Genomic DNA, 72,089 nt, shown 5'->3' with positions numbered 1-72,089 from the left:
CTGAGCTCTGATTATCAGACCTGTGTTGTGGCCAAGCCACAGATAAATTTGCCTTTATAACTCTGACACTGCCCCCATCTCTCTTCCTTTCTGATTCCCTTCTGGGAATCAGACAATAAATAAGACACAGTTACAGCATAACCCAGCTGGGAAAGGACTTGGCCTGATAAGGGAAGGAAGCGACTTTGCCCTGAAGAAGCTGCAGGACCTAGCCAACATGTATCAGCAGGAACAAGGAACATATGGGACTATATCCTGAAGATACTGAACAAGGAGCAGTTGAAAAATGAATTTGGATAAGGGAGAGTTTATTGATTTGGGAGCACTCTCCAGGGAGAGAGAATTTAATACCCTGGTAAGGACCCTTGGAAATATGACTATAATGCTTCTACAATGGCTCTTAGAAGCTTGAAGAAAGTGGTGGCCCACACTAATAGAATTAGAAATGTCAGAATTGCCATGGCAGATAGTGGATGCAGGGAGCAAAAGGCTCAGAGAACTGGGCATGCTAGAGGGGCTATACCATGTAAGCCTGGAAACTCTATTAGATGACAGCATTCTGATTCAGGTCCTCCATTTATCAAAGTGACTAAGAATTCTCTGGTGAGAGGGGTACGAGGATCATTGAGAAGCTCAGTGGTGGCTCTCCCCTGTAGGTCATGGCTGATGACAAAAGATGCTGTTACAGAACTGGGTTCACAGATAGCAACAGGGATAATAGAATTCTGATACAATAGAGGCCAGCTGGCAGCACTTAACCTTCAGAAGGGTACAACTATCCAAATGAGTGGCAAGACTGGAGTGCAGCCAAAGATCCTGACCTCTGAAGATAGTTGATAGAGTATGGCATCCTTATGGGGGAAGATAGAGGCTAGCCAGCAAGGGCATGCTGAGTCTATAAAATGAAAATAAATCAAGAATGGATAACACAAGGCTGAGAGCAGCAGCCTCAATAAAAAGTCACAGTATCTTACCCAGTTTCCTGACTTAATCCAGTTTACCAAACCAGAACCCATGGACTGAAGGAGATGCAGGAGCACCAGGAGGAAGGGAGAATGTGTGGTAATGGCTTCCCCCGAGCCGACCCCACCCCCAGTCCTTCCCCAAAGAACCTATGGCCATTCCATTGGGAGACCATACACTGAGGAAAAGGGAATGCCTAAACATTTCCAGGATTGTTGGATAAAATCATTATTAATAACCAGGAACCTAGAATACTATTATGGCCCCTAGCTAGAGAAGATAATCAATGGAGTGTTTGCCCAGGTCTAGTATACAGTGGGTTGACTAAGCACATGGACCTATCTGGTGGTATTTCCCCAGTTCTCAAATGTGTAATTGGAATGGACCTACTTGGTAGTACAGCACGCACATTGGTTCTTTGGGTAAGAGCTATAGAAGTGGGAAAGGCCAACAGGGAGCCTCTTAAATTGCACAGCCAAGATAGTAAATAAAAAATAATATAGGGGAATGGTAGATATTTGTCCCACCATATCTCCACTTAATTCACCACTTTGCCCTACAAAGGCCCAACAGTTCCTGGAGAATAAACAACAGATGCCTGCAACTCAACCAAGAAATAAGCCTAATTAGAGCTGCTGTCCCAGATATGATATCTTTATAAGAGAAGATCAATACAACCTCAGGTAACCAGTTTCAGTTGGTTGATATGATGAATGTGTTCTTTCTCAACCTTATCAGAAAGTGTTCATGTTCAGTTGGAAAAAATAACACAAAATATTTATAGTCTTTCCCCAGGGCTATACTGTCTCTCCTACCCTCTATTATAATATATTCCTAAGAGACTTGAATTATCTGGACATCCCACAGAACATGACACTGGTCTATTACATAGCTGGAATTATGCTAATCAGATTGGAGTAGCAAGAAGTGACAAGTTTATTGGAGGCCTTGGTGAGACATGTATACTCCAGAAGAGGAAGAAAAAAATTCCTAAAAATTGTTGAGGGTCCACCAAATCAGTGAAATTTAAGGATTCTGGAGTCTAGGGTGTACTTTTTTGTGTCCTGTTTAGGAAAGATCTCCCTATTTCTTGATCACGTTTTCTTTAAAAATACCTATTTTACCTTCAGATTTAGATCTATGATCCATCTGGAATTGATATATTTTTATGTCTGTGAGGTATGAGGTCAGTCTTCATTTCTTCTATAGTGTTCACCACTGAAGGGAAACCAAATTTGCCACCCCAAAATGTATCTCTTTAAAATGAGGATTATTTTAGGCTGATTTTTTAAAAAAATTTTAATACAGTTCAAATCAGCCTAACTGGTTCATTTCAGCTCCTTTACTGCCAAACCTGGGGGTAGGGATTGCTTCAGTTTCTCTGCCTTCTCTTTGTCTGTGATGGCCAAGATATAAAGGTATCTGCTGCATCGAACTTTAAACTTCACACTATCCTTATCTTCTTTTTTTTTTTGATGAGGGAGATTGGTCCTGAGCTAACATCTGTTGCCAATCTCCCTCTTTTTGCTTGAGGAAGATTGTTGCTGAGCTAACATCTGTGCCAATATTCCTCCATTTTATGTGGGATGCCGCATAGCATGGCTTGATGAGAAATGCTAGGTCAGCACCCAGGATCTGCACCTGTGATCCCTGGGCCACCAAAGTGGAGCACACAAACTTAACCACTCACCCATGAGGCCAGCACCCTCCTTATTTTTTCTTCACATTGACAGACTTAGCATCCTTCTGCTGGGCCATGAGCAGAAAGTCCTTGATCTCTTTGATTTTGTGAGGCATGACTGCAAGGGGTACAGGACAGCATAGCTGGCACAGCAAGCAGCAAGAAGTGAAGAAAATGGAAAAGCTAGGCTGATTATTTTTAAGAGAAAAAGACTCAGAAAGTTTTTCTTGTTACCTCCCCCTTAACTGCCTAAAAGAATTTAGATAAATGGCCTGTAACAGAAACAGAGCTATCACCAAAGATATCTAAAAAGAATATGGGCTAAGTGTGGTAGGGGAGACTTGGCAGGGCCTAGACATCAGAGTTCTCGCCACATCCTATTGTCTTTTTAGGGCATGGCAAACATTTATTTACCAAAAATTTGCTTTTTTGAGTGACGTCAGCAACATGGTGGCATGAGCTCACCCGGGACTCTCTCCCCTCCAAATTACAACTAAAAAGAGCAACTGCTTTCCAACCAAAAATAAAAATCCTAATAACAGAAATCGTCAGAGACAGACAGCGGCCAAACGACGCAAGGCGGAGAGGCTGGAGCCACCCTTGGAGGAGCTGGAACAGAGTAGGAGAGAACTTCACTCTCAACCCTAGAGACTGGGATTGCTGCTGCGGGTGAGGGAAGGAGCGGGGGAGGGGCCGCGCATCCGGGGATCATCCAGGACTCCCACCGCTGGTGCAGTGGAAACCCTCTAAAGGGGGAAAGCTTTCTCGTGGGGGAGCCCCAGCAAGCCAGGGCCTCGGGAGACCAGGAAGTGAGAGCTGATCCAATCCATGTCAGCATGAGTGAAAGTGCCCCTCCTCCTCCAACACACGCTGTGAGCAGCCATCCCCGCTGAAGGCAGAGGTCTCAGAACCAAGGCTCTCGACCCCCATCTAGTGGCAACAGGCTGTAACTGCAGCCGAATAATAGCATCATGCGCAAAAACTGCTCCTCCACCATCCAGCATTTTATAAAAGCTCCAGTCCACAAGGAAAACAATAAAAATACAGAAGTAGGTCCTGAGGGCATGCAAATGGGTAAACTAAGTGAAGATCAGTTCAAAATAGCTATCCTCAAAATATTCAATGAGGTAAAGGGAAATATAGAGAAACAAGTCAACGATTTCTGGAGTTATTTCACAAAAGAGATTGAAATTATAAAGAAGAATCAATTAGAAATACTAGAGATGAAAAATACAATGGATCAGATAAAACAGAATACGGATTCCCTGAATGCCCGGGTAGACACCACAGAGGAGCAAATTAGCATAATTGAAGATAGACAGGCTGAATGGCTCCAGACAGAGGAAGAAAGAGAACTAAGAATTAAAAAAACTGAAGAAAATCTCAGAGAAATAGCTGACTCAATGAGAAAATGCAACTTAAGAATCATCGGAATTCCTGAGGGCGTGGAAAAGGAAAATGGAGCAGTAAGTGTGCTCAACGAAATAATAGAAGAGAACTTCCCAAATTTAGGGCTTGAGAGAGAAATGTGTGTGGAGGAAGCTTTCAGATCTCCTACATTTGTCAATGTAAAAAGACCTACTGCAAGGCACATAGTAGTAAAAATGGCAAAAATGAAGGACAAAGAATGAATATTCAGGGCAGCAAGGCAGAAGAAAATAACCTATGAAGGAACGCGCATCAGACTTTCAGCAGATTTCTCTTCAGAAACCTTACAAGCTAGGAGAGATTGGAGTGACATATTCAAAACTTTAAAGTATAAAAATCTTCAGCCAAGAATACTCTATCCAGCAAAACTATCCTTCAGATATGAGGGAGAAATTAAATCTTTTCCAGACAAACAAAAGCTAAGGGACTTTGTAGTCACATGACCTCCACTACAAGAAATCCTCAAGAAGGCTCTCATACCTGAAAAAAGAAAAAACGGAGTAAGGGATCACAAAACAGAGAGTAGAGAGACAAATAGATAGAATCTGATAGCATAGCAAATATTCAACTATAGCATTAGGCTAAAGGGAAGGAAATCACCAAAGCAAGGACAATCTTATCACTCTAACCATGAACTCACAACACAAGTTGGAATAAGAGATGAAAATAATAATTTAGGAGGGGAGGAGGAAAGGGACTGAAACAGGCTAGGCTAAGGAAGTAAGAGACCACCAGAAAATGGACTATGTTATACATGAGATTCTGAATACAAACTTCAGGGTAGCCACTAAGCTAAAAAACAGAACCGAGACACAAAACATAAAAAAGGAAAAATCTAAGAAACCCAGCATAACAAATTGCAGAAGTCAATGGGTAGGCTAAAACACACAGGACGAGAAACAAAGGAAACACAGGAAAACCAGAAAACCAGCAAGAGAATGACAGCATTAAGCTCTCATGCATCAATACTCACCCTCAATGTAAAGGGATTGAACTCTCCAATAAAAAGACACAGAGGGGCAAAATGGATTAAAGAACAAGATCCAACAATTTGTTGCCTCCAGGAAACACACCTCACCTCCAAGGACAAACACAGGCTCAGAGTGAAGGGATGGAAGACAATACTCCCAGCTAACAGCAAACCAAAGAAAGCGAGTGTCGCAATGCTTATATCAGACAAAACAGACTTCAAGATAAGGCAGGTAAAGAGAGACATAGACGGCCAACATATAATGATCAAAGGGGCACTTCATCAAGAAGAAATAACGCTTAAAAATATCTATGCACCTAACACAGGAGCACCAAACTTCATAAAGCAACTATTAACAAACCTAAAAGAAGATAGCAAAAATAACACAATAATAGTAGGGGACCTCAACACGCCACTCACATCAATGGACAGATCATCCAGACAGAAAATCAACAAAGAAACAGTGGAGCTAAACGAAAAGCTAAAACAGTTGGACTTAATAGACATATATAGAACACTTCATTCAAAAACAGCAGAATACACGTTCTTAAGCGCACATGGAACATTCTCAAGGATAAACCATATGTTGGGAAACAATGCAAGCCTCTACAAATTTAAAAAAATTGAAATAATAATAAGCATCTTCTCCGATCATAATGCTATAAAGCTAGAAATTAAACAAGAAAAAAGCTGAGAAAGGCACAAGGATGTGGAGACTAAACAATACGCTATTGAACAAGCAATGGATCATTGAAGAAATTAAAGAAGAAATAAAAAAATACCTGGAGACAAATGAAAATGATAACATGCCATACCAACTCATATGGGATGCAGAAAAGCTCTATTAAGAGGAAAATTCATCACAATTCAGGCACATCTTAAAAAACAAGAAAAATCCCAAATCAGCAATCATAAACTACACCTAACTGAATTAGAGAAAGAAGAACAAACAAAGACCAAAGTCAGCAGAAGGAGAGAAATAATAAAAATCAGAGCAGAAATAAATGCTATTGAATCAAAAAAAGGCAGTAGAAAGGATCAATGAAACAAAGAGCTGGTTCTTTGAGAAGATAAATAAAATTGACAAACCCCTAGCCAGACTTACAAAGAAAAAAAGAGAGAAAGCTCAAATGAACAAAATCAGAAATGAAAGAGGAGAAATAACAACAAACTCTGCAGAAATACAACGGGTTATAAGAAAACACTACGAAAAACTATATGCCAGCAAAATGGATAACCTGGAGGAAATGGATAAATTCTTGGATTCATACAACCTCCCAAAGCTCACTCAAGAAGAAGCAGACAATCTGAACAGACCAATCACAAGGAAAGAGATTGAAACAGGCATCAAAAGCATCCCAAAGAATAAAACCCCAGGACCAGATGGCTTTCCTGGGGAATTCTGCCAAACTTTCAGAGAGGATTTAATACCTATCCTTTTCAAGCTATTCCAAAAAATTAGGGAGGATGGAACACTTCCTAACACATTCTACGAGGCCAACATCACGCTGATACCAAAAGCTGAGAAGGACAGCACAAAAAAGGAGATCTAAAGGCCAGTATCGCTGATGAACGTAGATGCAACAATTCTCAACAAAATTTTGGCAACCCGAATTCAGCAATTCATCAAAAGGATCATACATCATGATCAAGTGGGATTCATACCAGGGACACAGGGATGGTTCAACACCCGCAAATCAGTCAATGTGATACACCACATCAACAAACTGAGGAATAAAAACCACATGATCATCTCAATAGATGCAGAGAAAGCATTTGACAAGATCCAACAGCCATTTATGATAAAAACTCTGAACAAAATGGGGATAGAAGGGAACTACCTCAACATAATAAAGGCCATACATGACAAACCCACAGCCAACATCATACTCAATGGGCAAAAACTGAGCGCCATCCCCTGAGAACAGACCAAGACAAGGATGCCCTCTATCACCACTCTTATTTAACATAGTAATGGAGGTCCTGGCCAGAGCAATCAGTCAAGGAAAAGGAATAAAAGGAATCCAAATGGGGGGGAAGAAGTGAAACTCTCGCTGTTTGCAGACGACATCATCTTATATATAGAAAACCCCAAAGAATCCATTGGAAAACTTTCAGAACTAATCAACAACTACAGCAAAGTTGCAGTGTATAAAATCAATTTACATAAATCAGTAGCATTTCTATACTCTAACAACGAACTAACAGAAAAAGAACTCAAGAACACAATACCATTCACAATCGCTACAAAAAGAATAAACTACCTCGGGGTGAATTTAACTAAGGAAGTGAAAGACCTACACAATGAAAATTACAAGGCTTTTCTGAAAGAAACGGATGACTACATAAAGAGATGGAAAGACATTCCATCCACATGGATTGGAAGAATAAACATAGTTAAAATGTCCGTTCTACCTAAAGCAATCTACAGATTCAACGCTATTCCAATCAGAATCCCAATGACATTCTTTAGAGAAATAGAACAAAGAATCCTAAAATTCATATGGGGCAACAAAGACCCTGAATTGCTAAAGCAATCCTGAGAAAAAAGAACAAAGCTGGAGGCATCAAAATCCCTGACTTCAAAACATACTACAAAGCTACAGTAATCAAAACAGCATGGTACTGGTACAAAAACAGGTGCACAGATCAATGGAACAGAATTGAAAGCCCAGAAATAAAACCACACATCTATGGACAGCTTATCTACAACAAAGGAGATGAGGGCATACAATGGAGAAAAGAAAGTCTTTTCAACAAATGGTGCTGGGAAAACTGGAAAGCCACATGTAAAAGAATGAAAATTGACCATTCTTTTTCACCATTCACCAAAATAAACTCAAAATGGATCAAAGACCTAAAGCTGAGACCTGAAACCATAAGGCTTCTAGAATAAAATGTAGGCAGTACACTCTTTGACATCAGTCGTAAAAGGATCTTTTTGGACACCATGTCTTCTCAGACAAGGGAAACAATAGAAAGTATAAACAAATGGGACTTCATCAGACTAAAGAGCTTCTTCAAGGCAAATGAAAACAGGATTGAAACAAACAAACAACCCACTAACAGGGAAAAAATATTTCCAAGTCATACATCCAACAAAGGCTTAATATCTATAATATATCAAGAACTCACACAACTCAACAACAAAAAATTAAACAACCCGATCAAAAAACGGGCAGAAGATATGAACAGACATTTCTCCAAAGAAGATATACAGATGGCCAATAGGCACATCAAAAGATGTTCAACATCGCTGATCATCAGGGAAATGCAAATCTAAACTACACCAAGATATCACCTTACACCCATTAGAATGACAAAAATAACTAAAACAAATAGTAACAAATGTTGGAGAGGTTGTGGAGAAAAAGGAACCCTCGTGCACTGCTGGTGGGAATGCAAACTGGTGCAGCCACTATGGAAAGCAGTATGGAGAGTCCTCAAAAAATTAAAAATAGAACTACCATATGACCCAGCTATTCCACTACTGGGTATCTATCCAGAGAGCTTGAAGTCAGCAATTCCAAAAGTCTTATGCACCCCAATGTTTATTGCAGCATTATTTACAATAGCCAAGACATGGAAGCAATCTAAGTGCCCATCAACAGATGATTCAACAAAGAAGATGTGGTATATATATAAAATGGAATACTACTCAGCCATAAAAAAGAACAAAATCGTCCCATTTGCAACAACATGGATGGACCTTGAGGGAATTATGTTAAGTGAAATAAGCCAGATAGAGAAGGACAATCTCTGTATGACTACACTCATATTAGGAATTTAAACCTGTGGACAAAGAGAACAGATTAGTGGCTACCAGGGGAAAGGGGGCATGGGGGGTGGGCACAAGGGGTGAAGGGTTGCACCTACAACATGACTGACAGACAATAGTGTACAGCTGAAATTTCACAAGATTTTAACCTATCAACTCAATAAAAAAATTTTTTAAAAAATTTGCTTTTTCATCACCTTTCTCCTTTTTTAAAGTTCCAAGCCACTACCTCAACATCCTTTTTTGTCTTTAGCTGATGATGGTATATAAGGTGGTGGCTTCAGGCATTTTGGCAAGTTATGCAGTTTTCCTGGGTCTCTCCCATGTATATATGTTATTAAACATTGATTTTCTTCTGTTCATCTGTCTCCTGTCAAATTAATTCTTAGGCCAGCCAGAAAAACCAAGAAAATTTCTTCCTCCCCTTCGCCAATGTCCCCAGGATCATTTATTGAAAAAAAAAAACTTTCCTCCATTGCTCTGTAGTATCTCTTGTGAAAATCAAATTATCTTATATGTGTAGATCTTTTTTAGGCCTCTCAATTTTGACACATTTGCCTAATTTCTATCCTTGCACCAATAGAACACTGACTTAGTAACAATAACTTTATAATACATCTTGACATTGGGTAACTATAAGTACTCCAACTTTGGTCATCTTCAAAATTTCCTTGGCTATTCTCAGTCTTTGTATTTGCACATAGATTTTAGAATCTGCTTATCAACTTACACTCAAAAAATATTCTTGAGGGGGCCAGCTCCGTGGCTGAGTGGTTAAGTTTGCGCACTCCGCTGTGGCGGCCCAGGGTTCGGATCCTGGGTGCGGACACGGTACCGCTCGTCAGGCCACATTGAGGCAGCGTCCCACATCCCACAACTAGAAGGACCTGCAACTAAGATATACAACTATGTATGGGGGGGCAGGGTTGGGAAATAAAGCAGAAAAAAAAAAAAAGATTGGCAACAGTTGTTAGCCCAGGTGCCAATCCTTAAAAAAAAAAAGGAAGATTGGCAACAGTTGTTAGCCTACGTGCCAATCTTTAAAAAAAAAAAAATATTCTTGAGGGTCCGGCCCTGTGGCCAAGTGGTTAAGTTCCTGCACTCTGCTGTGGCGGCCCAGGGTTTCACTGGTTTGGATCCTGGCCACGGACATGGCACCACTCATCAAGCCACGCTGAGGCAGTGTCCCACATAGCACAACTAGAAGGACCCACAACTAAAAATATACAACTATGTACCTGGGGGCTTTGGGGAGAAAAAGGAAAAATAAAATCTTTAAAAAAAACCTTCTTGAAATTGCATTGAACCAATTTTGGGAAAAATGACATCTTAATCCATGAACATGGTATATTATCCCTACATTTATTTAGGACTTATTTTAATATCTGTCAATAATGTTTTATAATCGATAATGTTTTGTATCACATCTTTTGATAGATTTCTTAATAGATATTTGATGACTTTTGGTGCTATTATAATTATCTTATATACGTCATTTTCTATTTATTTTCTGGAATAAAGGTAATTAAATTTTGTATATAGACATTGTATTTGGTCACCATTTAAGTTGACTTATTAATTTAAATAGTTTGCCGATAAATTCTTTTAGATTTTCAATGTACATAATTGTGTCATTGTGAATAATGACAGTGTTATTTCTTCCTTTTCAATCTATATGCCTTTTCTTTTCCTCCTTCATTGCATTGGTTAAACACCGAATACCATGTTGAAAATAAATTCTAAGAGCAAATATGTCCTTATTTCATTCCTGATATCAAGGGAAACACTCAAAAATCTACCTTAAGTATAATGTAAAGTGCATTTTTTTGTAGCTGCCCTTTATCAGATCAAGGATGTTCCCTCTATTCCTATTTTCCTGAGAATTAATGGATAGATGAACGGATGCTTAATTTTTATTGAATGCTTTTTCTGCAACTACCAAAATGAGCATGATTTTCCTCCATCTTTCCCATTATTCTGGTGAATTGCATTGATTTTCTTTCCTCAGTAAACACCCACCCTTCCATTTCTGAAATAAGCCCCACTTAGTCGTAATTATCCTTTTTATATACCGCCTGATTCAACTTGCTAATTTTGTGTTTAGGATTTTTGCATCTATGTTTATAACAGAGCTTGGTAAACCAGACTTTTAAAGTCACATTTCCTTCTTCTACTTACAGAATGCTTTTGAAAACAACGAATTACATGATCAGAACTGTGTTCTGGGTGTTTATAGTTTGTAGTATGCAGGATGTAGAATGGGTCACTGCAGGAGGTGGGCGGTGAATGATTAGGAGGTTACTGGAATATTAAGAAAGGAGCTTGGACCAGTTTGGTACAAACGGAAATGAAAAGGAAGGAGAAACCCTCTCAGTATTAAGCTACTAATTAATTAATTGTGAAAGTGCAACATTATGAAACAGACAAGTTAGGGCCGCCCCGTGGCCAAGTGGTTAAGTTCGGGGGCTCCGCTTCCCTGGCCCAGGGTTTCGCTCCAATTTTGGGCCTGGACATGGCACCGCTCATCAGGCCACGCTGACGCGGCGTCCAACATGCCACAACTAGGACCCACAGCTTAAAAAAAAAAAAACACAACTACGTACTGGGGGGCTTTGGGGAAAAAAAAAATTAAAAATCTTAAAAAAAAAAAAGAGACTAGTTAGGAGAAGTTGATTTGAGCTTTGAGTAAAAATAATGAGTTGACTTGGGGTGAAATTCTTGTCTTCATGATAATTATCCCCATCATTAGGATCCATACATATGAATGACTGCAATTTAAGAAACTGTAAAGGCGTGGAATTACATAACTAGTCACTATGTTGACGTCTTTAAGGAGAAAGTTTCCTTACGTTGCTTTGGAGCTAATTTTTAAAATAATTTTCATTCACAATCATAAAAAGTAGATAATCCAGTATCCATTGAACACCTTAAAATGAGATCAGTACGTCATAGCCTTTTTGTTTTGTTTTACCTTCTTCTCTCCAAAGCCCCCCAGTACATAGTTGTATGTATCCAACTAGCAGATCCTTCTAGTTATGTGCTGTTTGGGACTCCGCCTCAACATGGCTTGATGAGCGGTGCTCGGTCTGCGCCCAGGATCCCAAACCGGCGAATCTCGGGCCGCCAAAGTCCACTGAGAAGCCAACCACTCGGGCACCGGGCTGGCCCCTTCGTAGCCATTTAATACACCATATGTTAATGCAGACTGCGCTATTCCGGTCCTAACCACCAGGCGACGACCAAGGTGCCCACGTCGCCTTCCCGTCCATACCTCGGTTTTCTAGGCAGGCGCGGCTTCCGGGAGCGCGCACGTTCTGGAGCCCGCGCCGATCGCAGGCGCTGCGGTCGCGCACGTTGGTCACTTGCTGCCGTTTCAGGGCTGCAGGTTGGCCTCGATCCTGAGGGTCTGGACCCATGTGGAAACTGGTACCCGTCGCGGGCCCCGCCCGAGGTAAGGGCTGAAGGGAGGTGTACGGGGGCTGCTTCCCCGGGAACAGCCGCGGTGGGCAGAGGGTTGGCCGAGCGATGCTTCCGGTCCGTTCTGCTTCCCCTCGCAGCCTTCCGGCGCCGTCTTCGTTCCCGCTCCGGGAGGCTCGGGGAGCGAAGTACGAAAGCCGCGCATTTGATGTGGGGGCCGCGGGGTCCTCCGAGCGGCGCAGAGCTTTCGAACCAGGCGTTGGCCTGGCGGGTGGTGTAGGCGTGAGGCGCCCGGCCCTTCAGTGAAGGCCGCCGCCCCTCCTCTATCTGCCGCCATGTTGTCTGTGGTGGAGACCCACTCCACCGGCGAGACCGGCCCTGATCCCGGCCTAGATGGCCTGGCGAAGCGAGCCTGAGGCGGGGTACCTATTGTGACCTCTAGTGTTTTATGCTTTTGAGGAAACACCCGGAATAAGTTATCACAGGCTAGACCGCACGATGGCAACAGGTCTTGAGCTCATTGTTTATTTTTGTGAAGAACCACAGAAATGACTTTGGGAAATGGCAACCACGGGAAAGCATAATTTCAGTTATGTTTCAGAGCCTTTTTCCATTTTGTCATCAGCACAACTGAAAAAGTAGATTTTTTTTCTTTTCTGCATTTCCAGCAGTGGAAATGGTTATCTCGTGTTACTTGGTTGCCTAGTATGTGTGAGTCCGTATTTAGTTGATAGACGGATAAGCAGAGGTAGCCTGTGTTTCGGTCTTGCCCTCAGGAAGTTTACATTATAATTGGAAAAAAGGTCTATGTAGAGGCTGAATTGACTGACAGTGTAAGGGAGACGAAGATGGCCAAACGAATGGTAAGGAAAATAAATACTACAATATTATAAATACTAAATAATACCGTGAAGACAAAGATCAAGGCGTTACCGTGTATTTGGAGCAATGCAGAAATAGAGCATACACTGTTGGTCGGCCAGCAGGATTCAGTTCCTTTCAAAGAACAGTTGTAGTAGCCTGTGGCTGGCTCTCAGAGTTCCGGTAGGGTGGTAGCAGAAGACTGCCTCTAGTGACAGTGCTACTCTTTTCAGAATCTAATGGAAGTTTTGGGCCCATTCCTCTAGAAAAACAGTAAGTAAACCATACAAAAGTTTTTACTTGAAACAGTTCCCTGTGAGTTAAGAATCTCTGATTAACAAAATATAATCCCAACCTAGTCAAAGCTTACCTGGACTCCTTCCAACTTGTCTAGTTTATCTGCCCTTAATCGTTCTACCACTCCTGTAATGGAATCGTGTGTACCCAAACTAAGCTCTACAAGTCTAGAACATATATGCTTTTACTCCAACGGTTTGTGATTTCCAACCTTTTTTTAACTAAAAATCCTTTCCCACTGATTTGAAATGCTACCTTTAACATAAAAACAAAATTTCCCAAATATACACTTGAATGTCGTCTGAATTTTTCTTGCATCGATCTATGTTGTTTACTCCTGATCCAATACCATAGTTTTTAGTTACAATAGCTTTATGGCATATTTTACAGTCTAGTAGGGGTAGTTCCTGTAATATTCAAGTTTTTCTTGATCAGTTTTTACATTATATTTTTCCTGATGGGTTTTCTAATCCATTTATCAATTTCAAACGTAGTATTGTGATTTTGTTTGGTAATGCATTGTTTATAAGTTAATTTGGGCGAGCAGTAACACTTTTCAATATTGTTTTCTCTTCAGAAAAATGGTAGAATTTTCCATCTATTTAGATAATCTTTTGCATCCTTCACTGAGGCTTTATTAGAAAACACAAGTTTGATTTACATAAAGTTGATTATTAACATTTAAATAGCAAAATAGAAATATTTAAATATTTGCCATATCTGTATCATATATGCATGTATACATATACACTTATGTGTGTATTTACTAATTTACTTTTTTTTTTATTCTCTTAGAACCATACAGACTTTTGACTGGTGTTGAGTACATTGTTGGAAGGAAAAACTGTGGCATTCTAATTGAAGATGATCAGTCAATCAGTCGAAATCATGCTGTGTTAACTGCTAACTTTTCTGTAACCAACCTGGTATGTTACTAATTTTATGTCACTAGCTTACTGTAAGGGGGTTGAAATCACAAATGATTACTTTGGTGCATCTGTAAGGGGAGTTCCTAGGACTTTTTACTTCATAAAGCTGTTAAGTTTATTTTTAATGTTAACACAATTAAATACTTAAATTTTGGTTGTGGTTCCAGTGGTATGTATTTATTTTGAAATTTGAAGTTTCTTTTCCAGTATTTTACTGTTTGTTTCAGTGATTTAGAAACTCAGAGGAAGCAGAGCATATTTACATTTATTTACTTAAACATTTATTGAGTGCTTACTGTGTGTGTCAGTCACTGTGGCAAGACTGGGAATAGAGCAGAGAATAAACTGTCACGACTTCTGCTTTAAAGAGTTTGTGTAGCCCTCTGAACACAGGTATTTCCTGTATAAGGTAGGTTTTCGTAATGAGAATTGATTTGTTTTATTAGGGAAAACAGATGTTGCTTATGCCTCACAGCTTCTTTGAATGACATTGGGTTTGTTTTGGTCACAACTTTGGGTGATGAAAAAGTAATACAAATATATAGAAGTAGCTGTGCTCATTATGGTGCTGGTGGTAATAGGAAAGAAAAGCCATTATTTTAAGCAAAGACTGCAGATCAGCAAATGCTGGATCTCTTGAGTAATATTTAGGCTTTGTGTGTCTTATTCTTTTAGGTACAGAAAAACACTGTTGAAATTCCTTAAAAAACAACAAAGCTGTTACTGCAAGTCACACATACTAGCCTTTTCTCATTGGACCAATTTTTACTATGTAATTTTGATAATTAAAAAAAAAAACCTAAGGAGAAGCTGTTATGTTATACATGAAACAAACTGTACAAAAGCAAGAATTAGCAAATGTGTGAAATTGAGGGGTCAGGAAAATCTCCACTGACTTAAAAAAATAAGGAAAATGTATGTTCTAAGGGGAGTGATCCTGGAGTTAGGAAATTTTCCATTAATTGCTAGTTGAGTGATTGTTCTCTGCAGGCAACCAAAACAATAACTGTATTACCTGCTGTGTTGGGAGGTTAGCCATCTATCTGTTGCCTATTCAAACAGTTGTCAGCCTTTTCTTTTGAAACTTTGTCTCCTGGGAATTGTATTTGCTGAGTGGTAAAAGACTTTCAATTATTTACTGATTTTCTTTTTCAGAGTCAAACGGATGAAATCCCTACATTGACAATAAAAGATAATTCTAAGTATGGTACCTTTGTTAATGAGGAAAAAATGCAGAATGGCCTTTCCTTAACTTTGAAGACAAGGGATAGAATTACTTTTGGAGTGTTTGAAAGTAAATTCAGGTAAGAGTTTTTTTTAATTGGCATTAGAAATGGACAGCTTTATTCGCATTAATCATATCCTCAAGGACAAGGATATTTATGGATCTTGAATTGAAAACAGTGTAATTTAGTTTCTTCTTAGCGCAGTAGTGAACTTTGTACCACATGTGGTTAGTGCATTTTGTTAATCATAGATAGTGACGAGAGTGAATGAGTTTGAGTTGAGTGGCCCCCGAGAACCTTGAGGTACGTTTGTTTGATTCACCATAGGTGAAAGTATAATGTTAGCTTTGATCCTTGCTTTTTCTTAATTTCAACTCAAGACCTAGAATGTGAAAATTTCATGTTAGAAAGTTTAATAATACATATTAATTAAAATAACAGCATGTGATGCGAACTTAAAGTTTAAAGTTCTATAAGTTGCCATCTCCATAACTATGATAATATAACTTTGTGTAACTTATTCTCATTTACAGAGTAGAGTATGAGCCTTTGGTTGCATGCTCTTCTTGTTTAGATGTCGCTGGGAAAACTGCTTTAAATCAAGCTGTATTGCAACTTGGAGGACTTACAGTAAATAATTGGACAGAAGAATGCACTCACCTTGTCATGATATCAGTTAAAGTTACCATTAAAGTAGGTTGAATGCCTTGTTATTATGTTAACATAAGTTCTGTGAAGTTAAGTGTACTCACCCTAGTATACACAGACATTTTTAAATTCATTTACTTTAAAACTATCTTGTAGATTTATATATGCCAGCTCCATGCCTTTGTATACCATTTAGTCTAGAATGGCTTTTCAGATAACTGTTTATTATCTGATACAAGCAAAAGCACATAAAATTATATTTTGGATTTTGATATAGCATTTAAGAAAATGATTTATGTTATCCTTTCACCAAGAAGTTTATTACAGTGCATAGTTTGTCTTCAGGCTAAAAGCCAAGTGACTGAGATCAGCTGCCAGTCTTCAAAGTTAGCATCTCTAGTCTCTTCTATCAAGTTGTCTTCCTCCAGATCCCCTCATGATTTCATGCTCTCTTATTTAGTTTTTTTTATTTGCTTTAAAGCCCTAATCACAAAGACTTTTTAAGTTATCGTAGTTTAATATTACTTTAACGTATCTTCACAATAAACAGCTGGTAGATATGTATCTTTAGAAGATGCTGGCTATTCATTAAAACAGTAATATGGTTTGGTATGTTTTCAGATTTTGCATCTTCATCAGATTTGGTTATATCCAAAGCTAATTAAAGAATGGCATTGGGAGGTGATGTGTCTCCTTTTAAGTGGGTTGACTATAGATATGTGGAGTTGTTTTGGGTTGATATCTATAGTGAAAAGCAGCACATATTTAGATTCCTTTATTAGGTGATACGAAATCCTTTCATATCTAATTTAATTAATTAGAATATTTATATTATAGCAAAAAGGCGTCATAAAGAAAGGCTTACTGCTCAGATTGAACCTCAAGTTAAGCTTTTATCTTGCAGGGGTTATCTGTGATCAAGGATCTTTTCATCTTTGCAAATTTATGAAATTGATTTATAAATTCAGCAGTGATTTGCATCCTGAGTACTAATTTATCCTAATAAACCCACAGATACTAGAGTCATAAATCAAAATGTCCATTTATTAGTTTACAGTAGAGATGCACCTTTTCAGAATATTTGTCTGTAGACTCCATCGTGGTCCCCTTAAGGATATCAGGGTCTTTGAGAAATGGAGTAGGTAATCTTGCCCTTGCTTGGTGGCTGTGAAATGAGAGCAAAGGCAGTTAGATGGTCTTGAGAGATGTTTTACCGAGTCTGTGACAGACCTGGAAACTAGCCTCCATTCACCAGAGTACACCCTGTCTCAGTGACTAGGATGCTAATGGCCCAGTGTATTAGTGAGTACTGATATAGACCATCACAGGCCTGCAGAGCAGTCCTCCTTTTTCAATATTTCTGACAAATCGTGCCAAAAAAGGAAACCTTGTCATATTATTTTTTTGGTAAATTTTCCAAAAGTACAGGTTAGTTTTATGTTTTTGAAATCATTGAGTGTTAGAAGTAAAAGGGAACTTAAAGAGCATTCAGTTCAATTTTCATTTTCTGGAAAAGAAACTGAGGTGTAGAGCAGTTAGTTGTATCCTTTGCCCAGCATCACATGCATTGGGGCTTACTCAGTCGGTTGTTGAATTGCACATTACTGCTTCATGCAAGAAGTCAGTTATTTTGTTCACATTCGAGGTTGGTGTCTTTCAGATTCCATTCTTGAGAGACACTCTAAAAAGCTTGCTCATATTTAGGTAGTACCCCGTTATTAGAAGCATACTTAATTTTTTAGTTGGATTATTTCCTAGAATTATGCTGAATCTTTATTTTCATTGCCAGTGGTGGTATTTTCTAATCTTTCTCAAATTTTATGGATATATCTTGTTTGAGGCTTATAGCTTAATTCACTTGCTATTTGAAGTTTCTTACCACTCCCCTTATATACTTATTTTGAGCTTTTACCCAACCCAGTTATTCATTTATTTCTTTCTTGAAGAGACTTTTTCCGTATTTACAGTCTATTTGAAAGGCTGAAAACATCTTATCTTTCATGTTTATCTCATGTCTTCTCTAGGGCAGTTGTTGTAGTTCCTCAATTCTAAGAGAACACTTTTTAACATTTTAATGTTTTTAAAATTGGAATGCACTTTAAAATTGACTTATATTTTATGTTGTATTATCTGTCTCCCCAAAGCAGTTTTTAAATTAATATTGTAATTAGTGGCTTCTTATATTCAGGATTATATAGGGATTTGTATACTAAAACTAAGCAGTGACTGAATACTGACTTCTATTTTATAGATTGTGGCAACCTTATAAATTTAAAGAGGTGAGAGGAAAGACAGGATATAAGAGCCCCTTTGTAGTGTATAACTTAAAACTTTTCTTTAAAAGAAGCTAGTATGTGTGTATTCACATTTTCTTCTTTTTAGACAATATGTGCACTCATTTGTGGACGTCCAATTGTAAAGCCAGAATACTTTACTGAATTTCTTAAAGCAGTTCAGTCCAAGAAACAGCCTCCACAAATTGAAAGGTATGTTGTGTATTTTAAATATAATAAAATATGACGTACAAAATATATGTGATGTATTGTGATGGCACTGATTTTATTTAGGTTACTTCCCTCTTTAATGACTGTTTCAGGATGTAATGCTATAGTTCACTTTTATTAATGACTTTTTGTTAGTATGTGAAGAAAAGTCCCCCAAATTCTTTGCTGGTTGTTTCTTATCTTAGTGAAACAAATGTTACATATGTGCCAATCTTTAAAGAAAAAAACTGAAGGACAGTAAATGGCACAGAGGGATAATCAATAGAGCACATGTTCCAGTGCCAAGCATCATGCACACGGGACCCCTGGAATTGTGTGGGGCAGCAACCCTATTCTGGAGCCACGTAGTTCCAGGCCAGAATATTAACAGCACTGTGGCCTTGGGAATGGAGCTTATTTCTTCTGAGTGTCAGTTACCTCCTTTGAAAAATGAGACTAATACCTGTACTGCTGAGTATTTAAGTATATAGCATTATTAGTATTAATATAAGTATTAGTTATTTTAAGTGACAGTATATACAAAGTCTGAGCACATTGCCTGGCATCATAATAGGTGCTTGTTAAAAGAAATGTTGCTAATTGCAGTGTCTGTGAAGATTCATGATAGCTTTATTTATTTTTTTGGATATTCAGCTAAATTTGTGAACCACCAGACTAAAGGATCTATCTACTGTATATATTGTATTAATGTTGTTTGAAGTAGTAAAGTATAGTTGAAGAGGAAGATGTTTGAAATTTTTTTTTCCCAGATTGCAAGTTAAAATGCTGGCAACTATAAAATGGTGGATGTTTTTGGTCAACTTAGCACAAGAGCATGCTTGCTTAAAATATATGTCAGTAGATTATAGTTTATATGGCATAATGGATTGACTATATATGTATATCGTCTTATCTCTGTAGGACAACTTTGAATATTTGAGGAGGTTTAAAAAATCTAAAATATTATGCAGGTTAAGTATTTTGTCACTAATTTTAAAATATTACTAGGTATTCCAAGCTGTTTTGCCCAATACAGGATTTCTAAGGGACTTTTTACACCTGATAATACATATACATACAAGTAACTGAAAATCAGATATTTCTCTTTGTTTTTAATTTTTACTTGGGAAGTTTATTGTATTTTATAATCTGGTTAACAGATAATGTAATGTTTTTGGACTCTCTGGAAAGAGATCCTCAGATTTTAAAATAGATTAATCTTAACCTTTTGAGTCCTAGAGCCCTGTGAGAACATGAAAGCACTGGTCTCTCCTCCAGAAACTTCAATTACGTACAACCAACTTGCGTCATCTTTCAAGAGAATCACATTTGCCCTTAAAGCCTATTTATAAACTTCCCTAGGGGAGTTGATAAATTCTATAAATAATGACCCTGTTTACAGATGATAAACCATTGTTAATTCTAGATTATTTGGGAATGCAGGGGTCTGATAGGTTTTACTTCTGATGGTATGGTTTGTGGTCTTGGAGTTTTTAGAATTAGTCATTGATTCCTACTGATTGTTGAGATTCTCAGGTGTGTTTAACCCAGATCTGTTTTTGACTTTAGGTTTGGCATAATTTTTTTCTGTTTCTTCAATTAGTGACTGTATTAACTTAGATAGCTGCAATAAAACATCTCTACTATAAGATTGTTCAGTAACTCCTAATTCGGTATTAACCAGGAAAGACAATTACATTAGCCCATGTTTGATGATGGCAGCTGTAACCAAATTTTTAATATTATTTTAAAATATGTAGTTTTTTGCCTTAATAGATTCCTCTACCTATTGGGATCCATTTTGATATGCTTGTTGAAGATTTATTTCACTATGTGCTCAACTACTAAATTGAAAAAGGATTAAATTTAAAATATTAAATAGTAGTAGGATGGGTTACAAAAAGCATATGAAATAAATTGTGGTGGCTGTTTTATTACATAACTACCTCTTCCTTTAGTTCTGTAAAAGCATTATCACTAGTCCTGAATTTAAATTAGGCATACTAGAATGTTTTTACCTAACAAAAAGTTAGTCCTTTTAAGTGCAGTTATGTCTACATGTCTGCACTGTTACCAAGAGATAAGGTAAGACGGAGTTCAAGGTTCATTGCCTGATATGGTTTGTGATATCTCATTTTCCTATACTGTCACCAAAATACCAATGTGGATGAAGTCATCTTTAGAAGATTCTGTTTAAGAGGAGTATTTAATTTTTATAATCTATACTCTGATAAAGGAAGTTCATTAAACTACTGCGCATGTCTGAATATAAGGAAATGATCACTTAGAAAAGAGAAGGAGTTACTTTTTATTTGAATTTTTACAAAGTGCTCTCTCAATTACTTTATTTTAAACAGCTAGCATTTTTTTTGGAAAACATTGTTGGGAGAGAGAGTCTTTGCATTCATACAAAACTTGCGGGATATGCCAAGTATGCAGGGCCTGACCGTCCTATACCCAGGCCATTTCTCAGAGTTATGTTTGCCGTGAGAAACTTTGAGGGATGAGGTAATAATCTTCCCCTGACTAGGACAAAGAGCAGGCCTGCTTATAGCTTGTTATAAAACTGGTGGATTCCCAAGTTCAGTGTAACACAACTCACTGTGTATAACTCTCCTGGAACACAACTCTGGATGTACCTTTTCTGTAATCCCCTGGAACTTGGTTGGGGAGGAGACCTGCTTTAAACATACTGGCTTGCTGCTTTTTCTCCGACCCAGGAGTCTTGTGTCATTAGCTAGCATCCATGAAACAGGAACAGGGTAACTTATGTAGCTTGTATTCAAATCTCAGACCCAAAAGACACATTACCCTGAAACAGTCACAGTAAATGAAAGTTTAGGAAGCTTATAGAGTTGACCTTATGTAATCAATTAAAATTCAAGGCAAAGAAATTTAGCACATAGTAGAAATTTTTTCCTGAAGATATAACGTCGCATTTGCAAGTTGTGGGTATCAATATAATTCAAGCCTTTTAGAGATCACCAAAACAATGCAGTATCGTGAGTACTAGAAATCATGAACATTATGCCTACAGGACTAATGAAATAAACAGCTGTCCAGATGTTGGGCAAATAAATATTGTGTCTCTGAATACAGTTTTCAGGGCCAGAATTATACATGAATTCAGAAAAATTCTGTATTTGGAAAATCTTGGGACAGAAGTAAAGGTTAGATGAAATTTATTGAAGATCATGTAAAGACTTTAAAAGCTGTAAAATATATAGAAAAAAATGATTATTTCTATATTAATATTTTATAGATTTTGTGAATAATATATACCAGTTATAGCATAATAAAACATAAGTATTTTATTTGTAGCTCTTGAAGTTTCTATGTAAGTGTGCCAAAAGATGTTTTAATTTTTTCATTACAGAAATTGGAGATCACTTTATATTTGTGGTAGCCTTGTATTCAGACAGTGTCCTTCCAATGTAGGTCGTTGCTGAGTTAATTTACTGTTTTCCCATTTTCTTACTAGCTGTCAAATCACTAGAGCCTCAGAAATGCTTTGCAACTTCTAGAATGTAATGCTTCAGAAATAATTGATTTTTAATTGTATTTTCTTCACATTTGTCACTAGTCTCGTCTTTCTTGTTCTCATGCTTACATTGTTAATAAGAAAAAGGCTTGTCTAGGTATATGAAGTTCCAGAACATAGTTTATTATTTATCACTGTATTATCAATCATCTATTATATCATATATATGTAAATGTATCTATACACAGCTCTAACATTTGGTTAGATTCTTGTTAATATAGTAATGTATTTTTTTTTTCAGGATCAGTCTTACTGAGTATTGGGGCTCAAAGAAAACCAAACTACATTTTTCCAACCCCAGAATTTTAATATTCAAAATCTATATTGAGGGGGGCTGGCCCCGTGGCCGAGTGGTTAAGTTCGCGCGCTCCGCTGCAGGCGGCCCAGTGTTTCGTTGGTTCGAATCCTGGGCGCGGACATGGCACTGCTCATCAGACCACACTGAGGCAGCATCCCACATGCCACAACTAGAAGAACACACAACGAAGAATACACAACTATGTACCGGGGGGCTTTGGGGAGAAAAAGGAAAAAATAAAATCTTTAAAAAAAAAAAAAAAAATCTATATTGAGGGAATTGAGAGATGTTTCTACTTTTTGTCTAATTTTAATTCATTAGGTGAAATTTTTATTTGTATTTTATACTACCAATTTATTTACTATCAAATATTTATTGAATGCCTACCATGAACCAGGCAAGATAGACTTGAGGATATAATGATGAGCTGAAAAGCATTACATTTTCTGCCTTCATGGCACTTAGTGGAGGAATCAAACATTAAAGGATCACACAAGTGAAAGCTGGAACTCTTGTAGTGCCATTAAGGAGAGCTAAGGGAATTCTTTAGGAACCTGGCTCAGGATATAACAAATGTTCAGTCTTCATTGAACTAAACTACAATTAACTGCTCTCTGGACACAGTAAACTATCATCTGTGGAAAAATTGAGAATGATCATGCGAATAACGCAGAGCTGTAGATAATTTAAAAATCATATTTTAGTGTCAGTAGAAAGCAGTAAGAATCTTACATCTACTCAGTCATATGTATGTGTTAAACATTTACATACCACTTTTGTCTGAGACTGGGTCTGTAATCTAGTGTTGTTACATTGGTATGTAGACTAATTTGTAAACTAGCCATTTGTATGTAAGTGGAGTGTTAGTTGCCTTTTACACTAAAAGAAGTGTAAGATATGGGAGATTTTTTGTTAAAAGGGAGAAAGGATGAAGTGTGTTTGAAGAGAGATTAAAAATTTATCCTGGGGCCAGCCCAGTGGCGCAGCAGTTAAGTGTACACGTTCCACTTCAGCGGCCCAGGGTTTGCCGGTTCCCGGGTATGGACATGGCACTGCTTGGCAAGCCATGCTGTGGTAGGCGTCCCACATAGAAAGTAGAGTAAGAGGCACTCAGATGTTAGCTCAGGGCCAGTCCTCCTCAGCAAAAAGAGGAGAATTGGCAGCACGTTAGCTCAGGGCTAATCTTCCTCAAAAGCAAAACAAAACAAAACAAAAAAACAAAAACAAAAGAAGTTTTGACATAGTTTAATGGTATTATGGAAATTAAGCCTCTTTAGTGTCTAGATAGCTGGTCCATTTAGAAATCTAGTAGTATACATACAGAGTAATATATAATTGGAATATACCTTAATTTTTTTTTTACAGTTTTTACCCACCTATTGATGAACCAGCTATTGGAAGTAAAAATATTGATCTGTCAGGACGACAGGAAAGAAAACAAATCTTCAAAGGGAAAACATTTGTATTTCTAAATGCCAAGCAGGTAATGTTATAAGCTAAATTTTCCTAAAGTAAACATTATAAGCTAGGATAAATTATTACTGTTATCAATAGTTGTTAATGCAGTTTCTTTCAGGATTTTGTGGAGAAGTGTGAAGTGGAATAAAAAACTGCCCAGGCATCAGAACCTGCCCAGTGTTCAAGTATATGATTGTGTTATTTCTAATGTCTGTTAATTGGCCTATTACTTAAGTATATATAAATGTGTAAGTGGGTGGGGGGGGCACAGAAAATGTTTAAGTCCTTACTTGTTCTGATAGTAAACAACTGTTGATTGTCTCCTGTGTGCTGAAATGAGAATTCCAGAAGTTTATGTTGTAGTTGGAAAAATCATGCAAGTAAGCCCAAAGTTAGAATACTGTGTGATGAGTTGCTGCAGACAATGTAATGATTCCAGGGCTGCAGAAATACCTGGTAAACTAGGCATTTTCTCAGAGTAGAGGCTCAGGTTGTCCTCTCAAGAAGTAGAACCAATTCTACTTTTATGTTGCTTCCCAGATCAGATTCTTAGAATTTAAAAAATGTACTCAAGAAACTAATTGTGGGGGCCGGCCTGGTGGTGCAGCAGTTAAGTTCGCACATTCTAATTTGGTGGGCCACGTTCGGATTTGGTGGCTGGTTCGGATCCTGGGTGCAGACCTACACACTGCTTGTCAAGCCACGCTGTGGCAGGCATCCCACATAAAATAGAGGAAGATGGGCACAGAGGTTAGCTCAGGGCCAGTCTTCCTCAGCAAAAAAGAGGAGGATTGGCAGTGGATGTTAGCTCAGGGCTGATCTTCCTCAAAAAAAAAAAGAAAAGAAAAAATTAATTGTGGCTATTTTATTTCTTTTTCTTTCCATTTTAGCATAAAAAATTAAGTTCAGCAGTTGTTTTTGGAGGAGGAGATGCTAGGTTGATAACAGAAAAAAATGAAGAAGAAGATAGTTTCTTTTCAGCTCCGGGAACTTGTGTTGTTGATGTAGGAATAACAGATTCACAGAACTTAATTCCTGACTCTCAGAAAAAATGGATTCATTCAATTATGGATATGCTCCAAAGGTATAGAATTATTCTTTGTTAGTAAAAAAATAAGCAAGTAGGTGATTTTATATCTAAGTTGTTGCACTCCACATAGCAATGTAAAAGTATATATAAGAATTATAAAGATTTTATAATGTCTGGTACTTGAAAATTTATTATGACTTAGTATGTTAGAAATAGAATATCTTTATTCATGACAATTTTACCTCAATATTTATTTTTTGCTGCTTTTTTGTTACTTTAATAGAATTTGTAGAATTTACCTCTAAATTAATAAAGTAGTATTTGTTTTTCTGTAGAACATGTAACGGTTGAGAAAGTTAAAACTCAAATGTAAAATTTTTTCTGAAACTGCCTAGAGCTGAAATGTATTTGTCTTTTGATGATTATTAGCCATTAAAAATGCATATAAAATTTTTTATCTATCTTATATAGGCCATTATGGGAAAGTGGGAAAAAATATCAGCTATCTCAGAATAGTATTTGTAGTGGAGAGGGAGAGTGTGAGAGTGCTAAATCAAGGGATTTTTTCCCAGACTCTTTGTTGGTGTTAATAGTCTTAGCAATGTTGAAACCAAAATGTATTGTAAAAATATCAAGCTTGGCAGTCATTTGACTAAATTTCTTTCACCTAACAAAAAGTGAGGGCCTAGGGCATTTATATGCCGAAAAAGTCCGTAGCTAGCTCCCCACAATATTCATTTTTCCTGTCCCAGGAGTTCTGACCAGGGAGATTTTTTTTTCCTTTTCTTTTTTCCTTTTTTGCTGAAGTAAAAAGTAAAATTTCAGTCATCTGTCCCATGTATCTTTTACTTAAATGGAGATGTATTAGCTGCTATGAAAAGAAAATCCCTGTGTAACAAAAACCATTTTACTACTACAGCCAAAATTTACTGTGGTTCTAGTATGTTTTAGGCACTGGGAGTACAATGGTAAACAAGATAGCCATGGTCCCTGCTACTATTGGAGCTTACTTCTAGAGGGAAAGACAGATAAAGAAAGGTAAACAGATAATTACAAATGTGTATAAAGGAAGCAGAATAACAGGGTAGACGGGAGAAGTTTATTCTAAATAGAAAAGGCCTCTTCGAGGCAACATTTTACCTAAGGCTAGTTTTTCAGAGAGCCAGGCAGAACAGCAGCAATAATAGCTACACTTATGTAATACCATATAGTAGGTCCTGTTCTGAGAGTTTTACGTATGTAAAGACATTTAATCCTCACACAACCCTATGTATTATTTACTGTTAAGATCCCCATTGTGCAGATAGGGCACAAGGGGGTTTCAGTAGAACACAGGGAGTGAGCATGGGAGCCAGGATGTGAACCCAGGGAGTGTAGTTCCAGAGTCTGTGCTCTTCACCATTACGTCTCACTGCCTTTCATATACAGAGATCCCAAGGTAAGAAAATAGCTGGAGTGGGAGATTGCTCAGAGGCTGTGCCTTGATCATGAGGGGACATTTGGGTCTGTGGTCTTTGGCCCCTGTTACAGTTTGGTTTTGGAGGGAGGAAAATTTTTCGGTTTGGGAAAGACTGTCACTTAAAATAACAACTCTCCACTTAGTCCAAGCCCTTGATGGCCATTGAAGGTGCAGTTTATATCAAGCAAGTGGCCAGTAAAACCAGCTATTGATTGAATTTCAGACAACAGGGCAACACTGGGATTGGTGCTGTATTGATTAGATGTCAGAAGTGGGTATAGGATGTCAGTGGTTAAGATTAAATATCTTCTGAAGAAGGATAGAAGTCAGTACATCCCTGAACTATAGTAAATAGCACACATTCATTTTGTTCACTAATTATGTAATTAGTTCTTTTTAATTTTGTAATGTGTCTGAGAATCTGCCCCCCCAAAATACAAGCTAGATCCTTAAAAACAACCTACCTTACTGTATTGTATCCCCTAGCCCAGTTTCCCCCTACATGGGATAACTATCATCCTGATTCCTGTGCTTATCATTTACTTGCTTTCTTTTATATATAGTTTTATTGCTTGTTTATGTATTCCTAAAATGCGTGTGTGTGTTTGTGTGTGTGCGTGTGTACTTTTTAGTTGATTTAACTTTATATTATGGTCATCATGCTACATGTAATCTTTGGAGATTTTTCTCAATGTTATATTGCCAATATGAATTCATCTGTTTTGTTGCATGTTGCTGTAATTTGTTTGTTTTGATGGTTTCATTGTGTGAATATATGACACTTTGTTCGTTCACTCCCCATTGAAAAAAAATCTTGTTTCCAGATTTTTATTATTGTAAACACTGCTAGCAAGATTATTTTTGTATGTTTCCTGTTGGTACTTGTGCAGGATTTTATTTAGGGTATATTACCAGAGTTAGACCTGCTGGATCATAGGTTATGTGAATGCTCAACTTTAGGAGGTAGTATCAAACTGTTTTCCATTTTATACTCCCACCCACATTAATATGAGAGATCAAGTTAGATGCACATCATTTTCAGCACTTTATCATTTTTGCCAAATGAATGGATATATAATCATATCTTGTCATTTTGATTTGTATTTCCTTGATCACCAGTGATGCTTAACATTTCTTCAAACATTTGTTGAACGTTTTTCCTCTTTTGTAAAATAGCTGTTCATGTCTCCTGCTCAATTTTCTATTGGGATAATTGTATTCTTTTTTTTTGATACAGATTTCTACAGTTTTATGTGTTATCCTCATGTGTGTGTTTATATTTAGTTCTATACAGTTTTATCACATGTGTAGGTTCATGTATTCACCACTGTGGTCAAGATACAGAGCAGTTCCATCACCACAAGGATCTCTCATGTTGTAATTTTATAACCACACCCACCTCCCACTCCCTGTCCCTGGCAACCGCTAATTTGTTCTCCATTTCTAAAAATTTTATCATTTAAAAAAAATGTTATATAAATGAAATCATAAGCATATAACCTTTTAGGATTGTCTTTTTCACTCAGTATAATGCCTTGGAGATTCGTCTAAGTTGTGTGTATCAATAGTTCATCTTTTTTTATTGCTGAGTAGTATTCCATGGTATGACTGTACTACAGTTTGTTGAGTCATTTGCCTATTGAAGGACGTCTGCGTTTTTCCAGTTTTTGTTACAGATAAAGCTACTGTGAACATTCATGTACAGGTTTCTATGTGAACATAAGTTTTTATTTCTCTGGGTTAAATGCCCAAGAGTACAGTTCCTGGATTCTATGGTAATTGCATATTTGTGTGTTCTTCTTTTTGATTTGTTAAGTATTCTTTTTATATCCTTGATGTTAATCCTTTTGTCAGTTATATGTATTGCGGAATCTGTTACCACTTTGTAACTTTTTACTGTGTTGAATGAAAACACTTAATTTTAGTAGACTAAATATTAAGTCTTTTATTTCAGTCAGTGCTTTTGTATTTTGTTTAAGAAATCTTTTTCTGTTCCCAAATCAAAAAGATATTCACCTGTATTTTTTTACTAACTTTTTACTAGTATTTAATGTTTGTTTTTGAAATTTGTTTTTAGTCTATCTAGAATTGATTCTGTTTTATACCAGAGTTCCATACATGCATAAGAATGTTTTTGGCTTTATTCTGTTACATTGATCAATATGTCTATCCTTGTACCAACACCAGATTTACCACTTTGTCTTCCTTCATTACTATAACTTTAAGTCCTTATATCTAATAGGACAAATCTCTTTCTGCTCTTCTTCAGACGCATCCTGGCTATTGTTGGCTCTTTATTTTTCCATATACATTTTAGAATCATCTTTTCACAAACCTTGTTGGGATTTTGATTAGGAATTCCATTGAGTCTACAAATCAATTTGGAGAGAATTAACAGTATTTATAATTTCTCTGTAGAGATCTTGAATACCTTTTATTAGACGTATTCCTAGGTTACTACATATTCTCTGGTAGATATTGTACTTCTGATAGGTATAATATAAACATATGATATTGTCTGTTTAATTGTATTTTCTAGTGGTTTACTATTGATAATATACAAATTTAGCTGACATTTAAATATTAATCTTATATCCTGCCACTTTCCTAGACTTACCTTTTATTTCTAATTTATCTGTAGTCTTTTTTTGTATAAATCATATCATCTGTAAATAATGTTTCTATCTCCTTTTTTTATTTTAAGGAAGATTAGCCCTGAGCTAACTACTGCCAATCCTCCCCTTTTTGCTGAGGAAGACTGGCTCTGAGCTAACATCCGTGCCCATCTTCCTCTACTTTATATGTGGGACGCCTACCACAGCATGGCTTTTGCCAAGCAGTGCCATGTCCGCACCCAGGATCCGAACTGGCGAACCCCGGGCCGCCCAGAAGCGGAACGTGCGCACTTAACTGCTGCGCCACCGGGTCGGCCCCCTCTATCCTCCTTTTTAATCCTATGCCTTTGATACCCCTCTCTTTCTTTTTCTGTCTCTCTTTCTTTGTTTTGTACCAGCTGGGAGCTCTAGAGCAGTGTGGAATGGAAGTGGTGTTAGTAGCCACATTCATCTCATTATTGACTTTAGAAGGAATGCTCCCAATGTTTCCCCATTTAAGATGATGTAATGTCTGTATAACATTATTAAATATGTATTTAAAATGTTTTTATTTTATATAGCTCATCTTTATAATTAATTTTCATAGTATAATTACAATTTCAAGAACAGTAGGGTAATACAATATCAATTTTGAGTTGCGTGAATTTTAAGTAGGTATATGTGATCACTTGGTTGTAATATTTCAAGTCTTTTCTTAGCATAATATTATTATAATTGCACATAGTTGAGCTTTATTTAAGTTAACCCAATGCATACAGAAAACAAATGTTAAGCATTTGAAACACCTTTTAGACTACTGCAACCAGTTAAGATACCTTTATAATAAACGTTAAGTTTTCTAGCTCTTAAAATTTGAGGTGTAGTTTCTATACTGTGTTATTATTAAATTGTATTAATTATCTTTGTTTTATAAGATAAGTCATTAGTCACATTATAAAATGACATAAGTTCACCATAAGATTCCTTTAATAAAATTCCTTAATACGTGTAAATTTGGTAAAATCATTTGATTTACTAAACTTAAAATTATAGCACATGTATAGATGTAGCTTATATACGGTTCTTCGGACTTTTTTCTCACCTTCCCCTTCTCCCCTCTTCTTTCTCTTAAGTTTTATCTTAGGATTCCAGTAATCATAGATTTGCTTATAAAAATCTGTTTTATTGTTTCGTTTGGGTATTAGTGTTTTCTTCTTATTCTGAAAATTATAGACTTTTAATACTGGAAGGGTCTGTATCCTTTTCTCTAGACCTTTATTTTACAAATGAAATCCCTGAGTTACTAGAAGGTGGTGAACTTGCTCAATGTAATGTTGCTCCAGTGAGTAAGCTAGTACTCTGTTTTTGAAATTCTCTCCATACCATAAAATGGCAGTATCTCTTTAGAGGAAAAAAAAAAGATATATTCATTTTGACATCATCTTAATAAAAGTTGTTAGTTTTAATACATTATCATACTTAAACTATTTTATTCTAATAGGCAGGGTCTCAGACCTATTCCTGAAGCAGAGCTTGGATTGGCAGTTATTTTCATGACTACAGAGAATTACTGTGATCCTCAGGGCCAGCCCAGTACAGGTAATTAAAGCATTATTTTATTGATTCTTTAGCAGCTTTATTTGTTATGTAAATTGATGATAGGCTGTATGCACATTGCTCGATACTTGCCAGGGGTAACCATTTTCACCATATTTTAAAACTCATCTATTTGTCCATTCATTCATTCATTTATTTGATAAATATTTGTGGCTGCCTTGTACTAGGCACTGTTCTAAGTGCTGAAGGTACAGTGAGACAAAGTACACAAGATACCTATTATTCTAAAGGTCAGGATTCAGACAGTTAACAACCAAACACACACATCTTATAAGTTCTCTTAGGGCCAAGTACTAAGAGAAAGCTAAAACAGGGTGATGCAATAGTGACTGGGAGCAGGCTATTTTAGATTGGTGCTCAGAGAAGGTCTCACTGAGGACGTAATATTTGACCCCATGCATGCTGAATGACAAGAAAAGGCAGCCATGGGAGGATCTGGGTAGCAGAATTCCAAGTGAAAGGAACAGGTCACAATGGCATCTGCCTGGAGCATGGATTCCAGGGTTCCAAAATGGAAGTGAGCTTTCTATGAGTAGAAAGTTATTGTGGAGGTCCAGGTGAGAGAGAGCCTGGTGTCTTAGACCGGAGTGGTAATAGTGGATGGAGATGCAGAAAAATAAACAGATTCAGGATGTATTTTGGAATTGGACCCAGCAGAACTTGTCTGTGGAAGAATTAGAAACAACTTCTAGTTTTTTGGCATGAGTAACTGGTTGGGTGATGATGCCATTTACTGAGATGAAGAATGCATATTATAGTCATCTCAGTGTTGACTATCACAAAAGCCATTGTACTCAGAGGCAGCAACTATTACCCGCTTGTTATTTTCCCCTACTTTTCTTGAAAGTAAGCTGATGTTGCCATCGTGAAGATGGTTTATTTATTCTTTTTTACCTTAGATATTTTTATATTTGTTCTCTCCAGTAACTTTTCTCTTCTTTGCCTGGCTGTCAGAGTATCCATTCTATACTTTGTATACATTTATTTGCCTCCTGGCTTCTATCTATAGTTAGTTGTCAGCAGTTATTGGACTTCGGCTAAAAAATACAAGTTAGGACAGCACTACGTCGTTATACACTCCAGCAGGTATCATTCACATTATGGCCTACTGAATGGCATCTGTGGAGTTGGACAGTGTACCTCTTGACTAGCTATACTCTGCAACACAGGTTTTACAAATTAGGTAAGTGCTTAGCTAGATTTTGGAAGGAGTAAGCCCTTAGAGCCTAATGACCAGGAATTGATTAGATGTGTAGGTCATTAGTAATAATGATTGCTAATAATAACTGCTCTTTCTTGAGTTTGCAGAGACTTTACATATGTCATCAAAATTTAATCTGCAAAACAATCCTTTTAAGATAAATGATATCATGTACATTTTATAGATAAGGGAACTAACATACAGAAAGGTTAAGATTAGCCAAAGGTCACATAGCAAATAATTGGATTCAGATTGGCTCGTAAGTCAAAGCTGTTAGGATATTACACTGCAGTGCATATTTTGATGTGTTAAGTTTTGGGAAGTGATGGTGTAGAGGTAATGGGAGCAGATGTAACAGGATTGATGTCTCGTAAATTTGACAGGTTAGTATTTTAATATTTGCATAAGAATGTTTATTCATCTGATAGCTCTTCCATTTCCCACTGAGTACACTAAGTATGTTTCTGTCTGTACGTAGGTAACCTTCAAATACAGTTTTAAGTGATGGGGAAGTTTCCACCATGTTCAAATAACTTGTTTTGGTAGAATTGTGATATAATGAATATTTCCCCAAAATTTACGACTAGCATTCCCAGAATTTGTCCTTAAAGTGAAAAGCTAAAGACCAACTCTTCAGCCTTTCTTAGAGAATTACTTTAATGTGGATACCAAAGGAGAGCCATATTCTTGGAGAAGCTGTCTGTTAGAGACCTGCACAACCTTTAGAAATGGCATGTGCCAAAGATATTATTTTGTTGACAGTGGATTTCTTTTCTGTTACAGAAAAAAAAAAACCTATTAGTAATTTCAGATTTTAACAATATTACAAAAAATGTATTAAAAAAACAGAATTGTTGGGTCTAAGAGAGTAGCTCCCCTTGTCTCAGCCCCAATTTGGGAGAATTGGCCTTTGTTTCTGTTTTAGAAAACTAGTTCTCAACTATATATATATGCTTCAGAAACATTTTTTAAGGCAAATTCACGTTCTCTGTAGTTCAGAATATTCTGGGGTGCAGCCAAGTCATCTGGGTTTTGTTTTTTGGGTGTTTTTGGTTTGGTTTGATTAATGTTTAGCTCGTGTTTCTCATACAAACCCCAAGAACCACTGACTTAGAATATCTAGGGAAAGACTGAACTAGAGAGGAGTCCTCTTTTATAAATGTGGAGCAGGCACTCAGAGTACACAATTCAGTCATTTTTTATTCTTAGTAGACCTGAAATTTTCCCTCTCACAGCCGCTGCCCTATTTGAACCCTGCATGTCTTTCTTTCCTGAGGGCTGTTATAATTGCCCCGAGTAATGGTCCTGCCTCCGTATTCATCTCTACAGTTAATATTTCACTTTGCCTCTAGACTCACCTTCCCTTTTCTTAAAAGGTTTTACTAGCTCTCATTATCTATAGAATAAACCCCTAAGCCCTTTGTCTCAACTTCCAAGCCATCAATTGGTTAGCTACAGCCTATCTCTTCCCATCCTCATCTTTTTTTTAACATGTGCCTTATTATGTATAGTTCCTGCACTCCTTCACCTTGCTCATCATGGTCCCTGTTCCTAGAATGCCAATACTACTCTTCAAAATCTGACTCACTCTGCAAATGCTCACCTCTTTCATGAAGTTTTTCTTTGTTGTTTTGTCTCCCATAACTTTCCTCCAAGTCAGGATTATTCTGTCTTCTATACCCCAGTATTGGTTGATTTTTGTTTTTGTTTTTGTTTTTTGTTTTTGCATTCCAGTTAGAGTTTCTTCCTACTTTGAAATATAACCAGTTGTTTTCATGCCTCTTTCAGCCAATAGATTGATTATAAGCGCTTAATAATTTTGGATTCCCTCACAGCACCAAGCACAGTGTTCGTTTGTAGTATGACTCTTTGCTTAATTGAACTAAGTCATTGGTACACAAGATTCTTTTTGCCACTGTGGAGCAACAAAATTTTATCATCCACTGTTGGAAGTGTATTTATGGCTGAAAGAGCTTAGAGATCATCTGATCTATCTTTCTATTAAAATGTAGGAGATCTCAAGGCTGAGAAACATTAAGGTCCCATAGATAGTTCATGGCCAAGCCAATCTTAAAATCTGGGTTTTCTGACTACTAGACCAGTGCGTTTTCTATTGTATTATTTCATAAAGAAACAAAATCATAAGGAATTAGTAAAAATCTACACTGTCTTGAGTAGTATTACTTCTTGCACATATTCATGGGTAGATGTGTGGATTCTAAGTCATAGACATCCAACTTAAAAAAATTTTAGAACACAACCAGTTTTGGGGGAGCAGAGTGAATGCATGCCTCCTTCCTTCCCTTTTTCCTTTCCTTTCTTTTGTCCTTTCTGTTCATATTCATTCATTTATTTATTCCACAAGTATTTATTGAATATTTGTTATATACTTGTAATTATTCTAAACATTTGGAATAAAGAAGTGAGCAGATCAGAGCAGATCTCTGCCCTCATGATATTTTTGGCTAGGAGAACATTGTAAATAATCTTATTGTTGACAAACCTCAGTTTTTCTGGGTTGTTAGATTTGATTTATAAATTGTTTCTTTTAGTGATTATGTAAGCTTTTGTAATTATCATCTTTTACAAACTTCTGTGGAAGCCAAAATAAATTTTAGGGATATATGTGTTTAAGGAAATGCCAATGAGCTTCTGGGGTGGTCATGTAAGGAAAACGGCAGAAGTCATTTAAATACTTGAATTTAGAATCAGTAATAAGCATTTATTAAACACATCCTATGTCATGAGGGCCTAACAGATTGATAATTTAGCTTAGAGACTTGAGAAATGTCAACTTTTAACATTTTCAGCTAACAATTTAATTCCATTAACTTATTTTTATCCACTATATACCACACATTGCTCAGGGACTGAAGATATAGAAATGAGCAAGACTTGGTCCCTCTTGTCAAGAAGATTCCAAGTCTAATAAGGGAAAGTTAACAAGTAAGCCAGTGTAGTATAAAGTGATGATAATGGTAACGCTACACTTGCATAGTGCTTACTGTGTTCCAAGCATTTTTCTAAGTGCTATCTTTATATCAATTCATTTTTCCCTCAGAACTTGTGAGGAAAGTATTATATTTATCCCCATTTTATAGATGAGGAAACTAAGAGAAGTTAAGTAACGTAACACGTGTCACGCAATTAGTGATAGTGTGTTAAAAGTTTATGGAGTGATGTAAATGGTGGGATGGGAGCTAAAAGGAGGGGCACCTAATTCAGTGCAGGAGGTTGAAGAAAAGTATGCCAGAAGAATTAAATTGAATTAAATTGCTTGCACTTGAATTAAATCGCTGTTCTAGTAAATAAAATGATGAAATAATCCTGGTTTTCTGGAGTAGCCACAAAATTTGTCTAAAACTGTTTATGTCTTCTTTTCAGATATTGTGTTCCTTCTAAAAATAAAACTCACATTGATTTTGATTTGTGTAGATGATAGGGTAGTTATACTTTCTGTGAGGAAGAAATGTGATTTTTGGGTCTGCTGACTTAAAGCATAATTTGAATTAGAATTTAAGTTGGTTCTATTTTTATTTAAGTTAATAATACTTCACCACGAAGGATGTGATGTATCTTTAAAATGATTTGATTTAGATAAGCCCATCACAGATGCCAACAGGCTGCTATAGGTGATTTTGTTAAGTATTTGTTGGCTCTACTGACTGGAGACAACCGTGTGCTGTATTGCCTAGTTAATTCCCTCAGCATGGCAGTCTAACAATTTTAAGTGACCAAATGTTCATCTCGTGTCTAGCAGTTGTGATTCTTTCACTTGTGTGATTTTCAGGATTGAAGACAACGACTCCAGGGTCAAGCTTTTTTCAAGGCTTGTCAGTCAATGAAAAACTGATGCCAAGCGCCCCAGTGAATACTACAACATATGTAGCTGACACAGAATCAGAACAAGCAGATACATGGTACAACTTCATTGTTAATGAACTATTGTTATTTTTCTATCAATAAATTAATAGTGTATTCAAGAAATAAAGTCAGTGCCTTATCAGGTCATCTCTTAGGAGATAAGCATGGGAGAGTGGGATGCCAGGGAAAATAATATTTTAGGACAGGGATCAGCAAACTTTCTATAAAGGACCAGAGAGTAAATATTTTTGGCTTTGTGGGCCGTCGATTTCTGTCACAGCTCCTCATCTCTGCCATTGTAGCATGAAAGCAGCCCTAGACAACATGTAAGTGAATGAGTATGGCTGTGTTCCAATAAAACTTAATTTACAAAAGCAAGTGGCAGGCCAGATATGGTCTGCAGTCCATAGTTTACCAACCTTTGTCTTATGATAATTTTTTTTTGTTCCTTGCAAATGTACAGGGAAGACTATAAAGAATTATACTACTTTATTTGTGACTGGTAAAATAAGTTTTAAATAAATTTGTTTGCATTATATGATGTTGCCTGTATTTGAACATTACTTACAGGGTCGGCCCAGTGGTGCAGTGGCTGAGTTCACATGTTCCACTTCTTGGCGGCCCTGGGTTCACTGGTTTGGATCCCAGGTGTGGACATGGCAACGCTTGGCACGCCATGCTGTGGTAGGCATCCCACATAGAAAGTAGAGGAAGATGGGCATGGATGTTAGCTCAGGGCCAGTCTTCCTCGGCAAAAAGAGGAGGATTGGCAGCAGTTAGCTCAGGGCTAATCTTCCTCAAAAAAAAGAGAAAAAGAACATTACTTACAATTTTGGAGATACTTTATATGTGTCTGTCTGGCTATCTAAATAATTCGTATTTGTTCATAAAGATAGTTTTTTAGTGGTTCTCTATTTGAAAAGGTTTTTTTTTGGTTTTTGGAGTTTTTTTGAAGAGCAAAGCTAGTTCATTTATATTCTATGATATTTTTCATTTAAGACAGTATATTTTATTTTAAATAATCCATAGTCAACTGTTCATATTGAAAGATACTTATTATATCACTGTATTAGACCATATTTAAATTTTTACTACACCATGCTTTATATTAAGACCAAGTAGAACTTTTTAAGAGAAACTCATGTTTTGAAATTGTGAAATAAGAATAACAGAGGCAGTGTATATTCAACCATACATAATAGAACTGTGTGTTTGTGTTTAAAGAATTTTTCTGGTCATCTAGAGTTCTACTCTAGAGACTGCCATCTGGCTGGAATATAACCATATCAGTTCATCTAAAGTGATCTAAATACCCCATTATATATGATGCTGGAATGATAGGTTATTCTTTTTCTGACTTTCCATCTTTTAATAATTTTTATGCCTGGCAATAATTTAAACTTTTTTTTTCTGCTTTCTCTCCCCTAATCCCCTTGGTACATAGTTGTATATCCTAGTTGCAGGTCCTTATAGTTGTGGCATATGGGACGCCGCCTCAACGTGGCCTAATGAGCAGTGCCATGTCCGCACCCAAGATCCGAACCCTGGGCTGCCACAGCAGAGCATGCGAACTTAACCACTCGGCCCCGGGGCCGGCCCCTAAACTTTTTTTTTTTTAAGATTTTATTTTTCCTTTTTCTCTCCAAAGCCCCCCAGTACATAGTTGTATATATTTTTAGTTGTGGATCCTTCTAGTTGCAGCATGTGGGATGCCGCCTCAGCATGGCTTGATGAGCGGTGCCATGTCCACACCCAGGATCCAAACTGGTGAAACCCTGGGCCGCCGAAGCGGAGCAGGCGAACTTAACCACTCGGCCACAGGACCGGCCCCTAAAGCAAAAATTACCTAGGATTATCACCTAGTTTAATTTATCATAAGATACTAGGTTGGTATTCCATGTGTATTTGGCAGGGTTTTTTTGTTTTTGTTATTTTTGCTTAGGAAGATTCACCCTGAGCTAACGTCTGTTGCCGGTCTTCCTCTATTTTGTATGTGAGCTGCTGCTACAGCATGGCCACTGATAGATGAGTACTGTAGGCCGGCACCCAGGAACCGAACTTAAACCACTAGGCCACTAGGGCTGGCCCTGGCAGTTTTTTATAGCAGACCATGCCTGACAATATGTGCTGTAGAGGATGAAGAAGAGAAAAGGTATCATCTGTCTTCAGGGAGCTTTGATGACAAAGGAGCTACTTTCTTGGGTTAGTAAAATATACTCGCAGAAATATTGTCTGAAGATAATTATGTTCTAAAGCTGTATTACATTAGTACTACTTAAAGGACTTTGTTTCTAGATAAAAATTGCTGTAAATGTGACTGTTTACCTTCTGTTCTTTTGCTCCAGTATGGATTTGAGTGAAAGGCCAAAAGAAATCAAAATCTCCAGAATGAAACAAAAATTCAGAGGGCCTTCACAAGAAACATTCACTGTGAAGGAACCCCCCAAGATAAGCTCTAATAATAATAATACAGTATCAAATACTCTGGTTAGGATGAAAATCCCTAACTATCAGCTTTCACCAACGAAATTCCCGAGTGTAAATAAAAGTAGAGATCGGGCTTCTCAGCAGCAGCAGACTAACTCCATCAAAAACTACTTTCAGCCATCTACCAGGAAAAGGTATATTTTTACTAATACTTCCCTGTGTCTCTGAAAAATATTAGTATTTGTTATATGATTGTAGAATGGTAGTCTTATTCTGCTTAAGTATGCCCTTTGACCTATTCCCTCTTAGAAAGCACATAAGTTAGATTCTCCCTGATCTTTTTTCTTCTGTTGTTTCATTTGCTGCATTTCTCTTGAAGGAGTGCTTTCGCACACCTTAGTTCTTTTGACCTACCTTTTTCCCTTGGTCACCTCTCACTTCTTTTAAGACCATGCTCCATTAATTATTCTCTCAATTTCTAGCACCTTTAATATCATCTAGGTCCTTTTTTTCTGTATTCAAAAGCTCTATCTGACTTTTGTTTTTTAAAACCTTTCCTTGACTTGGTTTCTTCTGTTAGCTACTGCCTTTTGTCTTTTACAATCACTGTTAAACTTCTCAAAAAAGGAGATTATTGTTATTGTTCCCATTTCTGTATGAAATAGTTCTTAACCAGCAATATTTCATCTTGACATGACATCCTTGAAAGTAACCATTGACACAGTTGCCAGCTCTAGTAGCCTTTTGGTAACATTCAACTCTTGAATCTTGAACCTTTGTCCTCTTCTAGTCTCATCTCAGTTTTTGTGTTGGTGGCCCATCCTCATTCTTTTGCCTCTCTTACTTTCCCCTTCACCCCCTTGGAAGACTCCTTTTCCTTCTCCTGCTTTTTATATACTCTGTACTATACTTTCATGGTTTCATGATTTTATTGCAGATGATCAATATATTTGGCCCTAACATCCTGTAAGTTTCACTTCTACTTTTCCACAGGAGTTTCCTGCTGTTTTCCCGAATAATAGGCCTACAGCTTTTTCTCCCCTGTCACTGAATCTGTGTTTTTGTTAGTAGTTCACTTTGTCAAGATCTTTGACTCTTTCTCCTCTGCCTCCCCAAACTAGTAGTGTTGATTCTTGTTTTCAGTGTCTTGTAAATTCCTCCCTTTTCTTCTGTTTGTGTTGCCAGCTCTCTGGTTCAAACTCTCAGCACCTAAATTATTACAGAAACCTCTTGATCAGTCTGTCCAGTACCCTGACATTAGATTAGCTTTATTAAAATATCACTTTGACTGTTCCAGTTCAACATGAATCCTGTAAAGCAGAGACCCAAGTTTTTATGTCCTCTGTGGGCCTTGTTGTTCTTAGTGCCAGTGAGTCAATTCCGACTCCTAACGGCCCTGTGTACTGTGAGAGCAGAACCCTGCCCAGTCTTTTTGTGCCATTCTCTCACTTTCCAGTGCTATATCAGTGTTCTACTGCTATTCACAGGGTTCTCATGACCAATTTTTTTGCAAGTAGATGGTGAGGTCCTTCTTCTTAGCCTTAGTTTGGAAGCTCTGCTGAAACCAGTCCGCCATGGGTGACCCTGCTGGTATTTGAAATACCGGTGGCATGGCTTTCAACATCACAGCAATGGCAGCTGCCACAATGTGACAACCAACAGACGGGTGGTGTGGTTCCCAGACTGGCAAATGAACCCCGGGCCATGACATTGAGATCGACAAATCTTAACCACTCTTATGTGAATGAATGATGTAGTGTTGAATAGAAAACTCTTAGTCAACTATTTACATATTGCTTGCAGTGTATAGTGTGTACTATATTCTGGATTTAGCCACTCTGACTTACTGTCTTGAATCAAGTTCTCATTAACCTGTCAGGTTTTGTTTCCAGGGTAATTTTTCCCTGCCTACAAGTTCCCTCAATTATAGAGTAAGCTATTGTTTCCTGGCAACAAGTCCTTTGTATTTTTATGTTTTTCTACCTTTTCCTCCACATTGCTTTATCAGCTACTGCTACTTCAGCAAAGAAGATACACATCTCCAAATTGTTTTAGCCGTGGGGTTGATCAGTCGCATCAAAACAGAGTGTATGTGAATGATGTACTGTTTTCAGATGTCTATTTTTTGATTTCCAGTGATGTTGTTAATTAATAAAATCAAGAATATTATGAAATAAATGGGGGAGGGAGTGAATATTGCCAAACCAAAAAATTACTTAGCTATGTTCATTTTCTTTTTTTGTTTTCTTCTCTCTTTTTTTAAATCTAAGGGAAAGGGATGAAGAAAATCAAGAAATTTCTTCATCTAAATCAGCAAGAATAGAAATGTCTTGTTCTCTTTTAGAACAAACACAACCTGCTACACCCTCAATATGGAAAAATAGAGAGCAACATCTGTCTCAGAATGAGCCTGAAGGGGAAAAAACAGATAACTTACTTACAGATACAGATTTAAAATCCACTGTGAAAAATTCTGCCAGTAAATTTCTTTCTACAGAAAAGCTAAGATCAGAAAAAAGACAAGAAATTGATGATTTAGCCATAGAAGATGAAGTATTAGAACAGTTATTCAAGAACACAAGACCAGAGTTGGAAATCAAAGTGAAAGTTCACAAACAAGAGGAAGCCATCGATATTAGAAAAAGGCCAAGATTTGATATAGAAACAAATGGCACTTTTAATGATGAAGCAATATCAGAAAGTAACAAAATACCTGTAAGTAACATTTTTTAAATAAGTATTGCAAATAGAAACTTAGAATGTTAAAAAGTACTTTAGATATTTGTATTGACACTATGAGCATCCAAAAAATTATCTTCAACACCCAGTATTAAGTATAGGAATTTGTTGGTCAATAAGGTAAATGTTAAAAATACAGTTATTCTTTGACAGTATATAATAAATGACAACAAATAAAACTGTTATTCCTGATTGTTTTAATAGATTTCCAGGCTGTACTATTATATCAGACATTTGGCCATGCCGGTAAGTGTAGGAGATGCCTTAGTAAACAGGCACAGAAAGATAAAGTTAGTAAAACAAAATATCTACTAAGTAATTTTTTAGGATAAAACATGTATAATATCACTAGAAATTTTTATTTTCCTTTTGATCTTTAATGTCCTATCCTATTTTCGTAGAATGTTGATAATTTGTCTTACCCACTTTGGTCTAAGAAAATTCTTCAGAGTATTTCCTATTTTTTAGATCAGTAAGTTGGATATTGTTTGTAGACTAGTTAGCTTTTTAGGTGAGAACACTGACCTCATGAAATCAAAATTTAATATTCTAATCTCCCACATAGGTCCGTTAGCTCCACTCTCAGTCATGTCTATGGTTGTCCCCTCCTGTAAACAGCTACTGGATAAAGATAGGACTGAGTAAGAGGATAAGAATTAAGTGATTGGAAGGTACAGCAATTAAGCATTTGATGAAAACTTAGTGTGTGTCAGGCACTATGTAAATTTATAGCTACTACTGAAAAAACAAAGTGTGTGTCCTATTTAGCCTATATATTGGCATTTTCATATAAAAGGAGAGAATCATTTCTTATTTCTTATAAGTGAATCCTAAATGCCCTCTGTGGACCAGCTGCATCAGAATTACTTGGCGAGCTTTTTAAAAATATGGATTCCCAGACCAAAGCCCCAGAGATCCCGATTCAGTACATCCAGTTTACTTCCCAGAAAAAGTTCTCTCCCTTTATTGATTAAGAATACCTTTTGCTGTCTTTAAAAAGTCTAAAGTCAGTAGCTTAAAGATGATAGAGTTAATTTTTTCTTATGAAAGAAACCCAGAAGCAGGTAACCAAAGCTGCTTGGCAGTTCCATAATATTAATTTCCTGGGTGTCTGTCTTTCTAATCTATGAGATGGCACCTCTAGCCATCATGTCCACTTTCCAGGGAGGAAGAAGAAGGTGGAGAGAGAACAGGGTAAAGGTCTTTCCACGTGAGTTCCTCCCTACTTTCTAAGGAGCTTTTTCAGAAACCCCACCTGATAACTTTTGTTATTGGCTGGAATTTAGTCATGGTTGTGCCACTTCCCATCCCTCCCCCTCAACTTACAACAGGGTTCTGGGAAATGTTTTCAGTTTGGTACATTGCTATCCTTAATGAACTTAAGAGGAAGAAGGGGAATGGATACTGAGGTATCCTCTAGCCAGATTGAGAACTTTAGAGACAGAGGGGTCTTTATTACCAAAGATTTAATATTAGCTGACACTTTACAGAAGACATTAATTGGACCAAGTGGTTTATATATCCTAGAAGTCACTTCTGCATCAATTTCCACTATAGTGAAGAGTTAGGTAAGTTAGTTTAATATGGCATTTGGTGAAATCCAAGGGATGATTTCCTAAGTTTAATAACTTTACATCTCTTTATAAAGATAGGTTTATTCTACTTGCATTATGAATTTACATTGTCACTTTAGCTCCAGACTCTTTCAGAATCTGTATTCAGGTTACATAATATTATAAGCATTTAGTCTTTAGAAAGTTAGGCTCTGTTATTTTGGCCACACCTTTGGATATGCATTTCCCTTGTGGTACCCTTTCCTCCTGTATTTATTTTTAATTTTTTCTGATATGTTCTTAATTCTTTCCCTAGTCTTCTTGTCCTATTAAGTACTTTAATCTTTTTTTATAGCCCTTTTTTTTCTTTTCCTTAAATTCTATCCCATATTGGCCCATTGCTCACAGTCTGGAAATTGTTATGGTTTAAGTCACAGAATTCTTTGGTCCGTCCTCTATGGCTGCTAATTAATCTTCTTAAATACCTACTTTGACCGCACATTCTCCCAGGGCTCGTGTCACCCAAGCTATATTTCATTAGATCCCAGACTGGGAGAGATGAGAAGTGAGCATCATACACCAGTGATACGGGAAACATTAAACAGTCTTTGTGAACCTGAAAACACTTGTCATTTAATAGCCAAGGTATACTTGCTATATAATGATCTCAGGGAATATAATTATTTTATTTTACTCTTGATTCTGTAGCATAGTTTTCTTTGTCCTTATTTTACTGTTTCAGAATTCATGACATTCTAAATAAAAATACAGTACAAAATAAATGTCATATTAGACTTTGGCACAGTGAATAGCAATTTGAAACACAGGTCTACCCTGCTTTTTTCTGTTAGCTTTCTCAGAATCTAATTCATTTATTCATTTAGTTATTCTAGGCACTGGGCATGCTAACATGAAATGCAGTCAGAGAGGAAACGTTTGATAGGCCTTTAGGTGGTAGAATCTCCAGGCCTTGGTGATTGACTCAGTATGAGAAATGAGGAGAGGGGAAAGAATATAGGATATTTCCCAAGCTTGTAGTCCGAGTGTCTGGGTAGGTTCTGTGAGATAGGAAATAAAAACTTGCTCAAGAGGATGAGCAAGTTTGAGGTAGTAGAGCAGGATGTGGAAAAGGTGTGGGGAGTAAAATGTTCTGATTGCGCCTTCCACTTGGTGATGTCTACGAAAGTACTCAGTAAAAGGGCACATGGTAGGCTTGGAATATAAATTTTTAATCTTAATACTGGTAAATGAAAACATTAATTCTCTTTAGTCTCTAAGCAAGCACAGAGTACGTTTCTTTTTCTGCCCTTTCCAACTTTCCTATTAAAATTTTTCTGAATTTTTATTACTGAATCACTGCAGATTTGATGTAAAATGATATGCCCCCCCCCGTTCTATCCAAAGGGATTGTAATTTTTACTTAAGCCATCTTCGTAATAGGATTTTGTCTAGAACATGGTCTACATATATGAATGTGAAGGATAGTATGATTGTATACAAGGCTGTCTTCAGTTTATTACAGATGAATGTCTTGGACAATTAGAGTAACTTTCTTGTTGAATTAAGGGGGATTTAAAATTCAATTCTAAATATAGATTTAGATAGAATCTTTTAAAAGTGATTCTTTTTATTTTTGACTGTGAAAATAATACATACTCCTGTAGAAATACAGAAAATAAAAACATAGTGACAGTTGATACTCCTACCAGCTAGAGATAGCTATAGTTAATATTTTGGTATTTTCTTTTTTAAATCTTATCTTGCAAACTTGGAATCAAGTGTTAATGCAATTTTTTAGCCATTTTTTATTCACTTATGATCCTATCTCAAATAATTAAATATTCTTTACGTATATAACCTATATGAACTTAGATTGCTTCCAGTTGTTTGCTCTTGTAACTCATACTACAGTGTCTTTTCCTACATATATTTCTATTCTTATCTCATAGTTTCTCTGGGAAAGATGACTTGAAAGTCAACTACCTGGGTCAAGAGCATGAATTTCAGAAACCATGAATTTCATGGTTTTCAGAAAGATACCATTTTAAACTCCTGTGAACTCTATTTTTTATTTCTTTAGCAAGAAAGTGAAACTGGGAAGAAATGTGAACTCAAGAAAGAATCACTCTGGTCAACTAAAGAAGAACTATTTGTGAGGAAATTTTTATTTATTTTATTTAACTATTATAAAGATTTGACTTATGGACCATCACTTCATCAATTTCTGTCAGTTTACATTCTTAGGATTAATTCCCTTTCTATAATTTTGGTCTATTTCATAATAATGCGTCCTCTGGAAATGGATAGCATATTACAACCGTGGTATGGCAAAAAGAGTATGGAGAAAAGCCTGAGTGTATTTCCTTGCTCTCTACTTCATAGATATGTGACCTTGAACAAGGCATTTCCACATTTATGAACCTCAAGTCTTTTGTTAAAGATTTTATTTTTCCTTTTTCTCCCCAAACCCCCCAGCACATGGTTATGTATTTGTAGTTGTGGGTCCTTCTAGTTTGTGTCATGTGGCACGCTGCCTCAGCATGGCTTCATGAGTGGTGCCATGTCCACGCCCAGGATTTGAACTGGCGAAACCCTGGGCCGCTGAAGCAGAGAGTGCGAACTTAACCACTCGGCCACAGGGCCGGCCCCCTCAAGTCTTTTGTTTATAAAATCAGATTGATAGTTTTTCAACAGAGTTGTTGTTTATGTCAAATAGAGTAATGAATGTGAAATATTGTATACTCTAAAACACAATGCAAAAGTATTAGGCTATTGTTATTAGAGTTCCTGATTACATTTTGTTAATAAACCTTTTCTTTTGACTTTTCCCTTTTTTCTTCTCTCCTTGACTGTCATCTTAGTCCTATTAGCATCTTTTATATGAATATATAGTAAAGCAGTTTAAAAAACTAAGATGGTCAGCCTTGAGCAGCTGTAACAATGTTGATATCTAACTAACTAGTTGGTTAATAATAAATGACTTGAATCTTATCCAGCAACAGGAAGGAATCTTCAGGCTGATTTAATAGCTGTTCATCTGGAATTAAAAAGTGGCTTTCAGTTAATGAGCTAGTGTGTCCAGAAGTGTCAAAAATAATAAAAAATATAAATTATTGAAAATCCAAGAAATCCTAAATATAGTAGATGAAAACTTGTAGAAAGGATTGTATAATAATCTTGTATGGTTTTAATGAAAAGCAGATAACACTGAGATTTTATATGCAAGAAGATAAATTGTTTATTGAGATGGTATTTGTTAGAATAGGATACCAAATTAAAAATACTATGTGGTTATTAGCCTTCTGTCATAGGTAAATATATTGTAAACGTTTCTAAAATTATAGAGTACTTGAGTAAGTAATTTTCTAGTTTTGAAGTAGATATGATTTAATTCCAGATGAAAAGTTCAGGTGCCAGAAATAAACCTTTTCTGCTGTTTTTTCAAGTATTTGAGCTTCTTTCTATAGACCCCTAAATGACAAGTAATTTTCCTTTTCCTTCTTATTTCTTCTTACCTATCCATCTTAACCTGGTTTAAGAACAATGACGAGCTTCAGGATCATGGTGAGATGCTTCCAAGGAAGGTGTTACTGATTGAATTTAGATCACTGGTGGTTAGTAACTCTACCTCCAGAGATGCATCCAGAGTAAATGATGATTATGGTCAACTAAAGAATTTCAAGAAATTCAAAAAGGTATGTATTCCTTTAAAGTATCACAAGAGAGCAGCTTTTGAAATGTTTTTAGAAATACTGTTAATGCATAATAGTAATAAAAGCAGTTCATGTTGAAAACTGATGCTATTTCTTGTGCTTAAAACAATTTAAAAAATGACTCTAGGAAGGACGTGAACTAGCAGTTAATATATGGAACACCTAGAATGAAGAAAACTTCAGTAAGACTGAATTCTTTAAAGGGTGCTGTTTGGAGCCAGCCCCGTGGCTGAGTGGTTGTTTGTGCGCTCTGCTTCGGTGCCCCAGGGTTTCGCCCGTTTGGATCCTGGGCGTGGACATGGCACTGCTCATCAGGCCACGGTGAGGCAGCGTCCCACATGCCACAACTAGAAGGACCCACAACTGAAGAAGAATATACAACTATATACTGGGGGGATTTGGGGAGAAAAAAGCAGGAAAAAAAAAAAAAAGATTGGCAACAGTTGTTAGCTCAGGTGCCAATCTTTAAGGGAAAAAAACAAAAGGGTGCTGTTTACCTGGTTCTCCTCACCTTAAGCAGCAGGCTTTTGGCTATATTGTTAGGGTTCTCCCAGTTCTAGTATTGATCTGTGACTATGAGAAAGGGGTTCTTTTATTTCGGTTTTTTTTTTTTGAGGAAGATTAGCCCTGATCTAACATCTCCTGCCAATCCTCCTCTTTTTGCTGAGGAAGACTGGCCCTGAGCTAATATCCATGCCCATCCTCCTCTACTTTATATGTGGGACACCTACCACAGCATGGCATGCCAAGTGGTGCTATGTCCGCACCCAGGATCCGAACCAGCAAACCCCAGGCCACCGAAGCGGAACATGTGCACTTAACCGCTGCGCCACCCAACCAGCCCCTGAAGGGGTTCTTTAACTCAGGACTTCATAAAAATAACAGATTTGTTGAAAATAAATGAGTACATTCAATCATGAAAGCTAGACATTTTATTATTACATGTATATATAAAACAAAATATAAACGTACACTGAGTATTACCATCAGGCCTGAGTTCCTCTTCCTTTAGGAACTAATAAGATATTTATTTTATCAGTATGGTTAAAAGAATATTTTTGATCCAGTCTGTATTCTTTTGTTGTCTGTTCTGGGATATTTGCTTCTTGCCCCATACCTACTACTGACTGCTAGCTCTTGCTTATTCATTTGATCAGAATTCAGTAATTTTTTCAAAAGTAATTTCTGTGGAAGACTGCTTTCCTCTAGAACATGATCTCTGTGATTCTGCTGTCACTGTCAGGTGTTCCAGTTTTTTCTCTCTAATGTGAACGACTGTTAAACATTTCTCAGTTAAATTAGTTTTCTGCCTACTATGACAATGTCTAAAGGGTTCTAAACTCTGTTTAACAGTAAGAATCTCCTGTACTCAGAGGGAAAGATGGAAATATCTCCCACTTACATAGCACCCACTTACTCTTTCCCACCCCACAGCTGTGGCTCATGAATAGCACAGGGGCACGCTTACTGCCTGGGTTCTTCATGTTCATTGTTGTGTTACAAAATCTCATTGTTAAGTCAAAATTCAAAAAACATACTTTTTTTGGTTAAAAAAATCATTTAATTTAAAAAAGATCATTGAATTAAAAAAAAAAGCTTTTTTTTTAATTAATGAAGTCACCAAAGACAAAGGCAGTAATATTCACTATAGGGCCAGGAATGGTGAAGAGGTATAAAGTAGTACAAACTTCTGGAGAGTAGATTGGGAAAATTTAAAACCCTTAAAAATATTAGTATCCTTACCTCAGGAATTTTTTTTTGAGACTTTAAAAGAAATTCAAGCCAAAATTTGTGTGGAAAGATGTTTAACTGGATTGCCTCTAATGAAAGAATTTATCTTGAGTTTTTTCTTTATATACCCAAGTCAATGACATGACTCTATTTGTACTTTTAAAATACTACTTGATGATGAAAACTAATTTAAAATTCCCTTCCCACTTCATATATTGAAATTTTAAAGATATGTCACATAAATATTAAGGATTTATTACTCTGTAAATACAATATTAGCAATGTGATTAATATGCATTTTCACATATTTTCTTTTTATTAGCACCCCTTTATTTGTAAACAATTAAAATTTCAATTAAAAGTATAAACTGTTAACATCTCTTGCTAGGGATCTATAAATTGTAAAGTTTTTAAGACTTAAATTTTCATGGGTACTAGAAAGGGCTTAAACTTTGAAATCTTTAGAACAAAGTATAATACTTTAAATTGTAGTGTGTGCGTGTTCACCTTGCGTTGCTTTAATTGGTAGATGATGAGCTAAGGCCGTTTTTGAATTAAAACTCCAAATTAAAAATCCTAAAATCTTCTTAATAGATAAATCCCAGAGACGTATCTAAATCTGGGTGTAGTAAAAGGCAAAAATATATGCGTCTAGCACAATTACCTGTCTCTCATTTTCATTTATAGAATATAAACATCATTGGCACTTAGGTTATACGTGATTTACAATCTTTGCTTTTTTTATGAGCTTTTAAAAAAATGATTGTCTTAATTTGTTAGTGCGTTTAACCTTAATGCTTTTACTATTTAACAGGTCACATTTCCTGGAGCAGGAAAACTTCCACACATCATTGGAGGATCAGATCTAATAGCTCATCATGCTCGAACGAGTACAGAATTAGAAGAATGGTTAAGGCAGGAAATGGAGGTTAGTAGGAAGTGAGGCCTGGTAACTTCTTTGGTTTGCATTTTGGTCCCTGTGGTTTCCTTAGAGCACATTCTTCTTAAAACTAAACTTAAGGTCATTCATTCAGGAAAATTGTTGAGTTACAGAGCATTAAGATTAGTTTATATCTTTCCGTAACACTTCTTTAAGGGACTTCTAAATTTATTTTGTTAGTTAAGAAAAAAGAGACCTAAACAAATTAATTAAGTTTACATCCTGATGTAAAGGGGAAAAAAGAGACTTAATCCACAGAAATTTAAAAGAAAACTGAAGGAAGGGCCAGCCCAGTGGCATAGTGATTATGCCACTATGTGTGAAGTGCCACTTCACACACTCCACTTTGGCAGCTTGGGATTCATGGCTTCATATCCCAGGCATGGACCTACACACCACTCATCAAGCCATGCTGTGGCAGCATCCCACATAGAAAATAGAGAAAGACTGGCACTGAAGTTAGCTCAGGGCCAATCTTCCTCACCAAAAAAACAAAACAAAACAAAACTGGGGCCGGCCCTGTGCCTGAGTGCTTAAGTTCACACACACTGCTTCGGCAGCCCAGGGTTTCACGGTTTGGATCCTGGGTGCAGACATAGTACTCGGGCCATGCTGAGGTGGCATCCCACATAGAACAACCAGAAGGACCTACAACTAGAATATACAACTATGTACTATGGGGCTTTGGGGAAAAGAAGAAAAAAAAAAAAAGACTGACAACAGATGTTAGCTCAGGTGCCAATCTTTTAAAAAAACAAAACTAAAGGATAACAAAAGGATGGTCATACAGTCATATGGAGGATATTACAAATATATCAGTTATATATTATGTGAATGGACTGGGCTTTCTAAATCTGAAAATTGTGTTTCAGCCGTTCTCATTCATTTCAGAGTTTCTCGTTCATTATTTTCGTGAATATTTTTCCCCGTTTTCTCTAGTATCTCTTTTTTTCTTTCTTTTTTTTTTAAGATTTTATTTGTTTTATTTTTTCTTCCCAAACCCCCTGGTACTTAGTTGTATATTTAGTTGTGGGTCCTTCTAGTTGTGGCATGTGGGACGCTGCCTCAGCGTGACCTTACGAGTGTGCCCTGTCCGCACCCAGGATCTGAACCAGGGAAAACCTGGGCCACCAAAGCAAAGCATGTGAACTTAACCACTCAGCCACGGGGCCAGCCCCTCTGGTATCTCTTTTTTTCTTTCTTTATATATTCTGGATATTGACTCCTTATCAGATATATGATTTGCAGATATTTTCTCCCATTCTCTGGGTTGCCTTTTCACTCTATTGATCATGTACTTTGATACACAGAAGTTTTAAATTTTGATGTAGTCCAATTATTTTTTCTGTTGCCTGTGCTTTTGATGTCATATCCAAGAAATCATTGCCAAATCTAATGTCAGGAAGCTTTTCTCCTATGTTTTCTTGTAAGGATTTCATAATTTTACCTCTTACATTTAGATCTTTGATCTCTTTTGAGTTAATTTTTGTATGTAGTATAAGATTAGAGTCTGACTTCATAATCGGTGGTTACATATTTACACTTTGGTTTAATGATGCATGAGCACCATCTCAAAGGTCAGGGGAAGAGCTTTAAAGTCAGTTATGCAATTGACAACAGCTTACTGTGGGAAACTTGGCTCCTTCTCTGGGCACTTGTTACTGATCTGTCTCATTTTTCCCCACAGAGACTTTTTAAGTTTTAAGAAGGGAAGAGAAATTGTTAAATAATATTAATTATTAAGTAGTAATTATTTATAATATTTAGTTTAGATTCTTAAACTTATTGTTATGAAAAGTTTTCAGACATATATAAAGAGAATAGTAAAACAAACCCCCAAGCACACACCTTCAACAAATATCAGCATTTTGCACATCTTGCTTCATCTATTCCCTTTTCCAACTTTTTCTCTTCCTGGAGTATTTTAAGGAAAATCTCAACCATTTAATCATTTCACTCATATTTATATGTTTAATGTAAACATTGGTTTCTGATCAAATATATATTATGTCAGCATGTACTAATATGTCTATGTTTTTTATAGTAGAATACTTCTATAAGCAATTCATATTGTTTTAAACCCTAGAACTAGCAGTATAATTTTGATATTTGAAATTGCTTTACAATTTTATAGTTTTCCATTTCTTTGATCATATCTACAATTAATATACTGCCTTAAGCCTCAGAAACCCAAGCCTCAGTTATAACATTGCTGTTTTGGAAAAATAGGAACTGCTTACAGCTCTCCATGTTGTTATGCGGTTTCCAAGGACTCATCATTTGCATGTGTCAGCTACATATACACTGCTATAGTGAGAACTCACAGGAAAAATTACAAGAATGTGCTTCTATTTTACTTTGTCCCTTGGTGTTTTGAGTCCTGGTGGATATTATGTAACAAGACCATACACCTGATCCATAATTCTTGCAGCCCTTTACTTTTTATTTAACTGGAGAATTTAATAAAATTCAGTAAAGTGGGAAACTTTTTGCTATAGAAGAAGTACTACATGGCGGTTAAGAATTCAGAAACACATGACCATTGAATTGAGAGAGAATCAGAGGCCTCATCCAAGGTTAGAAAGTTTTCTTCTTAGTCTTTGTATTGCCTGATTATCCAGTGCTATTGGAACTCAAAGGTGGGCTACAGACATGTCATCTCAGCAGGCTGTTTGAAGTAGGGCTGTTTGCTACTTGAGGGCAGTATCTCTTTTTTGAACTCCAGTATGACGTAAGTTAAATCTCACTTTCTTCTCTATGTATCTTACCTTTTCTTCTGTGTATTTCATCTCTTTGTTTCTCTGGATTGTGTTTTTGGTAATTTCTTCAGATTGTCTTCTAGTTTAGTACTTCTATCTTCAGCTCTGTTGGGTTGGTGTTCCATCCATCCATTGAGTTTTCATTCAGCCTATTGTATTTTTTTTTTTTTCTGGAAGTCTGATTCAATCATTTCTAAATCTTGTTCTCTGCTGATATTTTTAAGCTCCTCTTTTGTATTCTTTGCCTAATGCTACCAATACCTAAAGCGTTCGTCGATCTGTTTCTGCTGGTTCTCTTATGGTACCTTGTTTCCAAGTGTATATGTTTTGTGGTCTTCAAATGTGAACTGCTCATTTCCGTATAACTTGATCTGTAGGAATTCCTTGTGTCCTAAATTCAGGTTTATTTCCTCCAGAAAAGATAAGTCTGTGTCTGCCAGTCTTGATCTACCAATGTGAGACCACTTTACTCTGCTTGTGATTTTTTTAGATCACTCAGGTAGTTAATATATATTTGGGTGAGAAGCCTGAGTGAAGTCCAGCTTGTCATTATAAACTTAAGTGAGATTTTTTATTTCTTTCCTTCACCGTGTGCCAGGGTCAAGACAGGCATGTTTGTTTGCTATCTCCTTTTGTGTTGTAGAGTTTATTTCTTTTTCACACTTTACTGCTGGAGTCAATAGATTCCCCATCTTGCGTTTCTTTCCTATCACTCAGCCCCCATACAGACATCAAAGCAGAGCCCAGGTGTTTATGGTTTGCAGATACCAACAGGGCAGGGCCGAAGCTGGCTGTGATACTTGGTAACCTCTTATGGTTTGTATTTTGCTTTATTATGGGTTTAATGTAGTCTTCAGCAATTTGTTTAAAAAAGTTATTTATTTTATTTATTTTTTGATGAGGAAGATTGGCCCTGAGCTAACATCTCTTGCCAATCTTCCTCTTTTTTCTTGAGGAAGATTGTCCCTGAGCTATCATCCATGCTAATCTTCCTCTATTTTTTTGTATGTGGGATGCCACTACAGCATGGCTTGATGAGTGATGCATAGGTGCAGAATTCTTTGGAATGTACATTTATAAAATATTAAGAATTATGGTAGTACACACAAGAATGAATAACTTAAAATCACAAAGCCCAAAAATTGCCTATTTAAGCATTAAGTGAATAATACTCTAAACATCTCTTTATTGAGGAGGAATGAGAAGCAGGGACAGAGTGGGAAGGGAAGAAGAGAGATTGATAGAAGGAAGTAAAACTGAAGCATTGCTGACTTTGTGTAAATGTTTCCTCTCTCCAAGATACTTTATTTCCTGAGATCTTTCTAAGACTAATGAGGAAATATATGAAAAAAACTATCAGGTTAGAATCAGTATTTGTTTCAAACTGTATATTTTGATTTTAGACAATATTTGTTGGCTCCCTGCTGTGGCTAGTGAGGAAATTATTTGTATTTCCTCCACATCCCCTCCCCAACTTTATGACAGTTCTTTTTCTTCCCCTTTTTAGGTGACTTTCCATACCTGCGTTATTCCTTCTTATGCTTGAAAGTCAATAACAATTAGAATATATCTCCATGTTGATCATTCTCCCTTCGTTTTTCCTAGAATACAGTGTGCATTTTTGATTTGCAGATGCAGTTCCTTTTTATTTCAAGGAACTTTTCTATTACATCTTTCAAAACATTTTATATTTGTTTGGGTTCTCTACATTTAAGACATAACTATCCTTTTATTAGATCACCTTTGCCCTCTGCATCCATTTCTTCTGCATTCATTGTGGTTTTCTTAAGCTCTTTCACTATGGCACAAATTTAAATTTCAGTTGTGTCTGTTCTATTCCTCATCAGCCATGTGACCTTGGGCAAATGACTTAACTTCTTTTTCTTTTTTTTTGAAGATTTTATTTTTTTCCTTTTTCTCCCCAAAGCCTCCCAGTACATAGCTGTATATGTATTTTAGTTGTGGGTCCTTCTAGTTGTGGTACGCGGGACGCTGCCTCAGCATGGCCCATGAGCGGTGCCATTTCCGCGCCCAGGATTCAAACGGGTGAAATACTGGGTTGCCGAAGCAGAGCGTGCAAACCCAACCACACGGCCACAGGGCCATCCCCGACTTGACTTCTTTATACCTCTCTTGCCTTCTGTGCAGAAGGGGAACAATAATAGTATCTCTATTTCACAGATTTTTTGTGAGGATTAAATAAGATACTATTTATAAAGCGTTTATAGTAGTGGAAACAGTGTTAGCTATTTCTAATTTATTTAATTCTGAATGGTGTTATAGGTCTCAGTTTGTTTACTTAGCATTCATTCCCCTTTTTATTTCATTGTGGTTTTTCTATCATCTGACTTTTTTTCTTATTTTATTGCTTTCATGTTCTTATTAATTTTATTTATTTTTTATTCTTGGGTTATTATTTCTTGCAGACCAAGTTCTTTGTCTTTTGCATGTTCTGTTCCAGTTTCTTTTTCCCCCTTCTGATACATAGAGTAGCTTTGCTGTTTGCTTTCATCTTGGCAGCTGTTTAAAGTAAATAATAGAGTGAACTTTCTTTGCATTGCTCAGCTTCTATATATAAATGTCCTACTGTCTTGACACCTCATTTCCCTAGGCTTGCCCCAGCTGCTTTTCTTTATTCCCAGCCCTTTGTTCTTTTTCAGCCCTTTATTGCTGCTGCAGGCCAATCTTAGTATTACAGAATCAGTTCCTGAAGTTTCCTTGAATTTAGGATGTTTTCATTCTGTACATTAAACGTAGTAATTCTCTAACTATATTCAACCTGATTTGAATTTTGAAAGACTGTGAAGTGTAGTTCTCCCAAATCCTTGAAAAATGCCAGTAATGTGAGGATTTCTATTTCTTAATACTATTTTACTTAATGTTTTCACTAAGATATATACAATAAAGCTTGTTTTTCCTCACTGGTTTTTCTTTCAAATTAGCATCCCCTGCCAGGAAGCCTTTAAGAATAATTAGATTAATGATACAGCAGCTTTTTTGACAACTGCTTTATGAAAATCATGAATCTTCCCATTTGTGTTCTTTTATACCTATTAGAAAATATGAAAAGAAAAGATTTAATTTCATTTTGACATTTCACTGTATAAGTAGAAAATTAGTCTGTAAGTTTGAATCCCTGCATGTCATTCTTCTATGCCCTTTCCAAAGACTAAGAAGCAGTGTAACAGCCTGGTTAAGAGCTAGTGCTCTTACTTAGGTAGACCTTGTCAAATTCCACTTCTTTCATATGATGACTTTTTGATCTTCTGCAAGTTACTTAACCTAAGTCTCTGTTTCCTTATTGGTCCAAATTGGGATGATAGTGTAATAGTAGTAATGAAGTTAAATGAAGATTAAATGAGATTTTTTGAGAAAGAGTTTTAAGATAGTATCTGGAAATACACAAATGTAAATTATTAACAGTAAAAATAAACAGTATCTGTGTTCAAAGAACTTGTGGTCTTTTAGTGAGGATATAAATACTTATAACAGAAGGTAAAAATTGATAAGCATTTAGGAATTGTGTGGCTGAAGTTTTGTGGGAGTTCTTCATAGCAGACATTATTTTTAAATGAAGAGGATCAAAAAGCCATTGTTAAAGAGGTGAAAAATATGTTCTTTGATTCATAGTGGGCACTAAATAATTATTGAATGAATGCACCTTGAAAGATGGTCAGATGTGGGAAGAGGAAAAAAAGGAGGTAATCTTCTGGACAGAGGGAGAAACATGAACAAAAGCTGAGAGGGTCATTTAGTAGGACATTTATTAGGAGGCAAGTCTGGTTTTTTGTTTTGTTTTTTCTTTTTTTTGTCATTTAGTTTTAACTGCATACAGAGTTCATGAAGAGGAGGGTGAAAAGTGATTGAGAAAGTAGAGTGGAGCAAGGTTATGAAGAGCCTTTCCCATTTTAAGGGTCAAACTCAAGAGTTTGTGGGTATTTCTGGTAGATGGGAGAAGTCATTGAAAGGTTATGAATGGCACGTGATAAGATTGTAGCTCGACTTTAGGAAGACACACCCAGTACAGGGTTTTTCCGGTCCAAACTCTTGAAGGTGCTCTAGGAGTTTGGGGAGTTTGTGTTTAAAATTACTTTGTGGGTGAGGTAATTGAGCGGCTTCTGAGCCCTGACTTGGGACTCTGGGGAAGGAGAGCCACTTTACCTTATAGGGCTGCTCTGGTTGAAGGTGTAGTAAATATTGCCCTCTCAGCCCCTGCATCAGTGGTATGACCTCAAAACACTGAAATTTCATTTAGTAAAAGTGTTCTGCTGGAAAAAATATTTAAAAACTCAGTAAGCTAGCAGTATTATGTTTTGGTTGCCTTTGAGAAGAGATTGGCTGGAGAAAGTTGTTTAATTGGAAGACTTTTACAATAACCTTGGCATGAGGTAAAAATGGAGGATTTGTTAAATAGGAGAGATGTTGTAGAGGTAAGAACGCATGATTGTGACCATCCAGTATAGCAGTTCATTAACTATATATATATTCATCATTGAGCAAATATTTGAAATTATGTTAATTTTGACAGGTGCAAAATCAGCATGCAAAAGAAGAGTCTCTTGCTGATGATCTTTTCAGGTAAAGTTTAATTTCACCTTTCTCATGAATCTTTGAGATTATATAAAATTCAATTTCTAATCATTGGAAATAGAAATTAAATATTTGTTTCTTCTGTCTCTAGAAATAGACAGTCCTTCACTTAAAAAATGTTTTGTTTTGTTTTTTAATGTATGTTTTTCTTTTTACTACTTGAGCACTTCTTAATTGATTTTACTGGATATACTTCAGGCTTTGAGGTTGATTCAGTTGTACTGTATCACAGGATACTTAAAATTTGTATGGTGGCTTTCAGGCAAAAGAAGTTTCCTGTGCTGGGTGAGTTTGGTTGATAAATTTATGAGATTTTCAGCTCTGAGTAGAATTATGAATGAATGGGTTTTAAATTAAGACAAGTAAAATAGCAGACCATTTGTTTAGTTTTAATTGGCATATGCATAAAAACAAGAGGCCAGATTAAAGTTTTGAAGAAAGTTTTTGAGGGAGGTTTAGAGGAGTTAGATAGGAATGGGTGATTATATAGAATGGGTGATTTAACGTATTTTCAGCATTCCTGCAGGCCCAACAAACCTTATAATAATTAGCTTTCAAATTCTCATGAAATACTGTGTTATAGGTGGATACTGGCTAGGGGAGAATAACGTTTTCCCAAACTTAAAGGCAGAACCAAGAAGTACAATACAGTAGAGTCTGCTTTGTAGCCAATTTGATTCTTTAATTTCATTATTGACAATATGAATCATTGGTGAAAATGTTGACAAACTATGCTGCTTTTTCATAGTCAAATGAGAATATCTGGTTGCCCAGCTACATTTGTTTAACTGCTATGGAAGAAAATTTTGTAAAGGAATTCTATTTTAGGTTCATTATGTTCTGTGAAAATGGTATACTTTAATTTAGTGGGGGATGACGGGTCTGTTTGAAGCTGTACTGAATATATAAACATTTATTTCTAAACTGTTGTTTTCATGAATTATTTTAATGCTTTTACAGAATTTTCTCTGTTGGTGGTATGTTATTTTTACCAAATATTCAACCAAGCAACATCAAAAGGATAAATGAAAGTAAAAATATCAGTGCTTAATATCTGATCCTAAGGATAAAATTAGCATTCTCATTCTATTTGCCAAAGTGTGACTATGTTTTGAAAACCCTTTAGCTTTGAAACTGAAAGAAATGCCATCGTTTATCTAGATATCATCTAACCTCATTGCTTTCTTTGCAGATACAATCCTAATGTAAAAAGGAGAAGATAAGTGAGGATTGTATAAAGAAGCCATGGAGAAACATTTCCTATCAAGCATTTAATTCAGGTTTCCTCTGGGACACATGCATATATAGTGTATAGAAAAGATTTAAGTTACAAATATTTTATGGGCTAAATTTGTTAAATAAAATGCACAAAACTCCACTTCTTTTGTGTGCAACAATTAGTATTGTTTGTTCTGTTTTCAGTCTTTGTCATCTCATCCCTTATGGTAATTTTTTTCATTTTTAAATGTGGTTTTTATTTATTGAATACTTAATGTAGTCACAGTTCAAAATTCTAAAAGTACAAAAGTGTGAAAGATTAAAAAGTCTCTCTTCCACCACTGTTCTAGTTATTTGGTTCCCTTCCTCAGAAAAAATCCATGATACTCATTTCTTATGAGTCTTTCCAGAGGTTTTGAATGCCTATTCAAATTTCTGTGCTTATCATTTTTCGGTAATTTCCTACAAAAATTATAACATATACAGTCTCTACACCTTCCTCTTTTTCACTGAATAGTTTGGAAGATCATAGGCATATCAGAACACAATTTTTTTGTTTTCCATTATGCTGTAATTTTCCCTGAGCTGAAGTGACCCAAATGAAATGGATCTCAGTGGTGAAGATGTCACCCACATATTATTCTACTACCAGAAACCAATATGGAAGACTTCATCAAGCTTGCGGATAGATCTCACTAGAATGGGAAGACCTATTTGGTGGTCTTACTGAGCTGAGTATACCTCTGTTTTGAGCTTCTTACAGTCTTAGTTTTCATACCTGTGAAGTAGAAATGGTAAGATTGTCTTCTTTCTACCTTAAAGGTAAGTGGTAAGAAAAAATGAGTGTCTTTTTTCAAATCTTGTAATATAGAGAACTTTGGCTGGGTATTTTATGGTAAAGTCTTTTTATCAACTCTCAGGACTAATGCATCATGTCCTAGGAAGTGGAACAGGGTTTTTATACTGACTGAAAGATTCCTGGTCTCACATAGGTTCTGCCACCCTAATAAGCTTACCTTTCCTTTTTAGGTTGTTAGAGATAACATAGCGTGAAAAATTCTATCATAAATTAATTTGTACTATTGCTAGATCTTCACAGAAGATTTAGTGTTCCTCCGTATTCCATCAGGGGAAGTCACCACATTTAAGTATCTGGCAAAGATACTTTGCACCCTTGACCAGCCCTCAGAAGACTTTCTTTTCAGGAGATAGTTTGTAAATGTTATAGCTTTTTCTTCTTTGTTTCTTTCTATCATTATCCTTTCAAATTCTTTGTTTAGGAAACATTATTAAATATGTATTATATACAAAACATTGCCCTCCACAACACTGAAAGTCTCTGCTTTCTAGGAAGTGATGGTATGAGTTTTTAAAATTCCCTTTTAAGTTCTATTTAGCATAGAAAGTATTGTTAAATAGATGGAAGATGTTTCCCATTACTTTGCATAGATCCTTCAGTGCTGCACAATTTTCATAAGGCTGTTAGCTCTGCTGTGAACAACTTCAGTTCACAACGTTCCCTGCTTGAGTAGGTTGTGTACCTTTTCACCTGGCCCTGATGGGGTCTCTTTTTTCTAAGCCTTTACATGTTTTAGGAGAAAGAGGGGGAGGTTTAACTTGCCCACCTCCCTTTCTTCCTTAGTCAGATGAATGGGAACTGTGCCCCCATTTCCAGCCCGGGGCTTTAGGAGATGTGGATTAGCCCAGCTTTCTGATGGCAGGGGAGGAGGTGGCCTGGCCTTTGGCCACAATCTCACAATTGTTCATTCCCCAACAGCACTTTTGGATGGCATACCCCCTTCCCTCTTCTACTTAGGAGTATATTCCTTCTAGACTTCTTCCTAATTCCATAACTGAAGCTTTGTGGTTGGTCGCACTAGTGGGAGTTGATATCTGCTATTTGATTGTGATCCAAATTCTTTCCTAAAACATTGAAGCAAGTTGAGACTTATGTAAAGTCTTCTCTTCCCTCAAGTTTAACAAGGCTGCCTGTGTAACTTGCTTTTGAACATTTTTGCCCTTTTTATGAGGCTGTCAACCATGAATTTATGAGCGTAATAGTTTGCATCACTCTGCTTCCCTTTATAAGAGGATGATGTGAGGTGAGAACAATTATTGGAAGGTATTTTACTGCTCTAAACCATGGAATTGAATGTCGCTCTCATCTCTCTGTCACTATACGGGCTAGCCTCCCAAACTAGGGGAACAAAACTTGTTTAAAATGGAGCATTGGTTTTGTTAGTAAATTGCAAGACTTTAACCCTCAGGCCAAGAGATCTGGATTTTATTCAGTAGGCAGTGGGAGAGCTGTGGACAATTTCTGAATGGGAATTTCTAAATCAGTGTGTTAATTACATGTAAGATATATTAAGAAATAGAAGCTAGAGACATTTCCATTCTGAACTCTAACTGGAGTAAACTCTATGTATTTTAACCAGGAAAGGATTTAATACAGGGAATTAGATGCTTAAAGTGACTAGGCTAGTAGCTTCTCCTCTGGGCCTTCAAGAAAAACTCCCAGAACAATTTAGAGCAGACCTACTCAGGCTGCTGCTGACGCTGAGGTCTCACTGAAGCTATTTGTTAAAGAATACATCCATGTACCTCTGATCCAGAGAGCAGAAAGCTGAAGTCAAGAGTTACTGCAGGGGCTGCCCTGGTGGCGCAGTGGTTAAGTGCGCACATTCTGCTTCGGTGGTCCGGAGTTCGCTGGTTCGGATCCCGGGTGCGGACATGGCACCACTTGGCAAACCATGCTGTGGTAGGCATCCCACATATAAAGTAGAGGAAGATGGGCATGGATGTTAGCTCAGGGCCAGTCTTCCTCAGCAAAAAGAGGAGGATTGGTAGCAGATGTTAGCTTAGGGCTGATCTTCCTCAAAAAAAAAGAGATAACTGCAGCTGCTCAGTTGTCTGGAGAACGAGGAATGGAACAACACTGTCGAGAAAACATCTTTCTGTGACTTTCCCTTGTAAGCAGAAACAGGAAAAGGGATAGGAAGATAGCCTCTACCTCACTTTCACCTTCCACATCTTGGGAGAGTGTATCTACTTGGCAGAACCTAATTAACCAACTTGCAAGTTCTGCTTACTTGTAAACAGGATTCTAGCTGCCAAGGGAGTCAGAGAAATGTAGTTTTTAAGATTCTCTGCCTCCCTAGGAAGAGGAATGGGGTAAGCCAGTCTGCAATTTCTACAATAGGCATCAAAATTAAGAGACATTAAGAAAAAGATTGAGAGATTCTTGAAATAGTATAAGGGGTTATGAACACTTGAATTAGGATAGTGGTCAGTGACACTGGAGAGAAGATGGACACCTTAGAAGTAGAGTTGGCAGGGCTTATTGATGGGTGAAATGGAATCATTTGAATCTCTTGATTGTCTTGCTTAATAATTAGCCAGTGAAACTGGTGGAATGTGTATGGTCTCCATTTTTCAGGTGAAGAATATAATGGACAGAATAATATTGGTCTCTGTCATGTGCACACTCCCTTTCTAAGGAAGACTGCCATACATACAACAGTACAAGAGTTCTGGTAGCTCCTGTCTGCAAACATTGGTACTGGGAGTGTTTGTCCTTTTTAACCATTATAATGGGTGTGTGGCGATGTCTCATTTTGGTTTTAATTTGCATTACCCTAATAACTATAGTTATAGAAGTTCTTTATATATTACGGATGCAAGTCTTTTGTCAGATGTATGTATTGAGAATATTTCTCCTAGCCCATATTTTTTTATTTTCATATTTCACTGTTTTTCATAGTGATGTCTTCTGATGAACAGATGCTTTAAATTTTGATAAAGTCAAATTTATCAGTTTTTTCTTTTATTCTTGATGTTTTATTATCCTTAAATATTTGATTCAATATCAAGATTTCAAAAATATTCTGTTTTTTCTGATAAACATTATATATTTTTATATTTATGTCTGATCTGATTTCTGACTATGGTGTGAAGTATGGGTCACCATTTTCTTACCCCTATGAGTGTCTAGTCTAGTACCATTTGTTGAAAGAACTATTGTTTCCTCATTAAATTACCTTGGCAACTTTGTAGAAGATGACTTAATCATATAGAGGTTGGTCTTTTTCTATGCTATGTCCTGTTAAATTAACATGTTGATCCATCTTTACACTCATACCACACTGTCTTGGGTTAGTGAAGCTGTTTAGTCAGTCTTGAAGTCAGGTACTATAAGTCCTCGAAGCATGTCAATTTCTATCAAAAAAGTTTAAGATTTTAATCGGGATTATACTGAATCTAAAACTTGATGTGGGAACAATCGACACCTTAAAAATATTCTGTCTTCTAATCCATGAATATAATAAATCTATTTATTTCCTTAGATCTTTAATTTCTTTGAGCATTGTTTTGTAGTTTCAGTGTAGAGGCTTGCACATCTGTTTAAAATTTTTCCCTGAATATTTAATATTTTGATACTATTGTAAATGATACTTTTAAAATTTTCATCTTTCAATGATTTATCGCTTATATATGGAAATAAAATTACTTTTGTATGTTGAATTTAGAGGCTAAGAATGTGCTAAATTCACAGTCTAGTAAATTTTTTTTATAGATTCCTTAGGATTTCTATAGTCATGTGCTACCTAATGATGTTTCAGTCAACAGTGGACCACATAAGCTATAAATAGTACCATTAGCCTAGGCGTGTAGTAGGCTATACTATCTAGGTTTGTGTAAGTGCTGTAGGGCAGGAAGAAATTTTCCTCTACCCTTCTAGGTTCTTCTGGCTGGTTGAAGAATTAAGTTGGCATAAGACAGATTGTCTGTTTTGTTAATCTTTTCAAAAAACCAGCTCTTAGTTTCATTATCTTTTTTGTTGTCCTTTTAGTCACTATTTCATTTATGTCTTTTCTGATCTTTATGTCCTTCCTTCTACTGACTTTGGGCTTAGTTTGTTCTTCTTTTTCTACTTTATTGAGGAATGAAGTCAGATTGTTCATTTGAGATTTTTCATGTTTTTTGAGGTAGGCTTGTACCTGTGAACTTCCCTCTTAGAACTGCTTTTGCTGCCCATAAGTTTTAGTATGTTTTGTTTCCATTTTCACTTGTCTCCAGGTATTTTTTGATTTCTCTTTTGATTTCTTCTTTGACCCATTGATTGTTCTGTAGCATGTTGTTTAATCTCCACATATTTATGAGTTTTCCTATTTTCTTGTGATTGATTTCTAGATTCATATCAGTGTGGTTGGAAAAGGTGATACGATTTCAGTCTCCTTAAATTTATTAAGACTTGTTTTGTGGCCTAACGTATGACTTCTCGTGAAGAATGTTCATGTGTGCCTGAGAAGAACTTAGATTCTTCTGGTGTTGGATGGAATGTTCTGTAGGTGTCTATTAAGTCCATCTGGTCTAATTTGTCATTTAAGCCCCATGTTTCCTGATTGATTTTCTGTTTGGATGATCTATCCACTGCTGAAAGTGGGGTATTGAAATCGTCTGCTGTTATTGTATTGCTGTCTGTTTCTTCCTTCAAGTCTGTTAATACTTGCTTTGTATGTTGAGGCGCTCCTTTGTTGAGTGCATACATATTTACAATTGTTATATCCTCTTGTTGAATTGACCCTTAATATTATATAATAATCTTGTCTCTTACACTCTTTCGATAGAAGCCTATTTTGTGTGATAGAAGTATAGCTACTCCTGCTTTCTTTTTGTTTCCATTTGTATGGAATATCTTTTTCTATCCCTTCATTTTCAGTATATGTGTGCCCTTAAAGCTGAAGTGAGTCTCTTGTAGGCAGCATATAGTTGGTTCTCGTGGTGTTTTTTTCATCCTTTCAGCCACTGTGTCTTTTGATTAGACAATTTAATCCATTTACATTTAAAGTAATTATTGATATGTATGAATTTACTACTGCCCTTTTTGCTAGTTCTTTTCTGGCTAATTTATTTCTGTAAATTGTTTTGTATTTCTCTTGTTCCTTTCTTTTCTTGCTCTCTTCCTTTGTAATTTGATGATTTTCTGTAGTGATATATTTAGATTCATTTCTCTTTGATCTTTTGTATATCTACTGTAGGTTTTTGTTTTGTGGTTATTATGAAGCTTAAGTAAAATATCTCATAACAGTCTGTTTTAAACTGATAACTTCAAATGCATACTAAAGCTCTACCTTTTTACTCTCGCCTCCATGTTTTCTTTCTGATGTCAGTTTACATCCTTTTACCTTGTATGACCGTTAACAAATCATGATAGTTAAGATTTTTTTTTTCTACTTTTGTCTTTTCACCTTCATACTAGATTTATCCATCACCATTGCAATATTAGAGTATTCTCAATTTAACTATGTATTTATCTTTACCAGTGAGATTTCTATTTTCATATGTTTTCTTGTTACTAATTAGCATCCTTTTGTTTCAGCTTGAAGATTTCCCTTTAACATTTATTGTAAGGCCAGTTGCGTGGTGATGAACTCCTTCAGCTTTTGCTTTCAGGAGAACTCTATCTGTCCTTTGATTCAGAAGGACAGCCTTGCTGGTTAGAGTATTCTTGGTTGGCAGTTTGGATTGTTTCTCCAGCAATTTGAATAAATCATTCCACTCCCTTCTGGCCTGCCATGTTTCTGCTGAATAATCTTCTGATAATCCTTTGGGGCTTCGCTTGTAAGTAAGTTGTCTTTCTTGTTCTGCTTTTAAGATTTTCTGTTTTTAACTTTTGACAGTTTAATTTTAACTTGTTGGTGTGAGTGGTTTTGGATTTTTCTTGTTTGGAACTCTCAGGCCTTCCTGGATCTGGGTGTCTGTTTCTTTTCACAGTTTAGGTTTTCACCCATGAAAACCAAAACCAAACCAAAACCAAAAATGATTTTCAGCCATTTTTGCTTCGAATAAGATTTCTGCCCCTTTCTCTCTATCTTCTCCCACTGAGACCCTTATAATGTGAATTATTGGCCCACTTGATGGTGTCCCGTAAGTCCCTTAAGCTGTCTTCACTCCTTCTCATTTTTTTCTTTTTACTTCTCAGGTTAGTGGCATTCTGCTGCCCTCTCTTTGAGTTTGCTGATTCTTTCACTTCATCTAGTCTGCTGTTAAACCTCTCCATTGAATTTTTCAGTTCACTGTTGAATTCTTCAGCTGTGATATCTGTTTGGTACTTTCTTATATTTTCTGTCTCTTTGTTGAAATACTTTGTTCATGCATTGTTCTGACCTTGGTGAGCATCTTTATGACCAGTATTCTGAACTCTGTCAGATCAGTCAAGTATCTCAATTTCATCAAGGTCTGCTTCTGGGTTTTTATTTTCTTCTGTTTGGAACATATTCTATGTTTCTTTGTTTTCCTTGGCTCTCTGTGTTGGTTTCTGTATATTAGATAACATAGCCACCTCTCCCAGTCATGATGGAGTGGTCTCATGTAGGAGATGAACCTTATTTTTCAGCCAGGCCCTAGCTCTTGGTTATTATCCAAGTCACCGTATTTGTTCTTAGTGGCTCCCAGTAGTTGAGGGTGTGCCAAGTTCTCTTAAGTGTCCAAAAGGGGAAGTTCTCAGTCAGCACCTAGATGCAGGCTGATTGGAAGCTGGGGATCCTTAGGCAGCAGCTTTTAAAGTATTCAAGTTGATAACCTTTCATAGAACTGTGAGCTAGGTGTTTCTGTCTGATTTTTCTGCACTGAGCCCGGAGGGAATAGCCACTTAAGAATTGTTTTTTTGCTGCAGTCCTGTGTGATCCATGAACAAAAGCTCCTTCCAGTGAGATAGTGACGATTTGGATTGGGCTAGAGTGAGACACTGGATTGGATGGGGAGAATGCAGAGATGGTGTCTGCTGGCTTCCCTGTTCTCTGCGGAGGATGGCAGCCTCTCTCTACATGTGAGATAAATTAGAAGCCAGACTCCTAGGCTGCAGCTTTTAGGATGTGCAATTAGGCCTCTTTTAGATAAAGATTGAGAGAAGGGCATTTCTGTCTGCTACCTCTGTATTCAGCCCTAGGGTTATACCCGGTTAAGAACTGTTTGTTTGCTACAGTCTTGTTGAACCTGTGAACTTAAGTCCTGCCAGCCACTACAGCCAGGCTACCAAGGAGTGTGTCCTTGGGTGGCATCCACAAAAGCTAGGGTGGCAAATATGTGCACCAGCTGCTTTTGGAGAGACCACCAGTAAGCTAAAGCAAGGCAGAGGGAGAATGCAAAGATGACATCTGCTGGTCTCTGAGAAGGATAGCAGTCTTTCTAGCTGTGTGCTGCCTTAGGAACCTGACCCTCAGGCTATAGCTTTTAAGATATGCAAATAATCCCCCTTTAGGGAAACACTGGGAGTTTTTGTCTGCTGCCTCTGAGCTTAGCCCTTGTGGGATAGCCACACAAGTCCGAGCCAGTTAAGAACTGTTGTTTGCTATAGTCTTATGAGTCTCCATTGGCTTCCAGGACTAGGCTTTTGGAGGCCCATCCCTCAGGTAGAAGTCTTAAAAGTTGAGGCACTAGGTGATGTGTCCAAACCTCTTACTCCTCAGGTATTACTCCTGATTATTTGTGACTGTGCCAGATGTGCGGTTCATGGCAAGAGTGTGTCTCAGCCTCTCCTACCCCTTTAAATGTGGGTTTTTTCTCATTTACCCAACCTGTAGGAGTTGCTTGGCTAGTTTCTGGATTTCTCTCAGAGGGAATTGTTCCATGTGTAGTCGTATATTCAGTGTATCCATTGGAGGAGGTGAATTCAGGAGCCTCATGTCACCATCTTGGATCAGAACTCCATTTGATATATCTTGAAACTCAGTAATTAGGTGCATATTCATTTAAGATGGGTGTGTCTTCTGGATTTAATTCTTGTCTTGAAGTCTTTCTCTTTAGTGTTTGCATGCTGTCTTTTTCTATACTTTTACTTATAACCTATCAATATCTTTATATTTTCATGAGTCTCTTGTAAACACCAGTGTTGAAGCTCATTTTTTAACCAGTGTATTTACATTTAAATTGGTGGTGCTTAACCCTCTTAGATGTTGTATAATTATTGATGTGGTTGGGTTGAAGTCATGCTTTTCTCTTTGTCTTGTCTGTTCTTTGTTTTTTCCCTCCTTTTCTGCCTTCCTTTAGATTAATCAGATATTTTGTAGTATTCTATTTGATTGCCTCTATTGGCTTCATAGCTACACCTTTTAAATTTTTTTAATACTTGCTATAAGGATATACATTCTTTACGTACTGCAGTCTACTTTATGTAACATACCACTTCCTGCATAATATGTACTTCCACTTATCTCATTATTTATGCAAGAATTATTTCTTTACATGTCCTAAATCTTAGTTTTTAAATTTTTACTTTAAATTATCTCTGGTTAAACACTATTATTTTCCTTTCAACACTAAATGGATTTTAAGTAATTAGAACAATAATTTTTATTTACCATTTCTGGAACTCTTTGTTTTCTTTCATGTAGATACATGTTTCATCAGGAATCAGGTACCTTCAATGTGAAGAACTTCCTTTACCAATTTTTGTAGTACAAGTCTCCTGGTATCAAACCTTCTCAGCTTTCATTAAATTTAAAGGATATTTTCACTAGACATAGAATTTGTTTGATTTTTTGCTTCAGCACTTTATAAAAACATTGTTCCACTGTCATCTTGATCATTTTTTCTGATCAGTTGTTTATTGTTCTTACTGTTCCCTTTCCTAAGTCTTTTTTCTTCTACTTTTAAAATTTCTCATCTTTGTTCTTCAACAGCTTGATTGTGGTGTGCATGGTTGTGTTTTTCTCTGTATGTATCCTGTTTGCAGTTTGAGTTTGTTGGACCTATGGGTTACTTTTTATTTTTTAAATCAAATTTAGAAATTTTTCAACTTTAATTTACTCTGTACATGTTTTTTGCCCCATTCTCTCTTCCTTGCCTGGATTCCAGCTATGTGTGTTAGACCACTTGTTATTTATCCTATATGTCGTCTTTTTTTAATCCTTTTACGTATCCGTTTCAGTTTGGATAGTTTCTGTTAACCTGTCAAGTTCATTGATCTTTTCTCCTTGGTGACTTATATTTTTATGTTAATCTAGTCAATGTTTCATTTCAGAATGTATTTTTCAGGTGTAGAATGTTCATTTGTTTGTTTTTCTTCTGAGATTCACGACCAATTCACTCACTGTTAACCTTTTCCTTTAATATTTTTGAACATATTTATATAGTAACTTTGAAAGTGCTTCCCTGCTATTTCTGACGTGTGTCAACTCTGGATCTGTTTTGATTACTTTTTTTCTCCTGGTTATGTCAACATTTTGTCTATCTTAACACCTAGGAATTTTTTATTGCATGTTGGATATTTGGATGCTGTGATGTTGCTGACAGTCTGGATTTTGTCATCTTCCTTTAAAGAGTGTTGTTTTGTGCTTGCAGGTGGTTAATTTACTGGCAAATCAATTTGATCATGTTGAGGTTTAGTTTTAGGCTAACATGGATTTAGCATAACTGTATTCCCAAGCCTTGGCCTTTTTGGGGTCTCAATTGAGTGTGGGTGTTCAGCAAGGTCTTGCTACTCTGGCTGGACAGAACTCCATTTATAAAATTGTATTCATCCAGAATCTCTGTTCAACCTCAGCTTAGTTACTGATCTCTGCCGGGCCTTTTGGTTTGTCACCCTGTTCTCAGTTTATTATTGAGACAGATTTAAGAGAATCATAATGCAAATTTCTGGATCTGCCTAGCTCTATGGAGCTCCCTTCTCTCTGGTACCCTGTTCATGAAATTCCAGCAGGAACCCTGAACTATGTTTTCTTCCACCCAGAGACACCCCACTTTCAGTGTTAACTTGGAAAGTGCCCTCAGGCAGAAGGAATGATTGTAGAGCTCACCTCTAAATTTTTTTCTTAAAAATCAGTCCTGGAGGGGCTGGCCCTGTGGCTAGTGGTTAAGTAACTTCCACACACCCCACTTCAGCAGCCCAGGTTCAGTTCTCTGGTGCAGATCTACCCCACTCATGGGCAACTATGCTGTGGTGGTGACTCACATACAAATTAGAGGAAGATTGGCACAGATGTTAGCTCAGGATGACTCTTCCTCAGCAAAAAACAAAACAAAACAAAAATCAGTCCTGGGCTACTATCCATTGTGTGAAAACATTGCTTTATGTTTTGGGTTCTTTTTGGTTTAATAGTTGATTACAGTGAAGGGTAAATCCAATTCGCATTACTCCATCATGGTTGAAACCAGGAAGCTATCCCTTTATTTTTTGTTTTAAATTTGAAGGTTATTTTTAGATATTAGTTTATCAGTTACTTTTTTGCCCTGCTCCTTCCCTAAAAGACACCATTTTTCTTGAGTAGCCTGTTGGGGCGGTGGGGGGGCAGTCAAATCAGTAGACACTCTCTTTAATCCTTATTCCACATACTCTTTTCAGTTTAGGCTTAGGGACCCTGGCCCTTTTCTTCCACTAGGAATGTATACAATGTAATTTAAAAGACTATATGATCTGGTCTGATCAAAATGGCTTTATGCAATAAGCAGCACTGAAACCAAGTTAGATTTTTAAATGACATTTAAATTCAGTCTAATTTTGTTTGATTCTGGGTGTCTCAGTGTTCCAGAAGCTGGAACTTAACAGAACTTGCTTTCATTTAATAACAGGATTTATTTAGAAGAGTTTTTCACCATTTCCCATTGACAACATAATATTTTAAAATCCTTTAACTTTTTTAATCTGTTAACTAAAATTTGATTCCATGGAAACATATATGATAAAAGTATGAAGTTTTTCAAAAAAGTAAAGCTGGGGGCCAGCCCCATGGCCGAGTGCTTAAGTTCATATGCTCTGCTGCAGGCAGCCCAGTGGACATGGCACTGCTCATCAAGCCACACTGAGGCAGCATCCCACACGCCACAACTAGAAGGACCCACAACTAAGAAGATACAACTACGTACCAGGGGGCTTTGGGGAGAAAAAGGAAAAAAAATCTTTAAAAAAAAAAACAGTAAAGTTGAACAAAGTTCACAAACTCAAGATTGCCCCAAAGACTGAGAGCTGTGACTAAATCTTATTTTTATTGTATTATTTTTAAAACCCCAGAGAGATTATGCTTTTTAAACCTTTTTTCAAGAGCTAGACTGTTGAGGGATGAAGCAGCAATGCCCACATCATAGTAAGACTAGTCAAATATTTAGTGCTTTCCCCCTCTCCTTGACTAGCTACTTGATACTGAAAATTAAGATTTGAAATTATGGGACAGAAGCTGATCAATTTAAGAGTACAAGAGTATAGTACATCAGAGAAAAGCTTTAATGTTATATGCAATACAGGGCAGCTAAGTTTGAGGGACAATTGAGAAATGGAAGGTTACTCAAGATGAAATTATTCACCAGGTTTATTTAGGGCCTCACTGAAGCTTTATTTTCCCTGAAATCGGGTTTTTTTGGGTGAATATTCTCATCTCAAAAATGCTATTGGTGGGGTAAGAGCAAACTTGAGACACAAGGGGATGTCAGCAGTTCTTGTCCTTTCCTAGAAACCATCTTTATAGCTATCTCATTTTCAATTTAGAAATGACATTAAAAAAAAATCCAATCCAACTCACTCAGAGCTCCTAAGAACAGGCAAGCTGGAGAGTGCTCAATCAAGTGCAATCAGGATTTTACACCATATCAGTAGGTTGAAATTAATTTGAAAACAATTTGCCATCAAAGTAAACTAAAACTGGATTATATTGCTAAAATCAAATTAATCTGACATGTTTATCAAGAGTGTAAGAATTCATCAATTCATCTGAAACAGCTAGTTGGAGGAAGAAGTACATTCTGAACAATTTTAAGGTAAATTATATTTTAGGAACAGAATGTTGCAATAAGATGTACAGAATACTGATACTGTAGTCCATTTTTTAATACTAAGAAAAAACGGAATAGTTAGACATTCAATAAACACATTCCAGATGTAAATTAAAAAAAAGAGAGAAATTCAATTTGCCATAGAGAACTTCAGAAGAAAGACTTTTTTATCTTACACTCAGAATTCTAGGGATTTGTGTATAAATAACAGACATTAAGCACACTTAAATATAAATTAAGATACAGCATATAATTCAATAAATAACCATAGTATGAGCTGCTCTGTCATCTCCAGTGAATAAATTTCAAAGTACTCATCTTGAGAATGGAGAAGACAGATTTTAACCTTATTCTCAATTTTGACCTTTAATAGTTCAAGCAATACCCAAATAATATTACAATGTTAGAAGTCCTTATGCCCAAATATCTTAGTTTCAGTGACAAATTTAACTCAGTGGTCACACAGGGATAAGTAGTTCCTTTCACAGTTCACTGAACTGCAAACTAGATTGTTAACGCTAGTTAAGTAGAGAATAAACCTTCAAAAAAAGTCCTGGCCAGGTTCCTGGATGTCTTAAATATATGCCAACATTATTGGACTGTTTAAATTATTAGAAGCTAAGAATATGAAGTACCTGTTAAGGTTTCAATAAAAATACTTTTCATATTTGGTAATAAATTAATTTACGTAATTGGTAATTTCAAAATAAATAAAACCTGAGTTGTAAATGCCTCCTATCCCCACCCCACCCCCAGCATACATAACCTTGTATCCCATTGTCATTTAGACCAGTGTCTCTCAAACTTTAATGAGCATACATATTCCTTGAGAATCTTATTAAGATGCAGTTTCTAATTCAATATGTCTATTGTCGGGCCTCAGAACCATTTCTAACAGGTTACAACTGAAGCAGATGCTGATCTTTGCACTACCCTTTGAGCAGCAAGGTGACCCAATATATACTGAGGACAATTTCTGGCCTATTGACTGTATGGTTTTATAGATTCAAGGCTGTAATATTTTAAAATCAGACATAACCAAAAATGATCACAAAAAGTAAGTCTTGAAAGAAAACCATGTTTCACTTAAGTGAGAGCTTAAAGTATACCAAATTGGCAGTGTTTCTACTTGTCTGAACACTGGCAGTTTTGATACATTACAATATAAATCAGGACACCAAGTTCTTGTAACTTTAAAAAATAGTTACTATAGCTTGAGGCTGTTCTCCAGCTAGTTCAAAGTCCAGAAATTCAAGCCAGTACACTGCAAAACCACTATTAAAAATCTTTTAACAGTAAACTGTCCATATAAAATTACTTGTAAACTTGCTTTAAGCTATCCCATCTCCTCCTCCTCTTTCAACAAATAAATGCTTTTTCTTCTGTCTTGTAGCTAAACAGCGTGTAATACCCAATGCCCCTCCCTTTAAGAATCGAACAAAATTGTCTCCAACCAAAGGACCCAATGCAAAAAGGTTAGCTTCTTTAATACACTCGTAGGTATATGCATCTATTTCCACAGGATTACCCTTACATGTGATTGGCTGGCTTGAGTTATGACCGAGGTAACACCCTTGCTCCTTCAGAAAAGACAGGTTGGGATGAGAACCTATCAATACTACTGCTGCAGAGAGCTTAAATATATTCTTCAATCCAGAGATGCTTTGAAGAATACATTTCATGTCCGACTTAAACGAAAGCACATGGTGTTCAGGAAAACTCGTATAATCAGATAAAAGATTTGAGTCTACAGAATATAACTGAGTACACATCATATGATAGACTTTATGGTATTCTGGATAAAGCTTTTTGGGAAGCTGTTTGAAAATTAAGCTTGGATCAGTTACTCGTCTGCGAAATACATGAATCACAGGGATATTATTGTTGTAAGCGCACAGTACTGCATCAGCT

At 36.5% G+C, this 72,089-nt stretch overlaps 2 protein-coding genes across 6 annotated transcripts in view; one reads left to right on the top strand and one right to left on the bottom strand.

Moving 5' to 3' along the window:
* The first annotated feature begins 12,130 nt into the window (after positions 1-12,130).
* Positions 12,131-57,573, top strand: NBN (nibrin). 5 transcript variants are annotated; one of them, XM_070222263.1, is made up of 17 exons: positions 12,131-12,271; positions 14,191-14,321; positions 15,480-15,628; positions 16,084-16,243; positions 18,581-18,684; positions 23,886-24,003; positions 24,869-25,062; positions 30,563-30,660; positions 35,670-35,799; positions 36,314-36,427; positions 38,089-38,364; positions 40,441-40,885; positions 44,543-44,614; positions 46,002-46,157; positions 48,721-48,834; positions 56,134-56,183; positions 57,388-57,573. In XM_070222263.1, exons 1-17 carry the CDS (start codon positions 12,235-12,237, stop codon positions 57,416-57,418), a joined length of 2,379 nt encoding a protein of 792 aa, XP_070078364.1. In that variant the 5' UTR covers positions 12,131-12,234; the 3' UTR covers positions 57,419-57,573. The 5 variants fall into 5 exon arrangements, with proteins under 5 accessions (XP_070078364.1, XP_014583522.2, XP_070078365.1 ...); XM_014728036.3 differs by lacking the exon at positions 36,314-36,427; XM_070222264.1 differs by lacking the exon at positions 46,002-46,157.
* A 12,580-nt stretch (positions 57,574-70,153) lies between these two features.
* The window catches only part of OSGIN2 (oxidative stress induced growth inhibitor family member 2), a 22,213-nt gene continuing 20,277 nt past the window's right edge, over positions 70,154-72,089 (bottom strand). Inside the window, exon 6 of the mRNA XM_005613189.4 lies at positions 70,154-72,089. This exon is cut by the window's right edge and continues 450 nt beyond it. Within this exon, the coding sequence (XP_005613246.2) occupies positions 71,510-72,089 (580 nt within the window). The 3' untranslated portion in view covers positions 70,154-71,509.

The sequence above is a fragment of the Equus caballus genome, chromosome 9 (assembly GCF_041296265.1).
Source record: "Equus caballus isolate H_3958 breed thoroughbred chromosome 9, TB-T2T, whole genome shotgun sequence".
Classification (NCBI taxonomy): domain Eukaryota; kingdom Metazoa; phylum Chordata; class Mammalia; order Perissodactyla; family Equidae; genus Equus; species Equus caballus.
This window is presented reverse-complemented; position numbering and strand designations above follow the sequence as displayed.

Coding starts and splice junctions, on each gene's coding strand:
- NBN (XM_070222263.1), top strand. CDS start 12,235: ATGTGGAAACTGGTACCCGTCGCGGGCCCCGCCCGAG. Junction 14,322..15,479: donor ACTTTTCTGTAACCAACCTG/GTATGTTACTAA, acceptor TTTCTTTTTCAG/AGTCAAACGGATGAAATCCC. Junction 44,615..46,001: donor CAACTAAAGAAGAACTATTT/GTGAGGAAATTT, acceptor ACCTGGTTTAAG/AACAATGACGAGCTTCAGGA.